Source organism: Triticum aestivum, chromosome 6B (assembly GCF_018294505.1).
Source record: "Triticum aestivum cultivar Chinese Spring chromosome 6B, IWGSC CS RefSeq v2.1, whole genome shotgun sequence".
In the NCBI taxonomy this organism is placed as follows: domain Eukaryota; kingdom Viridiplantae; phylum Streptophyta; class Magnoliopsida; order Poales; family Poaceae; genus Triticum; species Triticum aestivum.
The window spans coordinates 519,581,711-519,653,799 of record NC_057810.1 but is presented as its reverse complement, the minus strand read 5'-3'; the positions used below and the strand labels follow the sequence as shown (position 1 = coordinate 519,653,799).

The 72,089-nt window shown below is 45.2% G+C and overlaps 1 protein-coding gene across 1 annotated transcript; it reads right to left on the bottom strand.

The window, feature by feature from the left end:
* Positions 1–24,695: 24,695 nt before the first annotated feature.
* On the bottom strand, positions 24,696–27,764 carry LOC123137764 (protein ORANGE, chloroplastic). The gene is made up of 8 exons (XM_044557605.1): positions 27,308–27,764; positions 26,914–27,028; positions 26,351–26,467; positions 26,135–26,221; positions 25,952–26,028; positions 25,715–25,842; positions 25,254–25,390; positions 24,696–25,086 (listed from the first exon to the last, which is right to left on the bottom strand). The coding sequence occupies exons 1-8, from the start codon at positions 27,541–27,543 to the stop codon at positions 25,009–25,011; spliced, it is 975 nt and encodes a 324-aa protein (XP_044413540.1). The 5' UTR covers positions 27,544–27,764; the 3' UTR covers positions 24,696–25,008.
* Positions 27,765–72,089: the final 44,325 nt, after the last annotated feature.

Here is a 72,089-nt window from a genome sequence, read left to right as displayed (position 1 = left end):
ATCTATCAGATCTCACTCTCGTAAGTGACCGTGAAGGGATTGACAACCCCTAAGCGTTAGTTGCGAGTTGCTATCGTTTTTTGTAGGTATGAGGGACTTGTGCGTGGTCTCCTACTGGATTGATACCTTGGTTCTCAAAAACTGAGGGAAATACTTATGCTACTTTACTGCATCATCCTCTCCTCTTCGGGGAAATCCAACGCAGTGCTCAAGAGGTAGCAGAGGGTAGGACAAAAGATGTCATGCAAGTTCTTTTCCATAATTAAGCACGTATGACTAATTCGGAATACATGCCTATATTACATTGATGAATTGGAGCTAGTTCTGTGTCACCCTATGTTATAACTATTACATGAGGAATCGCATCCGACATAATTATCCATCACTGATCCAATGCCTACGAGCTTTTCACATATTGCGCTTTGCTTATTTACTTCACCGTTGCTACTGTTACAATTACTACAAAACTGCTACCATTACTTTTATCACTGTTAGCGTTACTTCCATACTACTTTGCTACTAAATACTTTGCTCCAGATACTAGGTTATCCACGTGTGGTTGAATTGACAACTCAACTGCTAATACTTGAGAATATTCTTTGGCTCCCCTTGTGTCGAATCAATAAATTTGGGTTGAATACTCTATCCTCGAAAGCTGTTGCGATCCCCTATACTTGTGGGTTATCAGTGATCAATCCGCTCTTCGACCTTTTGTTCTTCGCTCTCCTCCTCATCTTTTTCATCCAATGAGCTCACAGTTTCATCAATTTCTTCTTCCATAGACTCCTGCAAAATATTAGTCTCTTCTTGGACAGCGGAGACTCTCAATAAAACCATCAATATCGGAATTGAATTCATAATTCTCATAGCAATATTGAAGTATAGCAAGGTTTTCAGGTATGTAAACAGCATCATCAAGATTTTCACACTCTTTAAACAAAGATTCAATTTCATAAGCACCCATAAAAGCAACAAATTCTTCTATTTGTTCCACATCATAGTAATCATATATACCATTACATAAGAAGCTAAGGTTTTATCATCATTGAATTTGCATGAAAAGGGAAGGTGTGGAGCCTTCATCCTAGAGCAACAAGTATAATCATATCTCAAGCATAGTTCCCGAGCATACCAATGCAACATATGAATTTGATCCCATAATAATTTCCCTTTTTGAGTCAAGCGATAATCCCTAAAGTATTCATGTTGATCCAACGTGTCTCCCATTACATAATTGAATGGGGTTTTCTCAGGATTATTAAAGTAGTAGATAATATTTTTCACATAACTAGCATCGAGGGTTTTAGGAGGTTCCCCATCTCCATGAGTAGCAAGTACACCTATTTTTTGGTATTTCTTGTTCCATATCCATAACTAAAGATAGAGAACAACTTAGAACAGCAAATAAAATCTACTTAGTGATAAAGCAAACAAGCACACACGAGAATTTTCACCCCACGCTATAACTCCCCGACAATGGCGCCAGAAAAAGGTCTTGATAACCCACAAGTATAGGGGATCAATTGTAGCCTCTTTCGATAAGTAAGAGTGTCGAACCCAACGAGGAGCTAAAGGTAGAACAAATATTCCCTCAAGTTCTATCAACCACTGATACAACTCTACGCATGCTTAACGTTCGCTTTACCTAAAACAAGTATGAAACTAGAAGGACTTTGTAGGTGTTGTTGGATAGGTTTGCAAGAATATAAAGAGCACGTAAATAAAAACTAGGGGCTGTTTAGATAAAGAAGCAATAAAGTTAGTATAGCGAGTGTGGAAAAGTGGTGGTAGGAGTTGTGAAATTGTCCCTAAGCAATTGACTACTTTACTAGACTGATAGCAAGTTTTATGTGGGAGAGGCCACTGCTAGCATGTCATCCCTGACTTGGAATTCTATGCACTTATGATTGAAACTATTAGCAAGCATCCGCAACTACTAATGTTCATTAAGGTAAAACCCAACTGAAAGGATCGATATGGTTGACTAGAGGGGGGTGAATAGGCAACTAACAATTTTTAAGGTTTTCTTTAACAATTTAAACCTTGCGACAAAATAGGTTGTCTAGATATGCAACTACGTGGACAATCTATATGATGCAAGACAACTAGCACACAAGCAATCAATAGATACAACACAAGTAAGCTTGCAAAAGTAAAGGCACGAAATAACCAAGAGTGGAGCCGGTGAAGACGAGGATGTGTTACCGAAGTTCCTTCCTTTTAAAGGGAAGTACGTCTCCGTTAGAGCGGTGTGGAGGCACAATGCTCCCCAGGAAGCCACTAGGGCCACCGTAATCTCCTCACGCCCTCACACAATGCGAGATGTCGTGATTCCACTATTGGTGCCCTTGAAGGCGGTGACCGAACCTTTACAAACAAGGTTGGGGCAATATCCACAACAATTGGAGGCTCCCAACGACACCACGAAGCTTCACCACAATGGAGTATGGCTTCGAGGTGACCTCAACCGTCCAGGGTGCTCAAACACCCAAGAGTAACAAGATCCACTAGGTATAAGTGGGGGGAATCAAATCTCTCTTGGTGAAGTGTAGATCGGAGCCTTGTCACCCAATCCCGAGCAAATCAACAAGTTTGATTGCCTAGGGAGAGAGATCGGGCGAAAATGGAGCTTGGAGCAACAATGGAGCTTAGAGATGGAAGAGGTAGTCAACTAGAGGTAGGAGACGCCCCTTATATAGTCATGGAAAAGATCCAACCGTTATCCACATGTTCAGCCTGCGACAAGCGGTACTACCGCTCTAGGGGCGCGGTACTACCGCAAGGCCACGCGGTACTACCGTGGAGAACCACGGTACTTCCGCGGCAGCAGCAGAGGCCGGAACTTGCCTGACTTGGGTGCAGTACTACCACTTGCGCGGTACTACCGCTCCCCCTTGCGGTACTACCGCAAGGCAGGAAAGTCACTGCCTACGAAGAGCGCGGATGAAATAAATTACATCCGTGCCTACTTCCGCTGAAAATGAGACAGTGCAAAAATCCAACGCGGTACTACCGCACACGAGGCGCGGTACTACCGTTGAGGCGCGGATGTAAAAAATTACATCCGCTCCTACTACCGTGACGCCGCGGTACTAGGTAGGAGAGCCACGGTACTACGACTCCGGGGGAGCGGTACTACCATGGGCTCCCGCGGTACTACCGCGCTGGACGTGCGGTACTACAGTGGGGGCGCGGATGTAAAAAATTACATACGCCCCCACTACCGTACCGGAGCGGCACTAGGCCTGGGAGCCACGGTACTAAGGCTCCAGAGGACCGGTACTACCGTGACCCCAGCGGTACTACCGCAGGTGCTTGCGGTACTACCGCTCCTTAGAGCAATACTACCGCAAGTACAACAGTAGCCGTCAGATTTAGGCACAACTAGGATAACGAAGAGATGCTCCAAAGTGCAAGGAAAGGTAGGACAAGTGTACGTGTTGATTCCACCCAAACCTTTCCGACGCGGACCCCCTCTTAATAGTACGTCTCTCCTACGACTCAAATCCACCAAAGAGAAACGTAGAACAACGCCGTCTTCAATAGTCTCCGAGGGGCACCGAACCGTCTCGTGCCTAGTGATGAAGTATCTGAGAAACTCAAGGCACATGATTAGTCCGCAAAAGCATTGTCATCAATCACCAAAACACTTAAGGGATAAAAATGCCCTTACAATCTCCCCCTTTTTGGTGGATTGATGACAATACGGGATTTGCACATAGATGAGATAATATTGAGCAAAGGCAAACCCCTCCTCTCTAAAATATAGACGGGCTCCCCCTAGATGTGTGCAATCTAGATGATTGCTTTGGACTGCATAGCACACAAACTAGGATCAACACTCCCCCTATATTTTAGAGACCAAGGCATGATAATTAACATCTAAGTAGAGCATAGCATAAAGGTAGCACAATATATCACAAGCTCGCTAGGATAGATAGAGTGCATATGTCTTACACCATAAGAAGTAAAGCAACCCAAAGCAACTGAAACGAGGTTCAAAACGAGAAAGCAAGAAAACACATCGAACACGAATGACGACGCAAATCCCTACACCTTCTCCCCCTTTGGCATCGAGACGCCAAAAAGGCAAAGACGACACCTACACACAAGGGGTGGCTCAAGCAGGGAACTCATCCCAAGCCTCCTCATCAGACTCCTCGGCGACAGGGATGGTCTCCTCGACGTCCTCCTCAGAATCAGTGCATTTGTAGCCTTGCTTCTCCATCCACTCGGCCTCTGGGCTGATGCGATCCTCAGAACCACCAGACACGTCCTCGCCATACAGCTTCAAGATCTTCTTGTCCCGGCGGCGACTCTCCTTAGATGCCACGTGAGTCCTGTACTGCCCCTTGGCTTGCATGCAAAAAAGAGTCTTCATCTTGTCCTTCAGCTTCTTGGCCCACGAAGGCATAGAGGAGCTTTGGGACGACCTAGCAGCACGGTCCTCAGCAACATCCTCGGCTCCAGCATCCTCCTCATCAACAGCAGCCCTAGCAGCAGACGCCTCAGCACGAGTGGTAGTGTTGGCCCATTGGGGCTTGACACGCAGACAGATGGGATCATGGCGAATCCAGTCTGGGGCAAGGAACTCCTCACCAGGGAACATCTTCTTCCACGTCTTCGAGATTAGCAGAAACAGATAGGGCCCATAGATAGGCACCTTGCGGTTGAACACCGCAAACCGAAGCTCACACCACATGATGTGTGAAACATCAAGTGGCTGAGTCTGAGACAACCAAGCCTCCTCGCAAATGAGCATCATATCCACCATACAAGCATGAACCTTGTCCTTGTCACCAATGTGAGGGAACAAGGAGTTGCGGAAGATGCGATACATGATATCCAGAAAAGAGTTGAGCACCAACCCCGTCTTGCCATTGGCGAGTGCCTTCTCAACATAGTATGGCGCAAGCTTGTCCTTGTTGGCAGATTTAGAGTTTGCATGGGGGCGAACACCCACGGGAGTGTCGAGCCCGTCATCAGGAACCTGGAGCAAATCCATGAACTCCTTCCAGGTAGCAGTCAGCTGACGGCCATTGGTCATCTAGGTCATCCTCCGCTCCTCATTAGAGTGAAAGTATACTAAGGCAAAGAACTGACAGATGATCTCAGGGTCATAGTCAAGGTGAAAGGATATCACATGCTCAATGCCAAACTGCTCCACCAAGTCCAGAGCCTCTCCAAAGTATGCACGGAACTTGTCCTTCCTCATGTGATGCATTTCAATCCATTTCACATCCATGTAGGTATTATGCTTGTTCTTGATGACATCCAGATAAATGAGAGTCGGTTGCTTGTTCCAAAACAGCTCACAACCTTTGACAGTGGCACGAGGGTGCACATACGGGTGGAGTTGCCTGAGACGGACGTACTCAGATTGGGGTATCTTGTCCATGCCCTTAGCGGGTTCCTTGTGCTTGCTAGCTGATGTCTTGACATTGCGCTTGGGGGCAGAAGAGCCCTCCGGTGCTTCACCTGGATTGCGCAGACGCTTGGAGCCTGTGTCACGACTGGGATTGGAACGGCGAGAGCCACCACCTGAGACACGAACGCAAAACACCAACGAAACGCAAAGAGGATCAATGCAAAGACCACGACAAAGCACAAGAAACACATAGAAAGTATACGTGAAAAGTTGCCATGAGATAGATGTGAACTACGGTGGTACTGCCAGAGCCTGCGGTACTAAAATTTTAGTATCGCTCCAGGGCGCGGTAGTACTGTGCGAGGCACGGTAGTACCGTGGTTGGAGTGGTAGTAAATTTTTAGTGCCGCAGTGAGTGCGGTAGTAACGCGCTAGAGGGCGGTAGTACCGGACGAGTGGTAGTACCGCGCCAGTTGGGCGGTAGTACCGCACCGCGTCAGATCCAAACAACGGTTTGAATCTGAAAAGAACCGCGAAATCCCGGCAGTGCAACGGTGATCAAATCTAGCACAGGACAAAGTACAAGTATAATTCCTACGCAATACTACACTCCTTCATCCTACTCTTGCAAAGATCAAGCCTAGGAATCTCAAGAACACAAAAGTCTCCCCCAAAACCTAGATACAACAAACACAACAACAAGAAGAGGGAGTTGGGGAAAGACCTTGGTCCATAGCAAGAGCACGTGGTGGGGAACGATCCCACCGGTCGGAATCACGGGAGGGCAGCCGGAGGCGAAGATCCAGCGACGGACGCCGGCTCCGTTCTTGAGCGGGGGAGAGGAAGAGAGACGAGATGGGGAACGGGCAAATGGGTATGGGGGAGTTAGAACTCCCCCTGCCCATCCTTATCCCCATGCGACTGAGTCATTGCGGTAGTACCGCTTGGGCGGAAGTACCGCACCGAAGCGGTAGTACCGCTCTCCCAGGCGGCAGTAAAAAAATTACTGCCGCGTGGGGGCGGTAGTACCGTGCTCCCCTCACACGGTAGTACCGTAGCAGGCTGCGGTAGTACCGTGAGCTCAAGAAGATGCATGTTTCAACACACGAAAAGAGGTCTTTGCAAAGAAACTTTTGGCACAAAAGACACCACAAGAACATGAACAACCTAAGGGCAGAAAGACAACAAGAAGCAACCGCGCTACCCAACCTCTCAAAAGGAGAGGGCGGTGGCCGGAGCCACCTATGTTTGAGTTAGTTGGTATGGCACCGCGAAGAATTATCCTTGGGCCCATTACCAAAACTCGTCTTTGAAGCACAAGTACCATAAAAAATGGCTAATGTGAAAGAGGTGATCAATTTATGCATAATGGGGGGAGGGAGAGTTCATTGAGAGAACAACACTCCCCCTATGTCCATGCCTACACCTAAACTAGACAACAAGTTGAGTGTGGTGGGGGGTGCACGGGTTCAAGTCACATTGCTCGAATCAATGATATTTAGCTCATGCCTTAACTCGTGAAATCTTGCTTCATCCAAGGGCTTCGTGAAAATATCTGCAAGGTTATCATGAGTGTTGACATACTTGAGCTCGATCTCCCCTCGCCTAATGTGATCCCGGATGAAATGATACCGAATCTCAATATGCTTCGTCTTGAAGTGTTGCACCGGGTTGAGAGAAATCTTGATGGCACTTTCATTGTCACACCAAAGAGGCACTTTGTCACAAATGACACCGTATTCCTTTAAAGTTTGCCTCATCCATAAAAGTTGTGCACAACAACTACCGGCCGCCACATATTCCGCTTTGGTGGACGAGAGAGACACACAACTTTGCTTCTTGGAAGACCAACTCACCAAAGAGCACCCAAGAAACTGGCACCCTCCGGAAGTGGACTTCCTATCCACTTTGTCTCCCGCCCAATCGGAATCCGTAAAACCTTCAAGCTTGAAGTTTGCCCCTCTTGGGTACCATAAGCCAAAGTTTGGGGTATGAGCCAAATATCGAAAGATTCGCTTGACCGCCACATAGTGACTTTCCTTCGGTGCAGCTTGAAACCGTGCACACATTCCCACACTCAACATGATATCCGGTCTAGATGCACAAAGGTAAAGCAAGGAGCCAATCATGGAGCGATATACCTTTTGATCCACTGCTTTACCATTGGGATCAATGTCAAGTTGGCACTTGGTGGGCATCGGTGTAGTAGCCGGCTTGACATCACTTAGCTTGAACCTCTTTAGCATGTCTTGAGTGTATTTGGCTTGGTTGATGAAGGTTCCTTCTCTTCTTTGTTTGATATCAAAACCAAGGAAGAACTTCAACTCTCCCATCGAAGACATCTTGAACTTGGAGGTCAAGAGAGCAGCAAATTCCTCATTGAAAGCTTTGTTAGGGGAACCAAAGATAGTATCATCAACATATAGTTGGCATACAAACAACTCCCCTTTGACCTTAGTAAAAAGAGTGGGATCGATTTGTCCCACTTCAAATCCACGATCTTGTAACAACTCGGTAAGGTGGTCATACCACGCACGTGGGGCTTGTTTAAGGCCATAGAGTGCCTTATCGAGTTGATAAACATGATCCGGGAAGTAGGGGTCCTCGAACCCGGGGGGTTGCTTGACATAGACCAACTCATTAATAGGACCATTAAGAAAAGCACTTTTCACATCCATTTGTTGCAACTTAAAGTTGTGATGGGAAGCATAAGCAATCAACAAACAAATGGATTCAAGACAAGCAATGGGAGCAAAGGTTTCACCGTAGTCGATACCCTCGACTTGGGAGTAGCCTTGTGCTACCAATCTTGCCTTGTTGCAAATGATGTTCCCATGAGCATCTTGCTTGTTCTTGAAAATCGACTTGGTTCCAATAACGTTGTGGTTCCCCGATGGCCTTGGCACCAATATCCACACCTTGTTGTACTCGAAGTTGTTGAGTTCTTCATGCATGGCATTGAGCCAATCCGAGTCTTCGAGCGCCTCATAGACCTTTTGGGGTTCAACACAAGAGACAAACGCATGATGTTCACAATAGTTTGCTAATTGTCTGCGAGTGCTTACCCCCTTTCTTAGGCTTCCAACCACATTCTCCATGAGATGGCCTTTGGTGGTGAGTTTGGAAGCAATCTTCGCGGCACAACGCTCTAATTCCTCCTCGGATGTGGAAGGAGGAGGGTTAACTTGATAATCTTGAGCGCCGTCTTGAGCTTGTTCTTGATCTTGAGCTTGCTCATGATCTTGAACTTGCTCGGGGGAAAGAACTTGACCTTGGGCATCATTTAGAGGTTCACCACCATCTTGAGGTTGATCTTGCCCTTGGTCTTGTTCACGAGGTTGAGGGCCTTCACTTTGTTCTCCGGAAGCATGCGGGCCTTGTGGAGGTGATGGCTCCGCTTGAGTGGAGCATTGTCCTTCTCCTTCGGCCACAAGGGGTTCCTCAATGGGTAGAATATGACCAATACCCATTCTTCTTATGGCTTGGGGAGGAATTTCATCACCTACATCACAAGTACCACTTTGCTCCACTTGGGAGCCGTTATTTTCGTCAAACTCCACGTTACACGTCTCCTCAATGAGTCCGGTGGACTTGTTGAGAACACGGTAAGCATGAGAGTTTGTAGCATAACCAACAAATATGCCCTCATGAGCTCTAGCCTCGAATTTAGACAAACGAACACCTTTCTTGAGAATGAAACACTTAGAACCGAACACCCGGAAGTACTTGAGGTTGGGCTTGTTGCCGGTGAGTATCTCATAAGGAGTCTTGTTCAAGCCTTTGCGGAGATAGAGCCGATTGGATGCATGACATGCGGTGTTGATGGCTTCGGCCCAAAAGTTGTATGGAGACTTGAACTTCGCCATCATGGTCCTTGCCACATCCATCAACGTCCGGTTCTTCCTCTTCGCTACACCATTTTGTTGAGGGGTATATGGTGTAGCATATTGATGCTTGATCCCCTCATCACTAAGAAACTCATCCAAGGTGTAGTTCTTGAACTCGGTGCCGTTGTCACTTCTTATTGTCAAGATCTTTGCATTATGTTGACGTTGAGCTTCATTTGCAAAGTCGATGACGGTTTGTTGAGTCTCACTCTTCCTCTTGAAGAAGTATACCCAAGTGTATCTTGAATAGTCATCCACAATCACCAAGCAATACTTTCTACCTCCAAGACTATCAAAAGATGGAGGCCCAAAGAGATACATGTGAAGGAGCTCCAAGGGTCTCTTCGTGTAGATGATAGTAGTGGGAGGGTGAGCCGTCTCATGTAGCTTTCCTTCGATACAAGCACTGCAAGCACGATCTTTGGCAAAACTAACATTCGTTAGTCCACGGACATGGTCCCCCTTGAGAAGACTTTGCAAAGATCTCATATTGACGTGGGCTAAACGGCGATGCCAAAGCCATCCCACGTCAACTTTAGCCATTAGGCATGTCGCGGTCTTAGTGGGTCACTCCGAAAAGTTAATCACATAGAGACCATTCTCGACATGCCCAACAAAGGCTACTTTAAGAGTCTTGCTCCACAAGAGGGCCACGGTATCAATGTCAAAGAAAGTAGCAAAACCCATGAGTGCAAGTTGACGAACGGAAAGCAAATTGTATGCAAGGGACTCAACAAGCATGACTTTCTCGATCGTTAGATCATGAGAAATGACAACCTTGCCGAGACCCAATACCTTAGAATGTGATGCATCACCCCACTCGACATTGGTGGGCATAGATGGAATCTTTTGCACGTCCACCACCAAGTCCTTGCTCCCGGTCATATGATTTGTTGCTCCACTGTCGAGCAACCATGATCCCCCACCGGAAGCAAACACCTACAAGAGATCAATGCTTGGTTTTAGGTACCCATTTAGTAATGGGTCCTTTGATGTTAGTAACAAGGGTCTTGGGAACCCAAATAGACCACTCAATGTACTCATAAGGAGAACCAACAAATTTAGCATAAACATGTCCATCACTAGCACGGCACAACACATATGACGGGTTAAAGTCGCCGGCTTTGTTGGAGGAAATGCTTTTGCCCTTTTGGACGTCAACTCCCTTCACTTTTTCCTTCTTCTCCTTAGGAGCACCCTCTCCCTCTTTCACAAAAGTTTGCTTGAGAGGAGGAGGACGTTTGGTCTTGTCGTTCTTCTTCTTCTTGCTCTTGGACTTGGGTGCAAACCCAATTCCTTCCTTGGCCACAACTTCCTTTTGATTGCTCAAAAGGTCGTTGAGGTTCTTCTCACCTTGAATGCATGTCACAAGGCCTTTCTCAAGTTGATCCTTCAACTTGGCATTCTCCTCCACAAGATGCACATGCTCACAATACGGGTTAGTAGCACATGCATTATCAATTAATACAATATGAGGAAAGGTGGCCTTTTCCTTGGTTAGCTTAACTTGGAGTTGAGCATGAGACTCCTTGAGGTTAGCATGAGCACCCTTCAAGACCTTGTGGGCCTTGTTAAGTATCTCAAACTCCTCTTTGAGTCTAGCATGATCAACCCCAAGTTTAGCCTTCTCGGAAGATAGCACATGAGACACGACAAGAGCATGATCAAGATCTTTCTTTAACTTAGCATGGTCATCATTGTGTGACTCCTCAAAAGTCAAACGATGCACACGCTCTTCCTAAAGAGCATTAGAGAGATCCGATATCTCATCGGCATAGTCACGACTATGACCTTCCATCTTAGAGATGGTTTCTTCCTGAGCCTCGATCATGTCATTGGCCTCACCAAGTTGTTCCAAGAGAGCAAAAAAATGCTTCTTGGACTTGCCCTTGAGCTTACTCATAAAAGACTCAAACTCATTCACTTCTTCATTAGACCCATCATGTTCATCAATGCAATCCTCCACGGAGGGATTAGTAATGATGGTGTTTTAATGTTGGGGGTTACCTTGTTTGAAGCTTTAGCCATGAGGCACTTGGCGGTGATGTTCTCGTTGGGTGAATTAGAGAGAGACACCCGGGGGGTAATAGCAATGGCAATGGATGCCATGGTCATCGCTTCTTCATTTTCATCATCATCATCATCCTCTTGGTATTCTTCTTGAACCACCAACCCACGAGTGGGAGTCTTCTTGGCGAAGTTGTTCTTGTTGGGGAAGGACTTGGCTTTGTCTTTTCGGATGAACTTGCCACCATTGTCTTCCCGCTTCTCATAAGGACAATCCACAACGAAATGGCTCGCATTGCCATAGTTGAAGCAAGTTCTAACTCATTGCTCGCCCTTGACGCTACTTGAGTTGTTCTTGTTGAAGTTGGGTCTTGTATTCTTCTTGATCCAAAATTGTCTTGAAGCAAGGGCCATGTGCTCATGATAATCATATTTGGTTTCTTCGGGGTTGATCTCCTCATCTTCCACTTCTTCCTCTTCTTCCATAATAACCTTGGCCTTCAAAGCAAGGTTGGGCTTCTTTGCCCTTTGAGAATGGAGCACCGCATTGTCGGCGGTCTTGTCCAATCATTGCAACGAACTCATCCAACACTTCACTTGAGGTCATGGAGTGGAAGTCCGGTCTTTGACGAATGACGGAGGACATGGCCTTGTTGTAGGGCATCATGGCCTTGAGGAACTTGCGCTTGATCCAATTGTCATCTGTGTCCTTGCTTCCATGATCTCGGAGTGAGACCGCGAGTTTGGTCACTCTTCAAAAGAGATCACGAGGTTCTTCATCTTCTTTCATTGCAAACTCATCGGCTTCATCTTGCACCACTTCATAGTTGGAGCGTTGAATGCTAGCACTTCCTCGATAGAGAGACTCAACACATTTCCATGCTTCTTTAGCCATGGCATGAGGTCGAAGATGAGGGAGATCTTCGGGAAGGATTGCATCTTGGATGATGAAGAGAGCACTCTCATTGAATTGATTGTCCACGGCTTCTCAAGGGGTGAAGTTGCTTGGGTCATGAGGATAGAAACCTTCTTCAATGATTCTCCAAAGGTTAGTGTTCACATGTTTTAAATGACGCTTGAAGCGATAAACCCAAGAATCAAAATCTTCATGTTTCTCATATTTAGGAGGAGGACCAGCATGATTCAAATGAGTTGAGGGGATCAGCCCTCCATAAATTGGGGGTTCCACATGGGCAAAGATGCCGGTGCCATTTCTACCACTAGTAGAAGGACTCTTTTCACTGTTAGCTTCCCCCTTGTCGGAGGTAGCATCCGTCACCTTGTTAGTGGGATCACCCACTTTCATCGGCGAGGTAGATAGTTTAAGTCCTTCTAGGAATTCAGTAAACATGCTTTTAACCTCGGTCGTCATGGAGGTTTTCAATGTGTCTAAAGCCACATTGAATTCCTCATGTGAGACCGAGGTTCCCCCTTCGGCCGAAGACAAGATGGGATTCACACCAGAGTGCTCCTCTGCACCGTCGTTGGTGTCAACCATACTCTTCGGATGGCAAAGTCCTTAATAAAGAGACGAGGCTCTGATACCAATTGAAAGGATCGATATGGTTGACTAGAGAGGGGGGTGAATAGGCAACTAACAATTTTTAAGATTTTCTTTAACAATTTAAACCTTACGACAAAATAGGTTGTCTAGATATCCAACTACGTGGACAACCTATATGATGCAAGACAACTAGCACACAAGCAATCAATAGATAAAACACAAGTAAGCTTGCAAAAGTAAAGGCACGAAATAACCAAGAGTGGAGCCGGTGAAGACGAGGATGTGTTACCGAAGTTCCTTCCTTTTAAAGGGAAGTACGTCTCTGTTAGAGCGGTGTGGAGGCACAATGCTCACCAAGAAGCTACTAGGGCCACCGTAATCTCCTCACGCCCTCACACAATGCGAGATGCCGTGATTCCACTATTGGTGCCCTTGAAGGCGGTGACCGAACCTTTACAAACAAGGTTGGGGCAATCTCCACAACAATTGGAGGCTCCCAACAACACCATGAAGCTTCACCACAATGGAGTATGTCTTCGAGGTGACCTCAACCGTCTAGGGTTCTCAAACACCCAAGAGTAGCAAGATCCGCTAGGGATAAGTGGGGGGAATCAAATCTCTCTTGGTGGAAGTGTAGATCGGAGCCTTGTCACCCAATCCCGAGCAAATCAACAAGTTTGATTGGCTAGGGAGAGAGATCGGGCAAAGATGGAGCTTGGAGCAACAATGGAGCTTAGAGATGGAAGAGGTAGTCAACTATAGGTAGGAGACGCCCCTCATATAGTCATGGAAAAGATCCAACCGTTATCCACATGTTCAGCCTGCGACAAGCGGTACTACCGCTCTAGGGGCGCGGTACTACCGCAAGGCCACGCGGTACTACCGTGGAGAACCACGGTACTTCCGCGGCAGCAGCAGAGGCCGGAACTTGCCTGACTTGGGTGCAGTACTACCGCTTGCGCGGTACTACCGCTCCCCCTTGCGGTACTACCGCAAGGCAGGAAAGTCACTGCCTACAAAGAGCGCGGATGAAATAAATTACATCCGTGCCTACTTCCGCTGAAAATGAGACAGTGCAAAAATCCGACGCGGTACTACCGTGCACGAGGCGCGGTACTACCATTGAGGCGCGGATGTATCCGCTCCTACTACCGTGACGCCGCGGTACTAGGTAGGAGAGCGACGGTACTACGACTCCGGGGGAGCGGTACTACCATGGGCTCCCGCAGTACTACCGCGCTGGACGTGCGGTACTACCGTGGGGGCGCGGATGTAAAAAATTACATCCGCCCCCACTACTGTACCGGAGCGGCACTAGGCCTGGGAGCCACGGTACTAAGGCTCCAGAGGAGCGGTACTACCATGACCCCAGCGGTACTACCACAGGTGCTTGCGGTACTACCGCTCCTTAGAGCAGTACTACCGCAAGTACAACAGTAGCTGTCAGATTTAGGCACAACTAGGATAACGAAGAGATGCTCCAAAGTGCAAGGAAAGGTAGGACAAGTGTACGTGTTGATTCCACCCAAACCTTTCCGATGCGGACCCCCTCTTAATAGTACGGCTCTCCTACGACTAAAAATCCACCAAAGAGAAATGTAGAACAACGCCATCTTCAATAGTCTCCGAGGGGCACCGAACCGTCTCGTGCCTAGTGATGAAGTATCTGAGAAACTCAAGGCACATGATTAGTCCGTAAAAGCATTGGCATCAATCACCAAAACACTTAAGGGATAAAAATGCCCTTACACCAACCATAGCATTAAGATATATTGGTCCCCCATCACTTTCTATGCTAGGTTGAAGCTTCTGTCACTCTTGCCCTCTAGTACATAGTCCTATCAACATACAACTAACCCTATGGTGTGATCCACGTGCGCGCTCATATGATGGGCACCAAAGGAAAACAACATAACCACAAGCAAATTAAACCAATCATAGCAATTCACCAATTACTGATAGGACAATGAAAATCTACTCAGACATCATAGGATGGAAACACATCATTGGATAGTAATATGAAGCATAAAGCACCATGTTCAAGTAGAGGGTACAGTGGGTTGCGGGAGAGTGGACCGCTGTAGATAGATGGGGGAAGGTGATGGAGATGTTGGTGAAGATGACGGAGGTGTTGGTGTAGATCACGGTGATGATGATAGCCCGAGCGTCATTCCGGTGCCACCGGGAGAGAGGGGGAGAGATACCCCCTTCTTCTTCTTCTTCCTTGACCTTCTCCCTAGATGGGAGAAGGGTTTCCCCTCTGGTCCATGGTCTCCATGGCGTGGGAGGGGCGAGAGCCAGATTGGATCTGTCTCTCTATCTCTCTCTGTTTCTACATTCCTAATTATGGCCTTTCACCATTTCTTATATTCCCGGAGATCCGTAACTCCGATTGGGCTGAAATTTTAACACAATTTCTATCCGGATATTAGCTTTCTTGCAGCGAAAGAAGGGCACCAACTGCCTTACGGGGTGTCCACGAGGGCCCAGGGCGCGCCTGATCCCATGGGGCGCACCCCCTGCCTCATGGCCCCCTCGGGCGTCGTTTCGCGTTGATTCTTCTTCCCAAAAATCATAAATATTCCAAAAAAATCTCTGTCAGTTTTTATCCCGTTTGGACTCCGTTTGATATGGGTTTTCTGCGAAACAAAAAACATGCAACAAACAGGAACTAGCACTGGGCACTGGATCAATATGTTAGTCCCAAAAATAGTATAAAAAGTTGCCAAAAGTATGTAAAAGTTGTAGAATATTGGCATGGAACAATAAAAATTATAGATACGACGGAGACGTATCAATTTACAGGGAATTAACTAAAGGATTTGCAATGAATTAAATGCTGGGAATGTAGAAAATAATAGAGAAATAAAATATAATCTAGATGAAGAAGTTTTTTTTTGAAAGGGGAACAACATGCAAGAAACAAATGCAAGAATACAGAAAAACACAAAAGAACTTCATCTAGAATTGATTGGTGACAAAGTCACTTATGTTAGAGTATGTTGACTTAGGATTCAAGTGAAGGCACTTGATCATAGGTCATACTCATCATTTAACCTGAAAATGGTGTTGCCATTTTTCGTTTAAGCATTTTGATGTATTCACATCTTGTTGAGTTGCTTTGACCCATGTCTTGGGGTAAATCTTCTCTAAGATGGAATGACATACCTTGGTGGTGGTGATCTTGATCATGTAGTTGAACTTGTGTAGGGTGCTCAAGGTCGATGTAGTTCATCAAGAGTTGGGGGCACCGCTTGTAGTTGGGGTTCATCTTCCTACGTGGGTTAGTTTTGCAAGGAAGAGCACTTGTGTATCCAAAATGACAATCATGAAATTTGATACCAAATGAAATTTCATATAAAGAAGTTGCCAAAGGATATATTGAAAGGATTCATGCTTCCTTGTCTTCAACAACCATATTGTAGAGACTTGGAGATGTAGAGATTGCTTAGAATGTGATTGACTTGCAATTTCATAGAATTGATCTTATCCAAGTACCTACAAGGGTTAGATAGCATACAAGGGTACACGTATATCCAAGACATCTGATCAACATCATAGGAGAAATATCAAGGATTAGTCATAGAAAGGCTCATGCCTTGCATGCATCCACATGGAGTTTCTACTCCAAGTTTGAGGCATCAATGATGTTAAATTCACCTCTCAAACGGCAAAACACTTTCTCACTAAGCGGTTTGGTGAATATATCCGCCAATTGCTTATTGATACGAACATGCTTAAGTTTGATATCTCTCTTAGCAACATGATCTCGAATGAAATGATGACGAACTTCAATATGCTTAGTTCGAGAATGTTGCATGGGATTATGAGCAATCTTAATAGCACCCTCATTGTCACAAAGCAATGGAACATGTTTCACATATATCCCATAATCTTTAAGAGTTTGGGTCATCCAAAGTAATTGAGCACAACATGAACTGGCGGCAATGTATTCCGCTTCAGTGCTGGATAAGGATACCGAGTTTTGTTTCTTGGAGGACCAAGACACAAGAGATCTACCAATAAATTGACAAGTACCCGAAGTGGACTTTCTATGAACCTTGTCACCGGCATAGTCCGAATGGGAGTAGCCAACAAGATCAAAAGAATACCTCTTAGGATACCAAATGCCAAAGTTTGGTGTGTGAATTAAGTATCTCACTATCCTGTTCACAACCTTAAGATGATATTCTTTGGGGGGCACTTGATATCGTTCACACATGCACACACTTAGCATAATATCGGGATGAAAGGCACATAGATATAACAAAGAACCAATCATAGAGCGGTAAACCTTTTGGTCAACCGATTCGCCATCCTTTGTCAAGTCAAGATGTCCACTAGTAGGCATGGGGGTACTCATACCTTTGCATTCTTGCATGTTGAACTTCTTGAATAAGTCCTTGGTGTACTTTGTTTGAGGGACAAAGGTACCCTCCTTAGTTTGCTTGATTTGCAAACCAAGAAAGAACTTGAGTTCACTCATCATAGACATCTCAAACTTCTCCGACATTAGCTTTCCAAACTTTTCACTAAAATGAGGGTTAGTCGAACCAAATATGATATCATCAACATAAATTTGGCACACAAATAATTCACCATTAACCCTTTTAGTAAAAAGTGTAGAATCAATTTTACCCATTTCAAAGCCTTTTTCAATAAGGAACTTAGTCAAGCATTTATAACATGCTTTAGGAGCTTGTTTAAGACCATAAAGAGCTTTGTGAAGTTTGTAAACATGGTCGGGTTTCTTGGGATTAACAAAGTTGGGAGGTTGTTTAACGTAAACTTCCTCCTAAATTTCACCATTAAGAAAAACACTTTTGATGTCCATTTGATATAAGGTGATGCCATGATGATTGGCATAAGCAAGTAAGATGCGAATGGACTCAAGTCTAGCAACGGGGGCATATGTCTCACCATAGTCCATACCTTTGACTTGAATGTAGCCTTGAGCAACGAGGCAAGCCTTGTTGCGTACAACCTTTCCATCTTCATATTGCTTGTTCCGAAGCACCCATTTGGTTCCAATGACATTGTGCTTCTCATCGGGCTTTTCAACCAACGTCCACACTTGGTTCCTCTCGAAATTGTGTAGCTCTTCATGCATAGCGTTCACCCAATCCGGATCATCAAGTGCATATTCAACCTTCATAGGTTCAACGCTAGAAATGAATGAGTAATGTTCACAAAAGTTAGCCAAATGATTTTTAGAGCGAGTAATTTCCCGGTTTGAATATCATCAAAGATTTGTTCGACGGGATGATCTCTTGAGACTCTTGCTCAAACTCGTGGGAGCTTTTGTTTGGGTCAGGGTGGAACATCCTCTTCATTGTCTTACTCTTCCTCTTGTCTTTCTTTGTTGTTTTTGGCGTTGTTGTTCTCTCGTGGAGGTGGAGAAGGAGGTCGTCGAGGTTCATCTTGTTGTACATCCTCGTTTTCATCGTCTTGATGTGTCCCACTCGTGGATGCCTCAAAGTCAACTTGTGGATCACCTTGGCGTGAATTTGAGGCCTCCACTTGGACGGACGAGGTACTCTCCTTCACCTCCGCTGGGCGAATCTTGCCATTTATAAGTCTTGAATAGCTTCTGAAGGATCTTTGTCACCTACATCAATTGGCAATTGCTCTACTTGCATGACATTAGACTCAAACTTCACATCTACCATCTCTTCAACCTTTAGGGTGAAATTGTTGTAGACACAGTATGTGTGAGAGTTTGAGCCATAACTGAGTAGGAAACCTTCATGAGATTTAGGAGCAAATTTCGAACGACGATGCTTATCAAGAATGCAGCACTTTGAGCCGAATACCCGAAAGTATCCAACTTGGGGTTTGTTACCGGTGATAAGCTCGTATTCCATCTTGCCGAGTAGCTTGTGAAGATATAGACGATTCGTTGCATGGCAAGCTGTCTCAACCGCTTCCGCCCAAAAGTGTTTTGGTGTCTTGTACTCATCAAGCATCGTTCTCGCCATTTCAATGAGCGTCCGGTTCTTCCTCTCAACAACTCCATTTTGTTGAGGCGTGTACGTAGCCGAGAACTCATGTGAAATCCCTTCTTCGTCAAGAAAGGTGTCCACATTGGCGTTCTTGAACTCTGTTCCGTTGTCACTGCGAACCTTCTTTATCTTCACTTCAAATTGATTTTGGGCCTTCCTAGCGAAGTTCTTGAAGATCTTTTGGACCTGCGATTTATCATCAAGAAAGAACACCCACATAAATCTTGAAAAATCATCAACAATGACCAATCCAAATGAGTTACCACCGAGACTCTTGTAGGCATTGGGACCGAAGAGATCCATGTGAAGTAGCTCGAGTGGTCTTCTCGTGGTCATGATGTTCTTCACGGGATGACTTCCTCCAACTTGTTTTCATTCTTGGCAAGCACTACAAAGTCTATCCTTGTCAAATATAACATCTTTAACACCAAGGATATGATCACCTTTAATAAGCATGTCAAGATTTCGCATGCCCACATGACATAACCGTCTATGCCACAACCAACCTTTAGAAGATTTAGCAATTAAGCAAGTTCTAGGTTGAGCCTTTTTAGTGAAATCAACAATGTATAGATAACCTCTACGTATGCCGATAAAGACCATGTTATGATTATCTCTTCGAAACACTTGGCAATCTAATTCAGTAAATAGGACAATGAAACCGAAATCGGCTAGTCTAGATACAAAAAGTAAATTATAGCCAAGAGATTCAACAAGCATAACATTTTGTATGGAGCTGTCATGTGAGATGGACACCTTACCAAGGCTAACCACCTTACCCTTTGAATTATCACCAAAAGTGACATACTTTCGAGGGCCATCGTTTTCAGCAAGCTCACGAAACATATCCTTGTTTCTGGTCATGTGATCGGTACATCCACTATCAAGACCCATTCCTTTCCTCCAGCCATGTAGCCGCGAAGGTTAGCCATAAGACCAAAGTGTCTCATAGACTCATCGAGATCATAGTCACTATCATCATCCTCATCATAGTATCCATGTTCAACATCATCTTGTGATCGATCATTTCCTAGAGGGAGTGATTCATTAGTTTTGTGATCATGACAATGTGCATCTCTATGAATTATAATGATTTCGGAAATGATATTGCTAATGATTCCAACATCTGCTTTGGCACGCATAAGATCACGAAGCTCAAATAAACAATCTCCAAACTTAGGATCATTGGGATTCATATTATTCAAAGCAATAGACTTGTGAAGAATCTCATCTAAGTTTTTCAAGGAATGGTCCAGAAATCGTTCCTCAAGAAATCTCCATATAGTATAAGCACATTCAAGAGTTGGCAAGCGAGCAATCAAATTTCTAGGCAAACCTCTAGTGATAAGATTGATAGTTCTAAGATTGCGAATCATATCAAGAAACTCATAAGGGGTAGGATGCAAGGGGTCAACAAGGGGCCCACAAGGAGTAGTAATGTACTTGTTCAAGTGATATTCATTGAAGATCTCAACCATCTCATTTTTAAGCAATAAAGAACTCTCCATCAAGAATAGGCACTCTACGTCTAATACTCTCAATCGTAGACTCATCCATCTTCCTCCAATGGTGTTTAAACCAAAGCAATTGAGACCAAAGCTCTGATACCAATTGTAAGGATCGAGAAGAGGTGTCTAGAGGGGGGGAGGGGGTGATTAGACCCTCAACAAGTAAAGATAGCAGTTTTTAGGTTTTTCGAGTTGAGGTTGCAAATTAGCACAATTTCAAGCATTCACAATACAATTCAAGCAAGCATGCAAAGAGTATATGAGCAGCAGAAAGTAAAGCATGCAACTTGCAATAAAGTAAAGGGATGTGATTGGAGTGTACAAACGCAATTGGAGACACAGAGGTTTTTGGCGTGGTTCCGATAGGTGGTGCTATCATACATCCACGTTGGTGGAGACTTCAACCCACGAAGGGTAACGACTGCGCGAGTCCACGGAGGACTGCACCCACGAAGGGGTCCACGAAGAAGCGACCTTGTCTATCCCACCATGGCCATCGCCCATGAAGGACTTGCCTCACTAGGGTAGATCTTCACGAAGTAGGCGATCTCCTTGCCCTTACAAACTTCTTGGTTCAACTCCACAATCTTGACGGAGGCTCCCAAGTGACACCTAACCAATCTAGGAGACACCACTCTCCAAAAGGTAATAGATGGTGTGTTGATGATGAACTCCTTGCTCTTGTGCTTCAAATGATAGTCTCCCCAACACTCAACTCTCTCTCACAGAATTTGGCTATGGTGGAAAGATGATTTGAGTGGAAAGCAACTTGGGGAAGGCTAGAGATCAAGATTATTGTGGTTGGATTGGAATGTCTTGGTCTCAACACATGAGTAGGTGGTTCTCTCTCAGAAAATGAGTAGTGGAAGTGTAGGCACGTTCTGATGGCTCTCTCACATATGGAGAAGGGGGTGGAGGGGTATATATAGCCTCCACACAAAATCTAACCGTTACACACAAATTCCCAAACTCGGTGGGACCGAATGGTTAAACTCGGTCAGACCGACTTGGTTCAAAATGTGAACGTTAGGCATTTCGGTGGGACCGACAACATCAACTCGGTGAGACCGATGCGCTAGGGTTAGGGTAAAACCTCATCTCGGTGAGACCGATCACATGAATTCGGTGAGACCGATTTCAGTAATAAGCAAACAGAGACTTGGTCATGCAAACTCGGTGGGACCGATCGCTCATCTCGATTAGACTGAAACGTTACGAAAAGGGAACAGGGAGTTTGCAATGCCAACTCGGTGGGACCGATCGCTCACTTCGGTTAGACCGAAACGTTACGAAGGGAAACAGAAAGTTTGCATTCCCATCTCGGTGAGACCGAAATCCCTATGGGTAAGACCGAACTGATTAGGGTTTGTGGATATGACTATGTCAAGTGAACTCGGTGGCGCCGGATAGATCAAATCGATGGGGTCGAATTTGACTTTAGGTTTAGGACATATGTGGAAATGAGAAAGTGGTTGGGAGCTTTGGAGCATATCACTAAGCACTTTGAGCAAGCAAGCCATTAAGCAACACCTCATCCTCTTTTAATAGTATTGGCTTTCCTATGGACTCAATGTGATCTTGTATCACTAAAATGAAAATGTAGAGTCTAAAGCTTTTGCCAATGTTTGTCCTTAGCATCTGGAAGGGGTTCCACATCCTCTTGTCCTGCCACTCCAATGTTGAACTCATCTGAAATATACTAGGTAGAAGTATTAGTCCAACAAGAGATATGTTGACATTAATTACCAAAATCACCCAGGGAGCACTTGTGCTTTCATATTGGCAGGAGGCCATCCCGGTGTCGTGGCCTGACGCCCACTTGCCGAACGACTGGCACCTTAACCAGAGAGGGCCCAGTGCTTGTCGTTACGGCCTCCGGCCGCACGCACTATGCTGAGATACACCGTTTTTGAGCTCAGCTCCATGAGGACCTCCACCATGACGCGACGCTCGCCGTTAACTCGCCGTTCTGGGACACTTGATTCTGCGACGAGCACGACATGCAGCACCGGTCACACTTTGCCGCTTATGCGCATGCTCCCACTCACCCTCATGTGCGTGCTCCCAGCCCCTCGCGTGCGCATGCTCCCAGTCCCCCGCCACCCCTGTCACCAGTCGAGGAGGCCGGCGGCCTACAAGAAGTCCCTCGAGGAGTCCAAGCTCGACGAGCTCATAGAATGAGACGGCATGGCGAAGCAACTGGCTGCATCGACCGCAGGCGATGTCGCCGTGCCCGAGCAGCGGCAGTTGGAGGGCCATGATGGGTGGGTATCATTGGTGGGGCAATCGCGGTCGTTGACGACCATGGTGCCCTGCACGCCGAAGTGGGTGTCGGGCCCGGCCGTGTGGGTGGGTGCGAACATGTGGTCACTCAGCAGCAGGAAGAGGCGCCCCGCTGCACCAGTGCACGCGCCAGCGCCACAATTGGCGGTAGTTCCATGGTTGTTTCCATGAGATCATCTGGCCTTTGTTGACCTCACCAGTGAGGACGACAGGGACGAACGACGACCACCACCACAACTAGATGTAAGGTTTTATTATGACCTTTTAGTTTAATTAATGTAAGCCGGGACTTTTGGTGACAAAGTGAAATACTTTTAATTTTAAAATATTGTGTAAATCTGAAATGCGCATCCATCGTTTTGGACGCACCTACGGGCCATCAGACAAGATGACCCTGGTGTCCGCTTGGCCGACCGAAATAGATAAAAACGAACACATCGTGTATCTGTTTGGGTCGACCGGTTGGAATTGCCCTGAAAGTCAGTCCCCTAGTTCGTTGCAAGCTCCTCTCCAATCAGCTTTGTTCTTGGGCTGGCTGTCTAGGCTGCGCCGCGGGCCAAATCTCACACCCATGGGCTAGTACTTTTTCCACGCCCTGGGCCATGGTCTGGGCTGCCTAGGTCCCAGCTATTCCTTTAGCTGCTGGATAAGAAAGTTCAAAACTTCATATTTTTGGTACTCTGACTAATGCAGTTAGCATGTTGCAAACCAAACATATTATTTTAGCGAACCAACCTGTGGTTGGGTGGTTAGAGGGACTGTGGTATCCCCAGCCCGCCAGGGTTTAAATCCTGGTGCTGATTTTTTGTCGAAAAAGACTACCTGTCGAACAAAATTGCTAGAAAAGACCCATTCTGAGACAAATTGGCAAAAAGGACCCCCTCGACCGTGGCGGCAGGCGTGCCAAGCGACACATGGCACATGCCGCCACGGGGCGAGGCGGCAGCCCCTGCCCCACGGCGCCAGGCGGCAGGCTGCAAATAACAGGAATCGACGAGCCGCGACGGAACGGGCTGGCGTGGTGGGCCCAGCCGCCTCACTGGCTGGCGGCAGCACTATACGTGGTGGGCCTGGCCGCCTCGCGCAAAGGCGGCAGGCTGTGCACTGCACCAGAATCGTCCAGGCGGCGGGCGGCATGTACGTCCCTGGGCATTATTAATTGATCCCATGCTAAAGAAAAAAAAAGGTTGGTCAGCATTTGACTAGCTTGCTCGGGTCAAGATTAATAGCTCCGTGCATGAATTTTGTGTGAAAGCTGGCTTATCTGAGTCTTGACTAGCTTGCTCGAGCGGGTCAAGGTTCAATAGCTCCGTGCACTATGCTTGTCGTGCCATACGCGAGGCCGGCTGGCGCGCAGCAGTGCACAGCCTGCCGCCTGGGCGCGAGGCGGCAAGGCCCACCACGTACAGTGCTGCCGCCAGCCAGTGAGGCGGCAGGGCCCACTATGCCAGCCCGTTCCGTCGCGGCTCGTCGATGCCCGTTACTTGCAGCTTGCCGCCTGGCGTCGTGGCGGCAGGCGCTGCCGCCTCGCCCCGTGGCGGCATATGCCACGCGTTGCCTGGCGCGCCTGCCGCCACGGACGAGGGGGTCTTTTTTGCCAATTTGTCTCGAAGGGGGTCTTTTCTAGCAATTTTGTTTGGTAGGTGGTCTTTTTGGACAAAAATTCTTCTGGTGCTCGCATTTATTTTTAAATTTATTTCAGGACTGGAGGTGCTTATAGAGGTAGGGTATGCATGTATGCGTTCATATGGATGAGTATATGCGCGTGTATATAAGCATTTGCGTCTGTATAATGTTTAAAAAAATCAAACATATTACTTCCGTCCCAAAGTTGTACTGCCTCTGTCCCATAATATAAGGCGTAAACGTCTTATATTGTGGGACGGAGGGAATAGTAACTTTGTATTAATCAGCAACACTTATTTTAGGACGAAATAAGTATATCTTATTTTTCAATGTGATTTATGAACTCCAACTTATTGACATATTAGCTCGGGCAATTAGCATGTGAACGAGGAAGTATTACACATCACACAAATAGTCATATGTTTCTATGTAGAAGTTAGACATTTCACAGTAGTCTTCAAAGAATGGTGCCTTACACCGGTGCCATTGAAATTTCGTTTACAACACACATTAGGACTCAAAAGGCACATAACATTCATTAATGAGATTAAATTGTTTGGTACAAACGTGACACGATTTATTTGCTTTGGCAAACATACACTCCTGCATCGTTCAGTTCAAGCGACTGATCAGTACACACGAGTACACGACGGGTATGGTATAATGTTACAGATTCCTGTAGTAGTCTACTCAGATTCACTAGTATACAAATAGTTCCTATTCATGATTATAGGCCTTGAATCCCTGACAAGCCGGTCCATACTATTATCTACAAACAACAACTTACATAGCGATACAAGAATTCCTGAACTGATGTATGCTTTTAATCAAAGGGGTCGATTCGAGGATCATGCTCACTTGCCATTGCCATCCCTGTACAGAGGCATGTGGGGCACATCACCTGCAAACATATCGTTACATGTCATGTTTCGTTTGAGTCTCAAAACCAGATAGCATGCAGGCTAGAATGTAACATACTCATACGAGCCAATATTAATTAGAATTTTGTGTGTGTTGATTCAGAAACAGGGTGGTGTGTTCAGTTCAGCATGCAAAGGACTGCTTTACCTTTCCAGCACCAGAGCAGTTTGGACATCTCTCGGTTTTTGGTGCTGATAAAGGTTGATCACCATCACTGAATGTTGAAACAGGCTCAGTAAGCACAACAGCTCCCGTGCTTGAACAGCGGGCACAAGCCAGATACCCTACAGCAACATCATGGAATCTCCTCAGTGAGTTTAAACTTAAAGCTATCAAATAGCCACCCAAGTATAAGGGATGCACAATAAGCTATCATGTATATGCAATTATAGCTACTATCTCTATCAATCCATCTGAGATTTGTTCCCTGTTTGATCTTAGACTAAGCAGGCAATGAAGTAAGTTTACCCGTCTCGGATTTGAAACTGGGTTTAGACGGTGTAATATAATTTTGCACTAAATTATCACCGTCAACATTAAGTATTATGTGGAATCTTCCCTGTTCTGTGCATATATGATAAGAGTTCTCTGAGAGGGGGAGGGGGTACCAGTTCCTAAACAATATTTGCACCGTTTATGCTCCTGTTGCTTGACATTGTTTATCTCAACAACCATTAGGGCGGAGATAACTCCGACTGCTCCACCTGAGAAGGATGCCACAATAGGATCTACCTGGCTACAATATCAGGTAGACAAATGGATGAAAGGGCAGTAAATAATCATTCAAATTCCATAGATAAAAGATGCTTCATAAATTAGACTAGATCATGCAACTGTGATGGCACCTCAGTTGCATAGGCAGATGAACATTTCGGATGAAATCTGCATAAGATGTGCCTCCTATACCAAGTTTAAGTTCCAGCTGCAGGGAGAGCACATCAAGTTGTTACACATCCACCACGTTGTTTCATGATGAGATCAGTTAGAGTAGCAACAATTGCCAATCCAAAATCGAGAATGTAACTTACAATTGGTGCAAGAAATCCACCAAAGACCATTATTGCAGCAATGAGAGAGAAACATGTAGCATAGTAGACCTTCAGATTAGCTGCACTCTGTTTACAAGAAAGTAATGGTAACTAACTGCTTTCGAGATTCAAATTCAATACGTTATTATGTCATGGCGTGTAAAGTATTAAAATGCTGTTGCATAATAGCTTTGGGTCTGGTAAGGGCCTACTAACCAGGGGAGGCAAAAAGGGTATGAATGATGGAAAATCTGGGAGTTCTCCTTCAGGCTCTTCATTTGAGATTCCAAGTTCAGCATTTTTTATTCTTTGTTGTATTCTCAATCTGCGAATCTGTGTGAAAAAAGAGAGGAAAATATGATGCCCGAATGTATATGATAGTGGCTTTGACATTATTGCAAAGCAGAACTCACTCGAAGGCATAATTGAAAGAAGCCAAGCTGAATCATAAACAGAAAGAAGATACACTAGAAGGGCAAAAACTAATCCTAAAGGATCCATGGATGTTCCAAACTAGTTCCAAGTTTGTTGTACCTGCACGGTTTGCACCATCCTTGGATAACGTAGTTCGGCCTCACAAGTTCTAGCTCATTATTGAATTAAAAAATCAAGTACTAGCATTGGGATTGCCATTTTAGCTAACATCGTTACCAATTTACAAGTCCTAAAACTATATCCTGTCCTCCAGTACCTCAACTTTCTGACAAGCAAATTGTATACGCAAGCTCACAAGCAAGCAGTAAATATTGATTGACAAAAATAACACAAAACCAACACACCTCCTCCATATGCAAGAATATCTTGTTCCGGCGGCTCCTGATATTATCAAGAATCTCCTGCAAATCTAGCTTATCAAAATCTTGAACTGTCTCAGGCCCTTCAATGATGCAAAACCTGCAAGTCAGAACAAGCAATGCTCAACTTGAGTTGCCTCAGTCATTACTGTACCTAAATCTCCAGTCCCCATAAGTTCAAGAACAGAATCATGGTTATCCTAAATGCTAGATTGGCAGATAAGGCTATATGCTGCCCAAGCATGTTCCTATATATAGCTACTAATTTTTTTACTCCTGAATCTGATTGGCATAATCGTAGCGACGCATCACGATTCACGGACACAAACCAGCACCCAAAGCTAACAACTGCTCACAAAATAGATCAAATAATCAGTACCCTGAGGAGGAGGAGGCCGCAGCGGCCGCGGCCTGTTCGTCCCCGGCGCCAAACGGCGGGGGCGTCGATGACGACGACGGCAGGTCGGGGGAGCCGCCGGGAGCCGCGGCGGAGGCGGCGACCCGCCACCTGCGGGCGGAGAGCGGGGGACGCAGCCGGTCAGCGTAGGCGCGCGGCGGCCGGAGCCTCCCGGGGCTCAGGCCGCTGCACGCTAGCATGCGGCCGGAGCAAAGCATCGCCGCCGACGCTCCCCGTTGGAGCTTCAAAATCGGAGGTGCTTATCCGTGGATGAATAGGTTGATGGCGACGGATCGGAGGTGAGATCGATGGACGGATACGTTAGATATATCGAAGAAAATTGGGGATTTGGAGCGAGGAAGAAAAGCAAGTGGTGACTCTGAGTTCTGATCGACGGAGTGGGGAAGAGGGGAGAGCGTCGCGGCAGCAAGTAGTGGAGCTCAAATTTTCTACTCAATTTCATTTTCTTTTTCTGTAGGAAGAGAATGACGGTGGTAGATGGAAACGAAGGTGATCCACAAATATCCGTGATTAGTGGATTTATGATGGTTGTGCACCATGCGAAAGCGCAAATACCCATGAGTTGCAACGAAAAAACATCAATTATGTGTAATATAATTTACATCGGATGCTATTATTTTAAGCGACGTAGTCGATTCTTTTTTACCGAAAAATATATTCACTCTTCTTCTTTGTCCGTCATCCAGTATAATACGTGTGCGTTGCTACGAATTAAAAATTTAAATTATCCAATATGTCATATAATTTTCATGCTCCAACACGTTGATTTCGTATTGGCGGTCGGTTAAGCCAGAAGTCGAGAACAATTGAGTAAGGATGGTACAGAGCTGGCTCCACATTGCCAAACGGTTTTTTTTTTTGTTTTCCGCAAGAAACACATTGCCCCAAGCTCGGTGGAAATTTTACTCTCCTATTTGTAAATGGAAGGATTAGTGCAATAGTATATTATAGAAGAAGTGATGGCATCGCACTTAGTGTTATGACTGCATGTGACGATCAAAGTCTAATAAGAAGGTGCAGCCCTGTAATCTTTTGGTCAATAGTGTTTATATTTTTGCAATTCATCTATCCGTGAAGCACTTTCCATTACAAACCGCCGCGCCGCCGCCCGCCGAACTCCTCCATTTGGGTACAGCCGGTCGCCGGCGCGGCCTGCGCAGCTCCGGCGCGCTTCCACTCAACGCAGTGCTGACACCTCCCATCCCGCACCTCCCACCCGCGCACCTCCACTCGTCGCAGCTCCGGCTTCCCTCCCGAGCAGCATCGCCACATGACACCCATTTGACTCCTCTGTTCTGCCTCCGCCAGTGATCGCTTGAACAGAGGTTGTTCCACGGCAATGGTGACGGACAACAGGGCCGAATCAGAGGCTTGCCTCGGCCACCAGATTGCGCTAAGTGTACAGGTTGCAGCCTCTGATATTCCAGTAGGGTGAGTATGCTAATTATTAGGATGATGCATGTGTGTGTTCACAGTAGTATGTAGCGGTTGAATTTGTTGTGTATAATTCATAGTGACTAACTGCACACAAGTTGGTTATGTGTTCATGATGCTTTAGGATGGATGAGGAAACTGCTTGTATGCTGTCTGTTAGGATGGAAACAAGTCAGTAGCGATGGCCGCAAGCGACATGTTGGCGGCTTTGATTATCCTCTGTTTGTCGAATCCAGTATCACATACAAAACATTGTTGTGCAAGTTGTGTGATACCTATCCCTGGGGGTGCCGTGATTCTGTGGAGTTGAAGTACTATAAGAGGGAACATAATATATGGGTTGATGTTTCATTACTTAAGGTCCGGTATCAGAAATTAAACCTCATGTACATGAGTTCTACTTCGTTGCAAAATTCAAGGTTACGTATGCAGACAACATACCTGCAATGGAAGGCAAGCAACAATGGGACATTATTGGCCCTGGCTTCAAACTACAAGCTCTAGTGTTGAGGAGGCCAAAAGGACGAGCGCGGAAGACTAGAATCAGATCTAGTGCTGAAGGTGTTGGCCTTGTCCCTAGGAAAAGGAAGTGCAAGCATTGCGGAGGCTTCGGCCACATGGCGAGAATTTGCCAAAATCCAGTTGACCTGGCATTTGGAGAAGATGAGGCTGACCTACATGCTGGAGATGCCCCTTTTATGGCCAGAGAAGGCGACCCTGAGCCATCCGTGGTTGCAAGTTCTGTGGGGTAACTCCAAAACATGTGTTTTCTATATTTCAACATCCATGGCTACATTCAGGCATTTTCAACATTCTGTCCTAAAATCTGAGTCGTCGGAGACTAATTTTACTTTCCACTTCCTAAAGAATTTGATTACATGTAAGCTATGACTATATTCTGTACAAAATCGATGCTTTATATTTCCATTTTTTTGCAACATGACCAACTTCTATACAGCTCCAAGAAAAGCTTGAAGAAGAAAACAGAGAAGAAAACCAATAAAGAGAAGAACAAGCAAGATGAACCTTCAACCAGAACTGAAGGTTCCACAAGTGGATCTGTTGCATCTCCCATGCATAATAGAGTTGCACACTGAAAGTGCAACTAATCCCCGGGTAGTTTTGGTAATTCATAACAACATATAGCTCATTGAACTAATATCCATTCAAGTTGAATATTTCAAAACGGCTTATCATGGACAAGAGATGTGGAACCCTCAAAATGCTAAGGACAAAGGTCGGCAAAAACTCAAGACTCTTCATTTCTATTTAGTGATCCAAGATCACATTGAGTCCATAGAAAAAGTCAATACTATTAAAAGGGGATGAGGTGTTGCTTAATGGTCTACTTGCTCAAAATGCTTAGTGATATGCTTCAAAGCCCTCAACCACTTTCTCAAATCCAAATATGTCCTAAACCTAAAGTCAAACTCGGCCCCACCGATTTGATCTATCCGGCGCCACCGAGTTCTTTTGACATAGCCACAGCCAGAAACCCTAATCAGTTCGGTCTCACCGATAGGGATTTAGGTCTCACCGAGATGGGATTGCAAACTCTCTATTTCCCTTCGTAATGTTTCAGTCTCACCGAAGTGAGTGATCGGTCCCATCGAGTTTGCAATGCAAACTCTCTGTTTCCCTTTGTAACGTTTCGGTCTTACCAAAATGAGCGATTGGTCCCATCAAGTTTGCCTGACCAACTCTCTGTTTGCTCTTTGCTGAAATCAGTCTCACCGATTTCATGCAATCGGTCACACTGAGATGAGGTTTTGCCCTAACCCTAGCACATCGGTTCCACTGAGTTGATCATATCGGTCCCACTGAGATTCCTAACGTTCACATTTTGAACTGAATCGGTCTCACCGAGTTCACGTATACGGTCTCACCGAGTTGGGTCAAATGTGTGTAACGGTTGGATTTTGTGTGGAGGCTATATATACCCCTCCACCCCCTTCTCTATTCAAGAGGGAGCCATCAGAACGTGCCGACACTTCCACTACTCATTTTCTGAGAGAGAACCACCTACTCATGTGTTGAGACCAAGACATTCCAATCCAATCACATGAATCTTGATCTCTAGCCTTCCCCAAGTTGCTTTCCACTCAAATCATTTTTCCACCATAGCCAAATCTATGAGAGGGAGTTAAGTGTTGGGGATACTATCATTTGAAGCACAATAGCAAGGAGTTCATAATCATCACACCATCTATTACCTTTTGGAGAGTGGTGTCTCCTAGATTGGTTAGGTGTCACTTGGGAGCCTCCGACAAGATTGTGGAGTTGAACCAAGGAGTTTGTAAGGGCAAGGAGTTCGCCTACTTCATGAAGATCTACCCAAGTGAGGCAAGTCCTTTGTGGGCAATGGCCATGGTGGGATAGACAAGGTTGCTTCTTTGTGGACCCTTCGTGGGTAGAGCCCTCTGTGGACTCGCGCAACTGTTACCCTTCGTGGGTTGAAGTCTCCATCAACGTGGACGTACGATAGCACCACCTATTGGAACCACGCCAAAATCTCCGTGTCTACATTGCATTTGCCTTCTCCAAACCCTTCCTTTACCTTCATATGCAATGTTTTACTTTTCGCTGCTACACTCTTAGAATTGCATGTGTAGGTTGATTGCTTGACTTGTGCTAAGTTGCTAAAATCCGCCAAGACTTAAAATTGGGAAAAATCTAGATTTTTATTTGGTCAAGTAGTCTAATCACCCCCTCTAGACCTACTTTTGATCCTACAAGTGGTATCAGAGCTTTGGTCTCCATTTGCCTTGATTTCCATAGCTTTGGTGATCAAAGCCTTGGTTTCACAACCTAGAAGAGTATGGCGTCTAGCGAGGGAAATTACCACCGTAGAGGTCCTTACTTTGATAGTACTAATTTTGCTAGTTGGAAGCATAAGATGAAAATGCATATTTCTTGGACATAACCCCACCGTTTGGGCTATTGTGTGTATTGGTTTGCAAGGTGAATTCTTCGAAGATGGAAGAGAACCGAATCATGAAGCGACCACAGAAGAATTGAAGATTTTGCAATACAATGCTCAAGCTTGCTATATTCTCTTCAACGGACTATGCCCCGAAAAATTCAACAAAATCAGCCGCCTTGAGAATGCAAAGGAAATTTGGGATACTTTGGTTGATATGCACGAAGGTATCGAGTCCGTCAAGGAATCCAAATTGGATGTGCTTCAAAGTCAACTCGACAAGTTCAAAATGAAGGATGGTGAAGGAGTTGCTGAAATGTATTCTAGGCTTGCTCTCATCACAAGTGATATTGCCGACTTAGGAAGTGAAGAGATGACCGACAAATTCATCACCAAGAAGATCCTAAGAGCCTTGGATGGAAAATATGATACCGTGTGCACCTTGATCCAAATGATGCCCAATTACAAAGATCTCAAGCCAACGGAAGTCATTGGTAGAATTGTTGCTCATGAGATGTCACTCAAGGATAAGGAAGAGCTCCACAACAAGTCTAGTGGTGCTTACAAAGCCTCATGTGATGCTCCTACAACATCAAGTGAGAAACAAGTCTTCAATGAAGAATTGAGCCTAATGATGAAGAACTTCAACAAGTTCTACAAGAGTAGAAGCAAAGAGAGAAGTTCCAAGTCGAGGTCCTACAATGATAAAAGATCTTCTAGTCGTGATCGCAATTGCTACAATTGTGGAAGACCCGGGCACTACTCTAGTGAGTGTACGGCTCCCTACAAAAGAAGAGAAGGCTCACCTAAAAGGAGAAGTAAAAGAGAGGAATCACCACCAAAAGAAAGAAGGAGTAGAGATGATCGCTATGAACGAAGACCCTCTCGCAGAAGCAAGGGTTCAGAAAGGAAGGACATGTCATCAAAGAGCTACACAAGATGAAGACATCAAGCTCATGTTGGTGAATGGGTATCCGGTTTTGACTCCGACAACTACTCCGAGAGAAGTTATCACTCCCACTCCGAATATACTCAAGATGAAGCTGTTGCCAGTCTTGCACTTGTGTCATCCAACTCCTACGACATATTCAAGTCACCAAATGAAGAGATTGGAAGATGCTTTATGGCTAAAGGCCCTAAGGTATCACATCCCGAGTATGTTGATGTCAATAGTGATGAAGATGATTTGCTAGGTGATGATGATTTACTTGTTGACAACTCTAGTGATGAAAACTATGATAAAATTGCTACTAATCATGCTAATCAAGATGAAACGAATGACAATGATAAGAAGGAGATTGAGCGTCTAACTAAAGAACTAAACACTCTTAAGTTAGCTCATGAAACTACCTTACAGGATCATCGAGAGCTTTTAAAGACTCATGAGAAGCTACGCTTTGAAAAGCTCAATCTAGAGTAAGAGCAGGGTTCTTAAAAGCAATAAATGATGATCTTCATAAGAAAAATTCTTCTTACATTTCCAAGCATTTACTCTTGTCTACTTACATGCCACAAGTAAAATCTAGCAACAAGAGCCAGAAGGATTCTTCATCTAGTAGTAACAATAATCATGTTAAATCCAATATTGTTGCTTCTAGTAGTTCTCTTGATTCCACTAATGATTCTCTTAGCCAAGTTACACTTGAGCAAGAAAATAGCTTATTGAAGGGAATTATAGAGAAAGGTGTTTACAAGAGCCTTGCCGGAAGTAAGCAATTTTAGGAAATTATACGCAAGCAAGGAAGGCACCGGAAGAATCAAGGTGTTGGTTTTGAACTCAAGTTCAATGCCAATGGAGTTGAGTGGGAAGACGACCAATACCCCAAGACGAAGTTTGTTCCTCAACAAGAGAAGTATGATCCCACTTCTTTCAAGGGAACACAGGCTCAAGATGATCTTCTACCACAAGACCACAAGCTAAAAGCCAAGGACAAGCTTCAAGGAGAGATTGGTTCATTTGAAGAAGCTCCAAAGGCCTTGGTCAAGTGGGTTTCCAAGATAACATCAAGTTCTACTTCATCAAGTATGACTACAACTCCAAGGATTCCCATCAAGATGATGTGGATCCCAAAGAAGAAGAACTAGAGAGTTCTTGAGGGTGACTCCGCCAAACATATATACTAGTCATATTCATTTTGGCAAGGACAACTGCAATCAACTTTCACATCTTGCACTAGTTCAAGGAGTCACAAACCCTCTTGTTGGTAAGACAAGGGACAAGGTAACCTAATGCTTTCATGGATAACATCATATGTGTATTTCACTCTATTTCTATGGATATACTTGTATGTTCCTTGTGGGAATAACCCATGTAGGTACTGAAAGTGCAACTCACTCCATTGGATTGCTCCAAATGATCTACATCAACATTGAGCATCTACATCTTCAACACCTACATGAAGTCATCATCGAGAAAACCCAAGGTTAGTTCATCCCTCTTAGGGGGGATATCACATCTAGGGGAAGCTTTGCTCTAAGAATTGAGCTAAAGCAACTCCAATGGTGTGAACACAACAATGCTTTATGTAAAAGTGGTAACCTCACTTGTGCTTAAACGACGAGTATGACCTACGTGTTGGGGAACGTAGTAATTTCAAAAAAATTCCTACGCACACGCAAGATCATGGTGATGGCATAGCAACGAGAGGGGAGAGTGTTCATCCACGTACCCTCGTATACCATAAGCGGAAGCGTTATGACAACACGGTTGATGTAGTCGTACGTCTTCACGATCCGACCGATCCAAGCACCGAACGTACGGCACCTACGAGTTCAGCACACGTTCAGCTCGATGACGATCCCCGGGCTCCGATCCAGCAAAGCTTCGGGGATGTGTTCCGTCAGCACGACGGCGTGGTGACGATGATGATGTTCTACCGGCGCAGGGCTTCGCCTAAACTCCACGACGATATGACCGAGGTGGAATATGGTGGAGGGGGCACCGCACACGGCTAAGGAATGATCCGTAGATCAACTTGTGTGTTATGGGGTGCCCCCTGCCCCCGTATATAAAGGAGGGAGGGGGAGGTGCGGCCGGCCCCCTTGGGGTGCGCCTGGAGGAGTCCTACTCCCACCGGGAGTAGGACTCCCCCCTCTTGCCTTGGTGGAGAAGGAAAGGGGGGAGGGGAAAGAGGAAAGGGGGCCGCCGCCCCCCCCTTCCTTGTCCTATTCGGACTAGGGGGGGAGGGGGCACGCGGCCTGCCCTGGCCGGCCCTCCTCTTCTCCCTCATGGCCCACTAAGGCCCATTAACCCCCGGGAGGGTTCCGGTAACCCCCCGGTGTTCCGGTAAAATCCCGATTTCACCCGGAACCTTTCCGATGTCCAAACATAGGCTTTCAATATATTAATCTTTATGTCTCGACCATTTCGAGACTCCTCATCATGTCCGTGATCACATCCGGGACTCCGAACAAACTTCGGTACATCAAAACTTATAAACTCATAATAAAACTGTCATCGTAACGTTAAGCGTGCGGACCCTACGGGTTCAAGAACTATGTAGACATGACCTAGAACCATTCTCGGTCAATAACCAATAGCGGAACCTGGATGCCCATATTGGTTCCTACATATTCTACGAAGATCTTTATCGGTCAAACCGCATAACAACATACGTTGTTCCCTTTGTCATCGGTATGTTACTTGCCCGAGATTCGATCGTCGGTATCCAATACCTAGTTCAATCTCGTTACCGGCAAGTCTCTTTACTCGTTCCGTAATACATCATTTCATAACTAACTCATTAGTTACAATGCTCGCAAGGCTTAAGTGATGAGTATTACCGAGAGGGCCTAGAGATACCTCTCCGACAATCGGAGTGACAAAACCTAATCTCGAATTATGCCAACTCAACATGTACCTTTGGAGACACCTGTAGAGCACCTTTATAATCACCCAGTTACGTTGTGACGTTTGGTAGCACACAAAGTGTTCCTCCGGTAAACGGGAGTTGCACAATCTCATAGTTACAGGAACATGTATAAGTCATGAAAAAGCAATAGCAATATACTAAACGATCAAGTGCTAGGCTAATGGAATGGGTCATGTCAATCACATCATTCTCCTAATGATGTGATCCCATTAATCAAATGACAACTCATGTCTATGGTTAGGAAACATAACCATCTTCGATTAACGAGCTAGTCAAGTAGAGGCATACTAGTGACACTCTGTTTGTCTATGTATTCACACATGTATTATGATTCCGGTTAATACAATTCTAGCATGAATAATAAACATTTATCATGATATAAGGAAATAAATAATAACTTTATTATTGCCTCTAGGGCATATTTCCTTCACTACGATCAAATGTTCTCATTTGACTCCTCAGTCAATATACTCATATATAGATGACCTAGTCATCGCCAATTGCTTGATAGATGCTAGAGTGTTTGTGCATGCTTTGCCACATATTTCATTTGCTATCTTATTGTGTGAGCATGTTGGTTGCATTATTTTTCCATTCAAGGACATCCATTTGTTGCTTTGATTGTTTAGCTTTTCTTTTTGCCAAATGGATGGACAAGAATGCCTAAGTACCCCCTCTAGCTATCTATGCTTTTCTCGTCTCAAACTCTATTCATGCTACATCACAAAGTTTGATCAAGTCGAATTCGGACCCTCCGGGTGAGGAGCACTTGGAGCCACCGGTCTGTCAAGGGCTTAAACTTCCAAAACCTCTTAATGGTTCTCGGTCTAACTGATTCATTACATTCGGTCCCACCAAAATCATTGAGTTGATCTAGTTTTTCACCTCGGTGCAACCATTTAGAACAGTTTGATCTCACCGAGTTGCAGTAACCGCTTGCGATTCTGCATCTCGGTGCCACCGAGTCGTTCCACTCAGTCACACCGATAGTGACTGGGTATATATATGCCGCGGGTTGAATTTTGGAAATTCCTTCAACTCTCAACCGCGCCTGCCCAGCTCTGCCGCCCCTCCTGGTCTCCGGATCGTCTCCGTCATTGCCAGCGCCCTCCTACCGCTGGTATCCACCGCTGTCAACGAGAACCTCCTCCGTCGTTGTCGTCGTAGCGAGTTCGTCACCGAGTTAGGGTACAAACTCGATCCCTTTGTGTATTCCTTAACTCTGATTCTTGCACAAAGGTTAATGCCATGTTTCTAGCAACGATTAAGATCAATCTTTCCACCTAAAACTTCCTCTAGATTAGATTTGATGCAAAAACTTAGGGGTTTCTGCCGAACTCATCTCGGACTGGCCGATTTGGCCCAGGCCATTGCACATGTACTACTCGGTCTGATCGAAGTGTACAAATCGGTGTGACCGAGTTCACTTTCTCTGTTACCCTAGCATCTCGGAGTCGCCAAATTGCATTTCGGTCTGATTGAAAGTGTATGTTTAGACTCTAAAGTTGCTTCGGTGTCACCGAGTCTGTCATATCGGTAGCTCCGAAATGCTTTCAGTAGAAAACTAAAATTAAGTTTTTGTCTCAACTTTTTGCGAAAACCAGTTGTGCTTTGTGATGCTCATCCACTCTACCTATACCTATCTATTCACAGGGTCAGTTTCAGCCATGTCAGACAATAGTGACAGTAAGAATAGGTCAAAGGAGCAGGTACATCTCAGTGAGGGGACTAGTCCCTCAAGCAGTTATGTTGATGGAAGCAGGAGCACACCAAGCAATTTGCCTAAGGCTGCTACTAGGCAAAGGAAGAAGAGAACCTCAGATTCTGAAGATGAGGACTATATTGCTGATGAGGAAGTGACCTCACAGAAGAAAGTGAAGGAAATATGCCCTAGAGGCAATAATAAAGTTATTATTTATTTCCTTAATTCATGATAAATGTTTTTTATTCATGCTAGAATTGTATTAACGGAAACTTAGTACATGTGTGAATACATAGACAAAACATATAGTCCCTAGTATGCCTCTACTTGACTAGCTCGTTAATCAAAGATGGTTATGTTTCCTAACCATAGACATGTGTTGCCATTTGATGAACGAGACCACATCATTTGGAGAATGATGTGATGGACATGACCCATCCGTTAGCTTAGCATTATGATCGTGTCAGTTTCATTGCTACTGCTTTCTTCATGACATATACAAGTTCCTCAGTCTATGAGATTATGCAACTCCTGAATACCGGAGGAACACTTTGTGTGCTACCAAACGTCACAACGTAAATGGGTGATTATAATGGTGCTCTATAGGTTTCTCTGAAGGTGTTTGTTGGGTTGGCATAGATCAAGATTAGGATTTGTCACTCCATGTTTCGGAGAGGTATCTCTGTGCCCTCTGAGTAATACTCATCACTATAAGCCTTGCAAGCATTGTGACTAATGAGTTAGTTGCAGGGTGAAGTATTACGGAACGAGTAAAGAGACTTGTCGGTGACGAGATTGAACTAGGTATTGAGATACCTATGATCGAATCTCGGGCAAGTAACATACCGATGACAAAGGGAACAACGTATGTTGTTATGTGGTTTGACCGATAAAGATCTTCGTAGAATATGTAGGAACCAATATGAGCATCCAGGTTCCACTATTGGTTATTGACTGGAGACGTGTCTCGTTCATGTCTACATAGTTCTCAAACCCATAGGGTCCGCACGCTTAACATTCAATGACGATTGGTATTATGAGTTTATGTGATATGTTGTACCGAAGATTGTTCAGAGTCCCGGATGTGATAACGGACATGATGAGGAGTCTCGAAATGGTCGAGACATAAAGATTGATATATTGGACGACTATATTCAGACACTGGAAGTGTTCCAGAGAAGTTTCGGATATAACCGGAGTGCGGGAAGGGTTATCGGAACCACCGGAGAAGTAATGGGCCTTATTGGGCCTAAGGGAGAGAGAGAGGGGCGGCCAGGGGCTGGCCGCGCCCCCCATGGGCCTAGTCTGAATTGGACTAGGGGGAGGGGCGGCGCCCCTCCTTTCTTCTCCTCCCCCTCCTTCCTTCTTCTCCTAGTAGGACTATGAAAGGGGGGAGTCCTACTCCTACTAGGAGGAGGATTCTTCCCCCCCTTGGCGCGCCTATGAGGGTCGGCCGGCCTCTCCTCTCCTCCTTTATATACGGGGGAGGAGGGCACCCCAGAGACACACAAGTTGACAATTGTTTTAGCCATGTGCACTGCCCCCCCCCCCTCCACAGTTACACACCTCGGTCATATCGTCGTAGTGCTTAGGCGAAGCCCTGCACCGGTAACTTCATCATCACCATCACCATGCCGTCGTGCTGACGAAACTCTCCCTCGACCTCAGCTGGATCTAGAGTTCATGGGACGCCACCGACCTGAATGTGTGCAGATCGTGGAGGTGCCGTACCTTCGGTGCTAGGATTGGTTGGAACGTGAAGACATACGACTACATCAACCGCGTTGTCATAACGCTTCCGCTTATGGTCTATGAGGGTACATAGACAACACTCTCCCCTCTCGTTGGTATGCATCAGCTAGAGATAGATCTTGCGTGATCGTAGGATTTTTTTTTGAAATTACCGCATTCCCCAACAGTGGCATCCGAGCCAGGTCTATGCGTAGATGTTATATGCACGAGTAGAACACAAAGAGTTGTGGGAGATAATAGTCATACTGCTTACCGGCATGTCATACTTTGATTCCGCGGTATAGTTGGATGAAGTGGCTAAGTCCGACATTACGCGTACGCTTACGCGAGACTGATTCTATCGACGTGCTTCACACATAGGTGGCTGGTGACTGTATGTTTCTCCAACTTTAGTTGAATCGAGTGTGGCTACGCCCGGTCCTTGTTGAAGGTTAAAACAACACACTTGACAAAAAATTGTTGTGGTTTTGATGCGTAGGTAAGAATGGTTCTTCCTAGAAGCCCGTAGCAGCCACGTAAAACTTGCAACAACAAAGTAGAGAACGTCTAACTTGTTTTTGCAGGGCTTGCTGTGATGTGATATGGTCAAGGCATGATGTGATATAAATTGTTGTATGAGATGATCATGTTTTGTAACAAAGTTGTCGGCAACTGGCAGGAGCCATATGGTTGTCGCCTTATTGTATGCAATGCAAACGCCATGTAATTGTTTTACTTTATCACTAAGCGGTAGCGATAGTCGTAGTAACAATAGGTGGCAAGACGACAACGATGCTACGATGGAGATCAAGGTGTTGCGCCGGTGACGTTGGAGATCATGACGATGCTTCGGTGATGGAGATCATGAGCACAAGATGATGATGGCCATATCATGTCACATATTTTGATTGCATGTGATGTTTATCCTTTATGCATCTTATTTTGCTTAGAATGTCGGTAGCATTATAAGATGATCCCTTACTAAATTTCAAGGTACAAGTGTTCTCCCTGAGTATGCACCGTTGCTATAGTTCGTCGTGCCGAGACACCACATGATGATCGGGTGTGATAATTTCTACGTTCACATACAACGGGTGCAAGCCAGTTTTGCAGACGCAGAATACTCAGGTTAAACTTGACGAGCCTAGCATATGCAGATATGGCCTCGGAACACTGAGACCAAAAGGTCGAGCGTGAATCATATAGTAGATATGATCAACATAGTGATGTTCACCATTGAAAACTACTCCATTCACGTGATGATCGGGCATGGTTTAGTTGATTTGGATCACGTGTTCACTTAGATGATTAGAGGGATGTCTATCTAAGTAGGAGTTCTTAAGTAATATGATTAATTGAACTTTAACTTATCAAGAACTTATTACCTGATAGTATTTTGCATGTCTATGTTGTAGTAGATCAATGGCCTGTGCTACCGTTCCTTTTAATTTTAATGCGTTCCTAGAGAAAGCTAAGTTGAAAGATGATGGCAACAACTACACGGACTGGGTCCGTAACTTGAGGATTATCCTCATTGCTGCACAGAAGAATTACGTCCTGGAAGCACCGCTAGGTGCCAGGCCTACTGCAGATGCTACTGATGACGTTAAGAACGTCTGGCAGAGAAAAGCTGATGACTACTCGATAGATCAGTGTGCCATGCTTTGCGACTTAGAATCGGGACTTCAAAGATGTTTTGAACGTCATGGAGAATATGAGATGTTCCAAGAGTTGAAGTTAATATTTCAAGCAAATGCCCGAGTTGAGAGATATGAAGTCTCTAACAAGTTCTACAGCTGCAAAATGGAGGAGAATAGTTCTGTCAGTGAACACATACTCAAAATGTCTGGGTATCATAATCACTTGACTCAGCTGGGAGTTGATCTTCCAGTTGATTGTGTCATTGACAGAGTTCTTCAATCACTGCCACCAAGCTATAAAGGCTTCATGATGAACTATAATATGCAAGGGATGATCAGGACTATTCTCGAGCTCTTCGCGATGCTAAAGGCCGCGGAGGTAGAAATAAAAAAGGAGCATCAAGTGTTGGTGGTCAATAAGACCACTAATTTCAAGAAAAAAGGCAAAGGGAAGAAAGGGAACTTCAAGAAGAACGGCAAAAAGGTTGCTTCTCAAGAGAAGAAACCCAAGTCTGGACCTAAGCCTAAAACTGAGTGCTTCTACTGCAAAGGGACTGGTCACTAGAAGCGGAATTGCCCCAAGTATTTGGCGGATAATAAGGATGGCAAAGTGAAAGGTATATTTGATATACATGTTATTGATGTGTACTTAACTAATGCTTGCAGTAGCGCCTGGGTATTTGATACTGGTTCTGTTGCTCATATTTGCAACTCGAAACATGGGCTATGGATTAAGCGAAGATTGGCTAAGGACGAGGTGACGATGCGCGTGGGAAATGGTTCCAAAGTCGATGAGATCGCGGTCGGCACGCTACCTCTACATCTACCATCGGGATTAGTTTTAGACCTGAATAATTGTTATTTGGTGCCAGCGTTGAGCATGAACATTATATCTGGATCTTGTTTAATGCGAGACAGTTATTCATTTAAATCAGAGAATAATGGTTGTTCTATTTATATGAGTAATATCTTTTATGGTCATGCACCCCTGCTGAGTGGTCTATTTTTGTTGAATCTCGATAGTAGTGATACACATATTCATAGTGTTGAAGCCAAAAGGTTGAAGTTTAATAATGATAGTGCAACTTATTTGTGGCACTACCGTTTGGGTCATATTAGTGTAAAGCGCATGAAGAAACTCCATGCTGATGGATTTTTGGAATCACTTGATTATGAATCACTTGGTGCTTGCGAACCATGCCTTATGGGCAAGATGACTAAAACTCCATTCTCCGGAACAATGAAACGAGTTACTGACTTGTTGGAAATAATATATACCGATGTATGTGGTCCAATGAGTATTGATGCTCGTGGTGGGTATCGTTATTTTCTTATCTTCACAGATGATTTGAGTAGATATGGTTATATCTAATTAATGAAGCATAAGTCTAAAACATTTGAAAAGTTCAAAGAATTTCAGAGTGAAGTGGAAAATCATCGTAACAAAAAAAATAAAGTTTCTACGATCTGATCATGGAGGAGAATATTTGAGTTACGAGTTTGGTCTTCATTTGAAACAACATGGGATAGTTCCACAATTAACGCCACGTGGAACACCACAGCGAAATGGTGTGTCCGAACGTTGTAACCGTACTTTATTAGATATGGTGCGATCTATGATGTCTCTTACTGATTTACCGCTATCGTTTTGGGGTTATGCTTTAGAGACGACTGGATTCACTTTAAATAGGGCACCATCAATATCCGTTGAGACGACGCCTTATGAACTGTGGTTTGGCAAGAAACCAAAGTTGTCGTTTCTTAAAGTTTGGGGATGCGATGCTTATGTGAAAAAGCTTCAACCTGATAAGCTCGAACCCAAATCGGAGAAGTGCGTCTTCATAGGATACCCAAAGGAAACTGTTGGGTACACCTTCTATCACAGATCCGAAGGCAAAATCTTTGTTGCTAAGAATGGATCCTTTCTAGAGAAGGAGTTTCTCCCGAAAGAATTGAGTGGGAGGAAAGTAGAACTTGATGAGGTAGTTGTACCTTCTCCCTTATTGGAAAGTAGTTCATCACAAAAATCAGTTCCCGTGATTCCTACACCAATTAGTGAGGAAGCTAATGATGATGATCATGAAGCTTCACATCAAGTTGCTACAGAACCTTGTAGGTCTTTCAGAGTAAGATCCGCACCAGAGTGGTATGGTAATCCTGTTCTGGAAGTCATGTTACTAGACCATGATGAACCTATGAACTATGAGGAAGCGATGATGAGCCCAGATTCCGCAAAATGGCTAGAGGCCATGAAATCTGAGATGGGATCCATGTATGAGAACAAAGTATGGACTTTGGTGGACTTGCCCAATGATCGGCAAGCCATAGAAAATAAATGGATCTTCAAGAAGAAGACCAACACAGACGGTAATGTTACTGTTTACAAAGCTCGACTTGTTGTGAAAGGTTTTTGACAAGTTCAAGGAGTTGACTATGATGAGACTTTCTCACCAGTAGCGATGCTTAAGTCTGTCCGAATCATGTTAGCAATTGCTGCATTTTATGATTATGAAATTTGGCAAATGGATGTCAAAACTGCATTCCTGAATGGATTTCTAGAAGAAGAGTTGTATATGATGCAACCGGAAGGTTTTGTTGATCCAAAGGGTGCTAACAAAGTGTGCAAGCTCCAATGATCCATTTATGGACTGGTGCAAGCCTCTCGAAGTTGGAATAAACACTTTGATAGTGTGATCAAAGCATATGGTTTTATACAGACTTTTGGAGACGCCTCTATTTACAAGAAAGTGAGTGGGAGCTCTGTAGCATTTCTAATCTTATATGTAGATGACATATTGTTGATTGGAATTGATATAGAATTTCTGGATAGCATAAAGGGATACCCGAGTAAGAGTTTTTCTGTGAAAGACCTCGGAGAAGCTGCTTACATATTGGGCATCAAGATCTATAGAGATAGATCAAGACACTTAATTGGATTTTCACAAAGCACATACCTTGATAAAGTTTTGAAGAAGTTCAAAATGGATCAGTCAAAGAAAGGGTTCTTGCCTGTGTTACAAGGTGTGAAGTTGAGTCAGACTCAATGCCTGACAACTGCAGAAGATAGAGAGAAAATGAAAGTCATTCCCTATGCCCGACCACTGCAGAGCGTCGTGGCGGGATCTACATGTGAAGCGGAGTACATTGCTGCTTCGGAAGCAGCAAATGAAGGAGTTCCATATCCGATCTAGGTGTCATACCTAGTGCATCGGGTCCAATGAATTTTTTTGTGACAATACTGGTGCAATTGCTTTGGCAAAGGAATCCAGATTTCACAAGAGAACCAAGCACATCAAGAGACGCTTCAATTCCATCTGTCATCAAGTGTCAGAAGGGGACATAGAGATTTGCAAGATACACAAGGATCTAAATGTTGCAGACCTGTTGACTAAGCCTCTTCCACGAGCAAAACATGATCAGCACCAAAGCTCCATGGGTATTAGAATCATTACTTTCTAATCTAGATAATTGACTCTAGTGCAAGTGGGAGACTGAAGGAAATATGATCTAGAGGCAATAATAAAGTTATTATTTATATCCTTAATTCATGATAAATGTTTATTATTCATGCTAGAATTGTATTAACCAGAAACTTAGTACATGTGTGAATACATAGACAAAACATATAGTCCCTAGTATGCCTCTACTTGACTAGCTCGTTAATCAAAGATGGTTATGTTTCCTAACCATAGACATGTGTTGTCATTTGATGAACGAGATCACATCATCAGGAGAATGATGTGATGGACATGACCCATCCGTTAGCTTAGCATTATGACCGTGTCAGTTTCATTGCTACTGCTTTCTTCATGACATATACAAGTTCCTCAGACTATAAGATTATGCAACTCCCGAATATTGGAGGAACACTTTCTGTGCTACCAAACATCACAACGTAAATGGGTAATTATAAAGGTGCTCTATAGGTGTCTCCGAAGGTGTTTGTTAGGTTGGCATAGATCAATATTAGGATTTGTCACTCCGTGTTTCAGAGAGGTATCTCTAGGCCCTGTCGATAATACTCATCACTATAAGCCTTGCAAGCATTGTGACTTATGGGTTAGTTGTAGGATGAAGTATTACGGAATGAGTAAAGAGACTTGCTGGTGACGAGATTGAACTAGGTATTGAGATACCGACGATCGAATCTCGGGCAAGTAACATACCGATGACAAAAGGAACAACATATGTTGTTATGCGATTTGACCGATAAAGATCTTCGTAGAATATGTAGGAACCAATATGAGCATCCAGGTTACGCTATTGGTTATTGACCGGAGACGTGTCTCGGTCATGTCTACATAGTTCTCGAACCCGTAGGGTCCGCACGCTTAACGTTCGATGACGATTGGTATTATGAGTTTATGTGATATGTTGTACTAAAGATTGTTAGGAGTCCCAGATGTGATCATGGACATGACGAGGAATCTCAAAATGGTCGAGACATAAAGATTAATATATTGGATGACTATATTCGGACACCGGAAGTGTTCCGGAGAAGTTTCGGATATAACCGGAGTGTCGGAAGGGTTATCGGAACCACTCGAGAAGTAATAGGCCTTATTGGGCCTAAGGGAGAGAGAGAGGGGCGGCCAGGGGCTAGCCGCACCTACCCCCATGGGCCTAGTCCGAATTGGACTAGGGGTGGGGCGGCGCCCCCTCCTTCCTTCTCCTCCCCCTCCTTCCTTCTTCTCCTAGTAGGACTAGGAAAGGGGGGAGTCCTACTCCTACTAGGAGGAGGATTCCCCCCACCCTTGGCATGCCTATGAGGGCCGGCCGGCCTCCCCTCTTTTGCTTTATATATGGGGGAGGGCTACACCCCAAATACACACAAGTTGACAATTGTTTTAGCCGTGTGCGGTGCCCCCCTCCACAGTTACACACCTCGGTCATATCATCATAGTGCTTAGGCGAAGCCCCGCGCCAGTAACTTCATCATCACCGTCACCACGCCGTCGTGCTAACGAAACTCTCCCTCGACCTCAGCTAGATCTAGAGTTCGTGGGACGTCACCGAGCTGAACGTGTGCAGATCGCGGAGGTTCCATACCTTCGGTGCTAGGATCAATCGGATCGTGAAGACGTACGACTACATCAACTGCGTTGTCATAACGCTTCGGCTTACGGTCTATGAGGGTACGGAGATGATACGTCTCCAACGCATCTATAATTTTTTTATTGTTCCATGCTATTATATTATCTGTTTTGGATGTTTAATGGGCTTTATATGCACTTTTATATTATTTTTGGGACAAACCTATTAACCGGAGGCCCAGTGCAAATTGCTGTTTTTTTTGCCTATTTCAGTGTTTCACAGAAAAGGAATATCAAATGGAGTCCAAACGTAATGAAACCTTCGGGAGAATCGTTTTTGGGACAAACACAATCCAAGAGACTCGGAGTGGACGTCAAGGAATCAACGAGGTGGCCACGAGGTAGGAGGGCGCGCCCAGGGGGGTAGCCGCACCCCCCACCCTCGTGGGCCCCTTGTGGCTCCACCGACCTACTTCTTTCGCCTATATATACTCATATACTCCGAAAACATCCAGGAGCACCACAAAACCCTATTTCCACCGCCGCAACCTTTTGTACCCGTGAGATCACATCTTGGGGCCTATTCTGATGCTCCGCTGGAGGGGGAATCAATCACAGAGGGCTTCTACATCAACACCATAGCCTCTCTGATGATGTGTGAGTAGTTTACCACAGACCTTCGGGTCCATAGTTATTAGCTAGATGGCTTCTTCTCTTTCTTTGATTCTCAATACGAAGTTCTCCTCGATCTTCTTGGAGATCTATTCGACGTAATACTTTTTGCGGTGTGTTTGTCGAGATCCGATGAATTGTGGGTTTATGATCAAGATTATCTATGAACAATATTTGATTCTTCTCTGAATTCTTATATGTATGATTTGATATCTTTGCAAGTCTCTTCGAATTATCAGTTTGGTTTGGCCTACTAGATTGATCTTTCTTGCAATAGGAGAAGTGCTTAGCTTTGGGTTCAATCTTGCGGTGTCCTTTCCCAATGAGAACAGGGGCAGCAAGGCACGTATTGTATTGTTGCCATCGAGGATAAAAAGATGGGGTTTATATCATATTGCTTGAGTTTATCCCTCTACATCATGTCATCTTGCTTAATGCGTTACTCTGTTCTTATGAACTTAATACTCTAGATGCATGCTGGATAGCGGTCGATGTGTGGAGTAATAGTAGTAGATGCAGAATCATTTTGATCTACTTGTTACGGACGTGATGCCTATATACATGATCATGCCTAGATATTCTCATAACTATGCACTTTTTTATCAATTGCTCGACAGTAATTTGTTCACCCACCGTAAGATATGCTATCTTGAGAGAAGCCACTAGTGAAACCTATGGCCCCCGGGTCTATATTTTATCATATAAGCTTTCAATATACTTTTATTTGCATCTTACTTTTCCAATCTATATCATAAAATACCAAAAATATATTTATCTTATCATATTATCTCTATTAGATCTCACTTTCGCAAGTGGCCGTGAAGGGATTGACAATCCCTTTATTGTGTTGGTTGCGAGTTCTTGTTTGTTTGTGTAGGTGCGTGGGACTTCTGAGGAGCCTCCTACTGGATTGAAACCTTTGGCCCCCGGGTCTCTTTTCCATCGTATTATATCTCTTTTTTTTACATTGCATCTCATTTACTATTTGGCAATCTTTACTTTTTAGTCTATACAACAAAAATACCAAAAATATTTATCTTATTATGGCTATTAGATCTCACTTTTGCAAGTGGCCGTGAAGGGATTGACAACCCCTTTATCGCGTTGGTTGCAAGGTTCTTATTTGTTTGTGCAGGTACAAGGCGACTTGCGTGTAACCTCCTACTGGATTGATACCTTGGTTCTCAAAAACTAAGGGAAATACTTACGCTACTTTGCTGCATCACCCTTTCCTCTTCAAGGGAAAACCAACGCATGCTCAAGAGGTAGCAAGAAAGATTTCTGGCGCCGTTGCCGGGGAGGCTTACGCCAAGTCAAGTCAAGATTTGATCTCTCGACAACTCGCCTATTTCTGGCATTGTTGCCGGAAAGATCTGCGCACAAGTCAAGACATACCAAACACCCATCACAAACTCTTATCCCTCGCATTACATTATTTGCCATTTGCCTCTCGTTTTTCCCTCCCCCACTTCTAAAAGGATTTTTGAAAACCTTTGCCTTTTCTTCGCCTTCTTCCCGTATGTCTTTTTGTTTGTGTTTCCATGTGCCTTCTATTTGCTTGCATCTTTCTTGATAAAAATCTATTGATATGGATCCACTTAAAGTGTTCTACTTGGATCATCTTTGATCCTTATGCGCTCGTGTTGAAACCCCAACTAGCCTAGTTGATGGGAAATCTTTAGATGAGCATGCTCATTTTGTGCGTCACCGTTTGTCTGAAAAAGGGAGACTCTTATGGGATCAAATAAACAAATGGTTGTGTTATGCTTGGAATCTTTGTGAACTTTATGATTTTACTTGTTGCTCTAAGAACCCTAAAAAACACATTCCCTACCTATGTGAGTTTAATGATAATGAAATATTATCTTCTTATGAAAAGGGTGTTCATAGTTACTATGATATCGAACAAATTCAAAATTTTGTTGCTTTTAAGGGTGCTTATGAAGTTGCTTCTTTGATTGAAAAGTATGATATTACTCTCTATGAATCTGAAAATTTTGACATACTTAAATATTGCTATGAAAACTATGCTCATAATGTCTATGTCAAAGAATTTATTGAGAGAATGGCTGTTGCTTTGGAAGAAAATAATGATATGCGTGAATCTATAGATAATGATGATTTTGATGATTTGATTGAAATATCCCTTGATGAACATGATGCTTGCTATTCTTGTGGCCATGATGCCAATATTTATGAAGATGAATTTGCTATAGTTCCTTATGTTAAACATAAGATCGTTGCTATTGCACCCATACTTGATAGTTCCTTCGATGAAAAGCTTGATTGCAATAATCTTATTATAAATTCTCTTAATGTCTATTGTGTTAATGATATGCAAAACCTCAAGCTTGGGGATGCTAGTTTTGCTATGACTACTATTTGTTGCAATTATCATGATTGGGGTGATTCTTTTTATAATCTTGAAAATTTATTTAAGCCCCATGATGAATATGAGATTGATAATAGTGTTTGCAATATTGTTGAAAGTGGGTTTGGAAGAGTGTCAACTTTAGATCCCACATATTTGGATAATGTTCAATCTTATGAAATTTTTGATAAAAGTGGGTTTGGAGAGGTCATGACTTTAGTTAATGTTAATCCCACTATTTTGGAAGAGTGTCAACTTCGCACGCATGTGGATCGTGTTGAAAATATTTTATGTGATAGCTATTTTGTTGAATTTTCTTATGATCCCACATGTAATTATTATGAGAGAGGAAAATATGGTTGTAGAAATTTTCATGTTACTAAATTACCTCTCGTTATGGTGAGATTGCTATTGTTTATTTCTGCTTCCTTGCATATGCTAGTTTTTGCTTGCTATGATAATTTGTTTGCCTATAAGATGCCTATGCATAGAAAGTATGTTAGACTTAGATGTGTTTGTTATGTATTTCATGATGCTCTCTTTGTGCTTCAATTCTTGTCTGTCATGTGAGCATCATCAAAATCTTAATGCCTAGCTAGGGGCGTTAAACGATAGAGCTTGTTGGGAGGCAACCCAATTTTATTTTCGTTCTTTAATTTTTGTTCCTGTTTAGTAATAAATAATTCATCTAGCCTCTGGTTAGATGTGGTTTTGTGTTAGTTAGTGTTTGTGCCAAGTAAAACCTTTAGGATAACCTACGGTGATAGTTAATTTGATCTTGTTGAAAACAGAAATTTTTGCACGCACGAGATTATTTTTCATAAAGGAAAACGTTTAGAGCCGGGGCGCCGGCCGAACTTTCGGCCGGATCGCACGCCACGCTAGCTCCAACGTCCACCAAACCACCCCCCACACAAAATATGTGTACGTGGTGGGCCTCGCACACCCCTCTCTTATCATTATCCCCTTTTCCCCGATCTTTCCTTCCGCGTTTTCTTCTACCTCCAGCCGACCATAATTTTCTCTCTCCTCCACGCTGCTCACGAATCACAGCAAGCTCCCCCTCACCGAGGGCCAAGGTTGCTGCAACCAGCAGCTGTCGCTGGTGGATATGGGGGTTTTGGTGCTACAAGCTGAAGGTTTTTTGTTGCAACCGGAATCTGGAGATGCTGGAACCAAAGTCCATGCTTGATGAAATCAGTAGCTGCCGATGGCAAAGACGATGAGCTCAGATGCTGCAACCAAAGTTTTTTTGCTGGAACCAGGTGACAGAAAAGCTGCAACCATTATTGGCCATTGCTGGAACCGGACGATATTGAGTTCGTTTTTGCTGGAACCGGCAAAAAAAATGCTGGAACTGGCAGATTATTTGCTGCCTGGGTAGGTGAGAGTTATTTGCTATGACCGACGCGCGAAGACGTGTTTTGCTGGAATTATGGATATTTTTTGCTGGAACTGGCTTGTGTTTTTGCTGCCACCGGCAAAACCAATGTGTTTTGATTTTTGGCTGAAATTTGTTTGCATGGGAACACGGTGGTCCAAATGGATGACGGCGACGAGCAGAGGCGGAGAGATGGTGCAACCACGGTGGCCACGAGCTGGAACCGGCAGCGGGTGAGCTGCAATCATCATTTCTTTTTTGCTACTACTGTTTTCTAGTTTGCTGGAAGCATCACATTTTTTTGCTACCACCGTTGGTTTTTGATGCGAACCATGACGTCGTCGCCATTGATTATATAGGGGCCAGGGGAGAGGGAGAGGGGTGAGGGGATGGCCAGCATCGACGAGGGGCGAGCGTCGGCGGCCACTGTCATCCATGGCGTCCACGCGCTCGAACAAGCCGACATGACAGATGCATCCCACAGACAAAGACCTATATTTTTTTGTTGCAACTACCGGGATTTTGTTACTGGTGGCGACGGTGAGTGTCGACGGGAAGGTTGCGACCCATCATCGACAAGGCAAGCAAAGGGCGGGGCGGTCGGGGAGCTGGCCGGCAAGGAGAGGACCGGAGGAGATCCGCCATGGTTTTTTTGCAGAAGAACTCAGCAAAGCAGTTGGTGCGGGGAAGGATAAGAAGGGGATCGAGCGGCTATGAATCACCAGATCAAACGACTGGGGGCCGATCGGCTGAAACATTGGGCCGGCGCGCCAGCGCCTAGTACTGGCCTTTCATAAATCACAGAAACGTGATTTTCAGTTGATTCTTTTTGAAGAAGATTAATAAACAAATTACCTAGGACTTCATAATTTATTAGAATTTGTGGGGTTCCAGAAGTATTCAAGAGTTACAGATTGCTACAGATTGTTCTGTTTTTGACATATTCTGTTTTTCCTGTGTTGTTTTGCTTATTTTGATGAATCTATGGCTAGTATCGGGGGGTATGAACCATAGAGAAGTTGGAATACAGTAGGTTTAACACCAATATAAATAAAAGATGAGTTCATTACAGTACCTTAAACTGGTGGTTTGTTTTCTTGCACTAACGGAGCTCATGAGATTTTCTGTTGAGTTTTGTGTTGTGAAGTTTTCAAGTTTTGGGTAAAGATTTGATGGATTTAGGAATAAGGAGTGGCAAGAACCTAAGCTTGGGGACGCCCAAGGCGCCCCAAGGTAAAATTCAAGGACAACCAAAAGCCTAAGCTTGGGGATGCCCCGGAAGGCATCCCCTCTTTCGTTTTCGTCCATCGGTAACTTTACTTGATGCTATATTTTTATTCACCACATGCTATCTGTTTTGCTTGGAGCATCTTGTATGATTTGAATCTTTGCTTTTTAGTTATCACAACCATCCTTGCTGTACACACCTTTTGGAGAGACAAACATGAATGGAATTTATTAGAATACTCTATGTGCTTCACTTATATCTTTTGAGCTAGATGACTTTTGCTCTAGTGCTTCACTTATACCTTTTTAGAGCACGGTGGTGGTTTTATTTTGTAGAAATTATTGATCTCTCATGCTTCACTTATATTATTTTGAGAGTCTTTTAGAACAGCATGGTAATTTGCTTTGGTTATAAAATTAGTCCTAATATGATGGGCATCCAAGTTGGGTAAAATAAAAACTTTCATATGGAGTGCATTAAACACTATGATAAATTTGATACTTGATAATTGTTTTGAGATATAAAGGTGGTAATGTTAGAGTCATGCTAGTTGGGTAATTGTGAAATTGAGAAATACTTGTGTTAAAGTTGGCAAGTCCCGTAACATGCACATATGGTGAACATTGTGTGACAAATTTGAACCATGGGGTGTTCTTTGATTGCCTTCCTTATGAGTGGAGGTCGGGATCGCGCGATGGTTAACTCCTACCAACTCTTACCCTAGGAGCATGCGTAGTAGTACTTTGCTTCGAGGGCTAATAAACTTTTGCAATAAGTATATGAGTTCTTTATGACTAATGTGAGTCCATGGATTATACGCACTCTTACCCTTCCGCAATTTGCTAGCCTCTACAGTACCGTGCATTGCCCTTTCTCACCTTGAGAGTTGGTGCAAACTTCGCCGGTGCATCCAAACCCCGTGATATGATACTCTCTATCACACATAAACCTCCTTATATCTTCCTCAAAACAGCCACCATACCTACCTATTATGGCATTTCCATAGCCATTCCGAGATATATTGCCTGCAACTTTCCACCGTTCCGTTTATTATGGCACGCTCCATCATTGTCATATTTCTTTGCATGATCATGTAGTTGACATCGTATTTGTGGCAAAACCACCTTTATAATTCCTTCATACATGTCGCTCTTGATTCATTGCATATCCCGGTACACCGTCGGAGGCATTCACATAGAGTAATATTTTGTCCTAAGTATTGAGTTGTAATTCCTGAGTTGTAAATAAATAGAAGTGTGATGATTTCCATTATTAGAGCATTGTCCCATGTGAGGAAAGGATGATGGAGACTATGATTCCTGCACAAGTCGGGATGAGACTCCGAACGAATAAAAAATAAAAAAAGCGAAAAAAAGGGAGGCCAAAGAAGCCCAAGTAAAAAAATGAGAGAAAAAGAGAGAAGGGACAATGTTACTATCCTTTTTCCACACTTGTGCTTCAAAATAGCACCATGATCTTCATGATAGGGAGTTTCTTATTTTGTCCCTTTCATATACTAGTGGGAATTTTTCATTATAGAACTTGGCTTGTATATTTCAATGATGGGCTTCCTCAAAATGCCCTAGGTCTTCGTGAGCAGGCAAGTTGGATGCACACCCACTTAGTTTCTTTTTGATGAGCTTTCATACATTTATAGCTCTAGTGCATCCGCTACATGGCAATCCCTACTCCTCATATTGACATCAATTGATGGGCATCTCCATAGCCCGTTGATTAGCCGCGTCAATGTGAGACTTTCTCATTTTTTTGTTTTCTCACATAATCCCTATCATCATACTCTACTCCACCCATAGTGCTATGTCCATGGCTTACGCTCATGTATTGCATGAGGGTTGAAAAGGCTGAAGCACGTTAAAAAGTATGAACCAATTGCTCGGCTGAAACCGGGGTTGTGCATGATGGGAGCATTTTGTGTGATGAAAATGAAGCATGGCCAAACTATATGATTTTGTAGGGATAAGCTTTCTTTGGCTATGTTATTTTGATAAGATATAAATTGCTTGGTTAGCATGCTTGAAGTATTACAATTTTTATGTCAATATTAAACTTTTATCTTGTATCTTTTGGATCTGAACATTCATGCCACAATAAAGAGAATTACATTGAAAATTATGTTAGGTATCATTCCACATCAACAATTCTGTTTTTATCATTTACCTACTCGAGGATGAGCATGAATTAAGCTTGGGGATGCTTGATACGTCTCCAATGTATCTATAATTTTTTATTGTTCCATGCTATTATATTATCTGTTTGGATGTTTAATGGGCTTTATTATGTACTTTTATATTATTTTTGGGACTAACCTATTAACCGGAGGCCCAGTGCAAATTGCTATTTTTTTTGCCTATTTCAGTGTTTCACAGAAAAGGAATATCAAACGGAGTCCAAACGGAATGAAACCTTCGGGAGAATCGTTTTTGGAACAAACGCAATCTAGGAGACTTGGAGTGGACGTCAAGGAAGCAACGATGCAGCCACGATGTAGGAGGGCGCGCCCAGGGGGGTAGCCGCGTCCCCCACCCTCGTAGGCCCCTCATGGCTCCACCGACCTACTTCTTTCGCCTATATATACTCATATACCCCGAAAACATCCAGGAGCACCACAAAACCCTATTTCCACCACCGCAACCTTCTGTACTCGTGAGATCCCATCTTAGGGCCTTTTCCGGCGCTTCACCGGAGGGGGAATCGATCATGGATGGCTTCAACATCAACACCATAGCCCCTTCGATGATGTGTGAGTAGTTTACCACAGACCTTCGGGTCCTTAGTTATTAGCTAGATGGGTTCTTCTCTCTCTTTGATTCTCAATACAAAGTTCTCCTCGATCTTCTTGGAGATCTATTCGATTGAATACATTTCACGGTGTGTTTGTTGAGATCCGATGAATTGTGGGTTTATGATCAAGATTATCTATGAACAATATTTGATTCTTCTCTGAATTCTTATATGTATGATTTGATATCTTTGCAGGTCTCTTCGAATTATCAGTTTGGTTTGGCCTACTAGATTGATCTTTCTTGCAATAGGAGAAGTGCTTAGCTTTGGGTTCAATCTTGCGGTGTCCTTTCCTAGTGACAACAGGGGTAGCAAGGCACGTATTGTATTGTTGCCATCAAGGATAAAAAGATGGGGTTTATATCATATTGCTTGAGTTTATCCCTCTACATCATGTCATCTTGCTTAATGCGTTACTCTGTTCTTATGAACTAAATACTCTAGATGCATGTTGGATAGCGGTCGATGTGTGGAGTAATAGTAGTAGATGCAGAATCGTTTCGATTTACTTGTCACGGATGTGATGCCTATATACATGATCATGCCTAGATATTCTCATAACTATGCGCGTTTCTATCAATTGCTCGACAGTAGTTTGTTCACCCACCGTAAGATATGCTATCTTGAGAGAAGCCACTAGTGAAACCTATGGCCCCCGGGTCTCTTTTCCATCGTATTATATCTCTTTTATTTACATTGCATCTCGTTTACTATTTTGCAATCTTTACTTTTTAATCTATACAACAAAAATACCAAAAATATTTATCTTATTATCTCTATCAGATCTCACTTTTGCAAGTGGCCGTGAAGGGATTGACAACCCCTTTATCGCGTTGGTTGCAAGGTTCTTATTTTTTTGTGAAGGTACAAGGCAACTTGCATGTAACCTCCTACTGGATTGATACCTTGGTTTTCAAAAACCGAGTAAATACTTATGCTACTTTGCTGCATCACCCTTTCCTCTTCAAGGGAAAACAAAGGCATGCTCAAGAGGTAGCAGTAGACAACACACTCCCCTCTTGTTTCTATGCATCAGCTAGAGATAGATCTTGGGTGATCGTAGGAATTGTTTTGAAATTACCATGTTCCCCAACAGAAAGTGCTCAAGAAAGAGCAAGCTGCTGCTGCTACCATCAAGCCTGGTATGCACAAGAAGGCTCCTTCCCAGAGGAAGCCCATGTCTAAAGCCAGAGCCTCCACTCTAGAAACCATGCAACCTGGAGAGGAAGAAACTGCTGGAGGAAAGAAAAGGAAGGAAAGGTTCAAGAAGACCATGGCCAGAGTGATTAGAAAACCTTCCATGATGAGAGAATCTGATGAGGATGATGAGGAAGAGGAAGAGCCGGCACCAAAGTCCCAGAAACTCATGGGGGATACAATCAAGTCTAGGGCTGCTTCATCTAAGCCCAAGACAGCTCCCAAGCCATCTGCTCAAGCTCCAAAATGATCTGCACCCAAGAGATCCACCAGAAACATTCCAGCTGCCGAGAAGAACAAGGCCCCAGTGCCTGAAGTTCAAGAGGATGAAGAGCCACAAGTGCTCAGAAAGTTGAAGCCAAAGATTACAGATCATGACGACAATCATCCAGTGGCTGAGAATACGAAGTTGAGAAAGGATGCAGGTCTCAGACTTTGGAGACAGCATGATCCATATGTTGTGAGGAGAAGGACTGTTGTGGACTATAGATTTCACACCAAGGAGCAGCAAGATTTCTATGAGACAGTTCTCTTGGACAAGAAGCCCATAGTAAGTGAGATGAGATGGGTTGATTGGGAATTCATTGATGACATTGAATATTACTTTCCAGGAGTTCGTGAGAGTTTCAAGATGAATGGAGTTGACACTTTTGTTGGTTAGAAGCAGACTAAATGGAAAGATGAGATGGTCATGCAATTTTATTCAACTGCACATTTCTACCCAGATGGCAAGATAGTCTGGATGACTGAAGGCACAAGGTTTCAATCATCAATTGCCGAGTGGTCCAAGTTGATCAATGCCCCTGAAGAAGGTGAAGATGACACAGATGTGTATGCCAATCCAAGGAAGGGACACAACTCCATGGCTCACATGTACAAGGAAATTCCTGATGATGCCTTGGAGACTCACAAGTTTGGTTCAATCTACTATTTGTTGTCAGGACTGACCACTATAAACACTATATTGAGGCACACTCTGCTACCCAAGTCAGGAGATCATAGGATGATTCGTGGTCACTCTATCAACCTACTGCATATGTTTGATGTGCCAGAGAAGTTTAAGGTGATGACCTTGATAGTTGAAACTATCAAGAGGGCTACTGCTGACTAGAAAAGGTCATGTGGATATGCCCCCCACATTCAGATGCTTATCAACTCCAAGATGGGGATAGGCACATATCTACTGGACAAAGAGCACCTTCCCTTGAGGCCAGACTTTGAGGACAACGTTGTTGTCATGGATGCATCACATCCTGCATCTGTAGAGGCTCGGGAGAAGCGAGAGAAAGCAAAGGCAGCAAAGACTTCCACAGTGCAAGATGCTTTAACTGTCAATCTCAAGACCAAGCAAGATCAGCTCAGCTATCTGCTTGAGGCAACAGTGAGAACAAAGAAAGGACTAGCCACCCTGACTCGAAATCAAGAGAGCCTTGAGAGGATATTTGAGACAAAGCTTCATGATTTAGATGTGAAGGTCACTGAGATCCAGACCGCAGCTAAGAAGCTACAGGAAGAGATTGAGGACAGGAGTGACAGACTAACTACCAACAGTTTTCAGTGTCTGCCAAGGGCACAGGGGTCTGTAGCTATGCCAGTTGTTAGTGTACGAGGAATACCACTTTAGCACCTGCAGCAACTGCCCCAGTTATTCCTGCAATTGCAACTCCTCCAGCTCCTCAGACATCATCATAAGTTCTTGCTAACGGACTCCTCTCCATGCCATCTTCGCACACCGGAACTCCCGGAGATTGTGCCTCGAGTGCCGCATAGCACTATACATTTTCAAGCTTTTTTGGTAACTTGTTTCCGAAGGGGGAGAAAGTGTATAGATCACAGGCTGAGAGAGAGAGAGTGTTTGCCCTTTTGTTGCTTCTCTTGCTACTTGTCGTTTGATTGATTGCTTGCTACAATATTTGTGCTTGTGTGTGAGATACTCTTGTGATCATATGTTTGATAATATTATCACTTGTGTATGATCAATCAATTTTCCCTTGGTGATGAGTGCATATTCCTTATATTCTATAATTTTGAGCGCTCCACCAAGATGTATGTGACATGGAAGAGTAACCCATGATCCTATTCGATTGTGCATTTGCATTCAAAAGCAAAGTTTAAATAACGCACAAATTTAGGAGGAGCTCTTGCTTATCACATACTTCTCAAAGCGACGAAGTATTTCATTCATATTATCATTTGTCGAAGCTTTAATCTATATGTTGTCATCAATTACCAAAAAGGGGGAGATTGAAAGTGCAACTAATCCTCGGGTGGTTTTGGTAATTCATAACAACATATAGCTCATTGAACTAATATCCATTCAAGTTGAATATTTCAAAATTTTCAATGATTGGCTTGGCATGGACAAGAGATGTGGACCCCTCAAAATGCTAGGGACAAAGATTGGCAAAAGCTCAAGACTCTTCATTTCTATTTTAGTGATCCAAGATCACATTGAGTCCATAGGAAAAGCCAATACTATTAAAAGGGGATGAGGTGTTGCTTAATGGTCTACTTGCTCAAAATGCTTAGTGATATGCTCCAAAGCCCTCAACCACTTTATCAAATCCAAATATGTGCTAAACCTAAAGTCAAACTCGGCCCCACCGATTTGATCTATCCGGCGCCACCGAGTTCTTTTGACATGGCCACAGCCAGAAACCCTAATCAGTTCGGTCTCACAGATAGGGATTTCGGTCTCACCGAGATGGGATTGCAAACTCTCTGTTTCCCTTCGTAACATTTTGGTCTCACCGAAGTGAGCGATCGGTCCCACCAAGTTCGCAATGCAAACTCTCTGTTTCCCTTTGTAACGTTTCGGTCTTACTGAAATGAGTGATTGGTCCCATCGAGTTTGCCTGACCAACTCTCTATTTGCTCTTTGCTGAAATCGGTCTCACCGAGTTCATGCTATCGGTCACACCGAGCTGAGGTTTTGCCCTAACCCTAGCACATCGGTTCCACCGAGTTGAACATATCGGTCCCATCGAGATTCCTAACGTTCACATTTTGAACTGAATCGATCTGATCGAGTTCACCTATTTGGTCTGACCGAGTTGGGTCAAATGTGTGTAACACTTGGATTTTGTGTGGAGGCTATATATACCCCTCCACCCCCTTTTCTATTCACAAGAGAGCCATTAGAATGTGCCTACACTTCCACTACTCATTTTCTGAGAGAGAACCACCTACTCATGTGTTGAGACCAAGACATTCCAATCCAATCACATGAATCTTGATCTCTAGCCTTCCCCAAGTTGCTTTCCACTCAAATCATCTTTCCACCATAGCCAAAGCCATGAGAGAGAGTTGAGTGTAGGGAAGACTATCATTTGAAGCACAAGAGCAAGGAGTTCATCATCATAACACCATCTATTACCTTTTGGAGAGTGTTGTCTCCTAGATTGGTTAGGTGTCACTTGGTAGCCTTTGACAAGATTGTGGAGTTGAACCAAGGAGTTTGTAAGGGCAAGGAGATCACCTACTTCATGAAGATCTACCCAAGTGAGGCATGTCCTTCGTGGGTAATGGTCATGGTGGGATAGACAAGGTTGCTTCTTCGTGGACCCTTCATGGACTCACGCAACCGTTACCCTTTGTGGGTTGAAGTCTCCATCAATGGGGACGAACGATAGCACCACCTATCGGAACCACGCCAAAATCTCCGTGTCTACATTGCATTTGCCTTCTCCGAACCCTTCCCTTTACCTTCATATGCAATGTTTTACTTTCCACTACTACACTCTTAGAATTGGATGTGTAGGTTGATTGCTTGACTTGTGCTAAGTTGCTAAAATCTGCCACTTAAAATTGGGAAAAGGCTATATTTTTATTTGGTCAAGTAGTCCAATCACCCCCCCCCTCTAGACCTACTTTCGATCCTACACACACAAATCGCTAGACAGCCCTGCCCAAAACAGAAGGAGCAAAAAAGGCTGCTCATGTGAACATTTGTGTGATTGTGACCTTATAAGATTGTGAACCTGGACCTGTTCATTTTGAACCTTATGTTGAGTAATTGGACCTTTTACTTCAAATTAGCAAGTGGATGTTGTTCAACCTTAATGTATGTTTGTGAACCTGAGACTTTTGTGTGCTAAAAATCCAGAAAATGAACATTATGTTTGCTTGTGTGTTGAATGTTTTCAACCTTATGTACATGGGTCATGCTAATTTTTTAGAGAAATTTAGAGAACCATTTGTTGCTGCTATTGCGTGTACAACTCGAGGTTACTTGGTATATTAATAGATATGCATAGATATTATGTAAGTATATGTAGAATATCTCCATTCATTAGTCAACTAACAACCTTGGGTGTAGTGGCTAGCTCGTGCGAGCGCCTCCCAAAGATCTTAGGTTCGAAATCCTCTGCTGCCTATTTTTACATCCTAAAAATTATTTCACTGCTCCTGACATGTGGGGCCTACACTTGGGGAAGAAATGGAACCAGGGGCATTTTGGACATATAGCAGGGTCAACGAGATTTTGACTGATGGTAACGTGAGAAAATGGCATTTTTTAGTGTGTCTCTAACGGAACAATGGCATTTCTGAGTAGTGAAATTTTTTAATGGCAAAAGTGAGTAGTTCGACACAACTAGTGGCAAAAGTGATAAAATCCCAAGCATTTTGGGTTTTGGAATAATAGATCTGAAAATAAAAGCAAATAAAAATAGATCTCAAAGGCAAACAATAAATTGGAAAGCAAATATGATAAAGAATAGGCCCCGGGGCCGTAGATTTCACTAGTGGCTTCTATCAAGAAATAACACACAGTGGGTAAACAAATTACTATTGGGCAATTGATAGAAAATCGAATAGTTATGACGATATCCAGGCAATGATCAATATATAGGTGTTGCGGGAAACCACGACCACCTATGGGACCAGGAGGCCCCTTGCTAGTTCGGCAGGGGGGAGTCGCGTAGCACAAAGAGCAGACGAACGTGAGGTAGCACGGCAGAGATCACACGGGCAGTTTTACCCAGGTTTGGGCTGCCACGAGGCATAAAACCCTACTCCTACTTTGGTGAATTGATGGTGGAAATGTGGTGGTGGAGCGTAGTACACTTGCCCGGCAAGGGTTGCCTCAGGGCGGCAGCGACTACGCGCATACGGGGGTGTGAGTTATCCAACCTTCTAACCCTTTCTACCATTGCCATGGGCCTCCTTTTATAGGTTAAGGGGTCACCACGGTGGCAAATCAATCATTATGCGGATATGATAGCAAATAGTGCTATCATACCTAACTCCATGGGCTGATGGTGTGCATTTAATGCACCGCTCAACGTCACGTTGTTGGTTGCCCGGCAAGGCTTGTCGGGCTATCTTTCCAGCTCCATGTCTGTTTGTCTAACATGTCGCAGGATGGGTGTCATCTGTGGGTTTTCTAGTAGAAAGGGGCTACCACGTGGCGAATGGCTGCCACTAAATCACTCTGCGGCTTGACACCGCATTGATCGACAACGTGAGTCATGGTGGAGTGGTTGGTGAGGTGTTTCGGCCTCTGCGAGTCCCGGCAGGCCCTGCCGAGATGCCTTGGTCGTCTTCTTCTGGGAGTGGCCTCGCCCCTTGCCGGGCTTGCCTGCCCAGCAAAGGAGACCCTTCTCTTGATGATATCTTGCTTTTCTGGCTTGGTTTTGGTCCCTCTTATCTACTTGTTGGTCTTTCGAATCTCTTGGTTTCTTATACTCTTCCTTTGGTTGGTGCTTCAATCTTGATCTCGTGCCTGTGCACAGTCAGGGCAACAAACCCAGGGTTTGTTGCACCGATAGAAGCCCCCGGGCCTGTCCCGAGCGTGCTGTCGAGCGTCGTCGGGGTAGGGCCTAATAAGTGCATAGGCAGAGTTGCTGAAGAGGTTGGGTTCTTGAGATCTCCTTTGCTTCTTCATTAGTCTTGATTTTGGGCCAGTTCCCAGTTTCCCTGCGCGTCGTGCGCAACATTACGGGAAAAGTTCGGATCATGGCCTGCATGGCGCTCGCATCCCATGATCACGGGGTGGAAACTGCCACTCCACTTGCCTTCGTGCTTCGGGTTCATCCGCCACGTGTCCTCCATGCCTTAGGAAGGGTAGGTGGTGGATGCGGAGGGCACGGGTGTTAGTGCCACAGTGGGAAATCAGGCATCGCTGGTTGGAGCAGCGGGTCGGCCCTGATTCCCTGCGTCTCTAGATAGGAGGGGAGGCCTCATTGTATGAGTGGGGCGGCCATCCTTGAGGTGAGAGGCCAGCCCCCGGCTCTGTCCTTCTATAAAAGGGGGCAGGAACAGTGCCTTTCCATATGCACCTCTGTCTCCTTCTTTCTTCGTAGTCTTCCATCGCCCGCCATGGTGAGGGGGCGTGCTAGTACTCCAATGGCGGCGACAAGGGCTTATACTCGATAGCGCATCCCTCCTGCTCCAGAGCCCGCGGTGGTGGAGCCCGCCGTGAGAGGAGGAGGGAGGGGACGAGGCCGAGGTCGTCATGGTGCTCGAGGAAGAGGAGGACGGGGTGGCACTCCAGTTGCGCCTCCGCTGCCAGCTCCTCCCCAATGGAAGGCCATGTTGGGGACCAGCCTCAGGAATTCTTCATCAGGTTGTACAAGCCTTTGTGCAGCCATCTCCGCCTCCTCACCCCGTTTGCCCAGGAAATGGAGCTTGATCCACCGCACGCTCTGAGGCTGCTCATGAGGGGCTGTGGGAACGGCGACATGTGGGTTGATGTAGACTTCCCCATTCCTCATGCTATGTACCTCCGCTGTGGTTGGAAGACCTTTGCCCGTGCCCATTACTTGTCGGAGGGGCACGTTCTCTAGTTCAAATTAATGGAGAGCGTCCTGCTCTCCGTCAAAGTCTTCGGGCACTCGGGAATTCGCTTAGGGTGTTGTGCAGAGAGCTCTACCAACGACAGAAGCTCCTCCTCGAGTGAAAGCGACGAGGAGGACAGTGACGGTGATGGCGACGACAGCGGGCGGGAGGGTGACGACTCTGACTCTGGCTGATCACCGCTTGCACCCTCTTCATCAGGCGGCAACACAATCATCTGCATTAGCATCTCCTTCCCGCCAATATGATTTGCCAGGGAGTTCGATGCAGGAGTGGGGATGGTGCTCCTGGGCTCCTCCAACAGCCTTCCAGCTGGACCCCGACAGGCTTCCTCTCGGGCTGCAGCTCCGTTAGCCCTACCGTGTCCTGCTGGCCCTGGTGGCGGTGGTCGATGGGTCGCCTCCGTCGTGCTCTCCATTGACGTGTTCCCCAATGACCCCCTTTTACCCTCTTTGCCTTCACCCGTCGTGCCTGGGAGGAGAGGGACAAGAAATGGGATTACGGGGCACTTATCTTTTTTCAATCTTAAATCTATAGGCACTTGCCAAATTTTAATTCAAATAATGTAATCTCTCGAGTCCATGTTTGTGTTATGTAATGCTTGTACTTGTATCAGCATGTTAGCGAAAAAGATAAATTTTGCCGGGAACCCGTGCATGTATATGTGCATGCAAAGGCGAGATGCCTCTTTAATGTAAATAAATGAGTTTTTCCCGGCAGGTTATCTTGCCGGCTCCCTTTTTGTCTACCGGAGAGTCACATCTGCCGGGTTACAAACAAAGGGACCAGCCCCCCGCCACCTTCCTTTTATCGAAGGCCACTGCGACCATTCTGATCGAAGCAACGTTCGAGTCAGGAATGGGAGCACCTAAGTTTAAAAAAGAGTGGCGAGGTTTTCTAGTGCATAAGTTATAGCTTACAGAACACGAATGGACAAGAGGTAGAACTTATTTGTTTGTCTTGCCGGGGATCGCAGTCTTGGGCAATCTTCTCAACTCCTTGTCGAAGCCAAGTTCATGGCGAGAACCTGTAGCTTCATGTAGATGAGAATGAATGTAGGATGCGATCCTATCTATATGCATATGCAGATGCTCATGAAATGCTTATGCATTGATCTTGGAATGCTTATGCAGATGCTCATGAAGTCTAGGTTGGGCCCCCCCCTACAATGCTTCTTTATTTTCTCTCGCACGGGGCCATCACCCCGGCTTTGTACAAGGGGTTACATGCAGCTGAGGCAAGGCCTGTATAGATGGGTGGCTGCCGGGCAGGGCCCGACAGCATCGCACCTTACGGTTAGAACTTGCGGAGATGCTCAATATTCCATGAGTTTTGCAACTAAGTGCCATCTCCGGTCTCCAAACAGACTGCGCCATGTCTGGTGACTCGTACTACCCAGTAAGGGCTTCCCACTTTTGTGACAACTTGTTTGTACCCTTGGCAGACTGAACGCGCCTAAGGACAAGGCCACCTTCCTCAAAACACCAGGCATGAACCCTGTGGCTATGATAGTGACATGGGGCTTGCTGATAGCGTGTAGCAAGCATAGCAGCCCGGAGACGGTTCTCCTTGAGTAGCACAGCTTTGTCACGCCGGTGCTGATCTTGGACTACTTCATCATAGGCAAGCACTCGAGGCGACCCATAAATGAGTTCCATGGGGATAACTGCTTCTGCCCCGTATACCAGGGAGAAGGGAGTCTGCCTGGTAGCTTGGTTTGGTGTCGTTCTGAGGGACTAGTGTCACGCCCAATATGCGACCCTATCCAAAAGGAACTCGAAGGTCCCACCAAGGATAGACCCGCATATTGAAACGCTTTTGCAAGGTGGATATCATTACATCAACATTACATAATAGATGGGGATACATACATCAGGCATACAATGCCACACGAATACAACATCAGAATACATAAGAGCAACATCCGACTACGGATGAAACACAAACAGAAACTCAAACGACATCCACCCTGCTAGACCCAGGCTGCCGACCTGGAACCTATCCCCTGATCGAAGAAGCAGAAGAAGAACTCAACGCAAACAAGCATCGCTCTCGCGTCATGAACATCGCAAAACCTGTACCTGCAACTGTTGTTGTAGTAATCTGTGAGCCACGAGGACTCAGCAATCCCATTACCATGGGTATCAAGACTAGCAAAGCTTAAAGGGAAAAGAAGGGGTAAAGTGGTGAGGTTGCAGCAGCGACTAAGCATGATATGGTGGCTAACATACGCAAATAAGAGCGAGAAGAGAGCAAAAGGAAAGGTCGTGAAGCTAGCAATGATCAAGAAGTGATCCTGAACTCCTGCTTACGTCAAACATAACCCAAAGACCGTGTTCGCTTCCCGGACTCCGCCGAAAAGAGACCAACACGGCTACACACGTAGTTGATGCGTTTTAATTCGGATCTGGTGTCAAGTTATCTACAACCAGACATTAACAAATTACCATCTGCCTATAACCGCAGGCATGGCTTTCGAAAGATTATACCCTGCAGGGGTGTCCCAACTTAGCCCATGATAAGCTCTCGCGATCAACGAAGGATATACCTTCTCCCAGGAAGACCCGATCAGACTCGGAATCCCGGTTTACTAGACATTTCGACAATGGTAAAACAAGACCAGCAAGACCACCCGATGCGCCGACAATCCCGATAGGAGCTGCACATATCTCGTTCTCAGGGCAACACTGGATGAGACATGCTACGAGTAAAACCAGACCTCGAGTATCCCCGAGGGGGCCCCGCAGGCGGCTCGGTTCGGACCAACACTTAGACAAGCACTGGCCCGGGGGGGGGGGGGGCTAAAATAAAGATGACCCTCGGGTTGGCCGACCCAAGGGAAAGGTGGGTGGTGGTGAGGCAAATGGTAAAACCAAGGTTGGGCCTTGCTGGAGGAGTTTTATTCAAAGCGAACTGTCAAGGGGTCCCATAAATCACCCGACCGCGTAAAGAACACAAAATCCGGGAACATAACACCGGTATGAAGGAAACTAGGGCGGCAAGAGTGGAACAAAACACCAGGCATAAGGCCGAGTCTTCCACCCTTTACCAAGTATATAGATGCATTAATAATATAAGAGATATTGTGATATCCCAACCAAAATCCTGTCCACCATGGAGAAATCTTCAACTTCACCTGCAACTAACAACGCTATAAGAGGGCTGAGCAAAGCAGTAACATAGCCAAACAACGGTTTGCATAGGCAAGGTGTCAAAGGTTAGAGGTTCATGGCAATATGGGAGGCTTGATAAACAGGTGATAGGTAGCACAACAAAGCGATAGAACGAAGCAACTAGCATAGAAAAGATAGTATTGAGATCCAGGGTAGCGGTCATCTTGCCTGAAATCCCGCTAGGAAGAAGAAGAGTCCATGAAGAAGACGAACGGATGAAGCCGAACCAAGTGTAGACGAACGAATCCTCATGATCGCAATGAAACAGGAACTATCGAAAAGAAGCACACAACATAGTAAACACACCACACATGAACAAGACATGATGCACAACAAGCATGATCATGACAAAGCTACATGAAGCTACTCATGGCAAGAGATGATGCAAACAAGAGCAACACATCAAGGCAAGTTTAAATGAGGCCGGGAACAACATATAACAATTCCGGTAAGTCCTCATATGCAAATTTCGAAGTTGGTCCAGATTTGAATAAACCTTATGTTCAAGTTGTTAAAAAGCAAGTTAAGATGCACCAAGATGATCTACACGAGATTCTAGTGAAGTTACATATAAAGTTCATTTAGTTCGGAGCTACGGCCTAGAAGATATGAGCAAAACAAGGTAAACATGGCATTGATGCAAAATGCATACAAACATCAAGCAAACACCTCAAAACAAGGATGCAACATGATAATATGAAGCTGCATGCAATTCTAAGCAAGCTTCATATAGAGCACACTCAAAACGGAGCAACGGTTCAACACACACACATGAAACAAGTTTAAAGGACAAGCTGTCCAAAATAGCAACTAGGCATATTGCAAGCATCAAAACAACGTGCTACAACACCACAATATGAAAACAAAAGGCATGGACATGATGTACAGGTAAAGCATAACAAAACATGAACACTGAGCTAACTCCAGAAATCACTAGAACATGCTCAAACACACGTGGTAAGATTGCAAGTAATAACAATTCAGACTTTGCAGAAAATAACATCAGGTTGCAATGTTTAGAGCTATCAAACTATATGTTACAGGAACTTATCATGGCAAACAAAGGCATGGCATGAACTACTAAAAGCATAGAACAAAAGGCCCTTACTGACCATGAGCCAAAAAGGATCAACAAATATGATGGCACCCATGTAAACATAGCAAGTTATAATACAGATTCAAACATGGCAGAAATAGAATTATGAAGGCATATAGATGAGCTTGTACCACTCACCACAGAGCAATACATGGCATGGCAAGGCAACCAACAGTAAGAAGGCATGTTTATGAAACAAACCAAGGCAAGAACAAGTCCATAGCATGCAAGGATCAACTACAACAACCTTGGCAAAATTGAATAATATGTAAACAATCTGCCAGGAAACATTTTGAAGCAAAAGTAGAGTACGACAATGACATGCTAGACTACTCCATAATTTCAACCAGGGGCATGAATGGATAGAAAACAACCATATGTTCAAAACATCCTTACTGAAGTATCTCAAAATATGCACGGATCTCTCTGTAGCATCAAGTTTACATGGCATCAAAATAACAGCAGAACAGGGACTAAAATCAGCAACATCACGATGCCTAGTTTGCAAGCTTGCGCTAGTCACCACATTGATCACAAAAATACATGGTAAGCACCTCTGTAAATAAGACATGGCATAGATCAAAACACATGTAGACATCAACCTTATAGGATGCACACATCAATCATGGCAAAAATGACAAAAGAGCTTGTTATAACAGTTTCAGCAGATAACATTATGAAGCACTCTTGCAACAATGATTTGGGCATCAAGATGAGCTCAAATGAACATGATGTAATGGAATGAAATAATGTACTCGTTGAGACAAACAATTCGACATATTACACGCACAAAACGGAGCTACGGATGCAGAGATATGATGCGATGAACATGGCATGATTATTACGGTAGATCTGGGGACTTAGTGGAATTTACCCTCTCGAAAAGTCAACGGGACGGAGCGGTTCGGGACGGAGAGATCCGGGACGAGGCGCGGCGTTTGGATGGCGGGGCTGGTGGATCTCGTCCACCTCCACCGGATCCGGCGACGGGGAGCTCCGGCGAGCTCGGGGACGGTGGTTCCGGCGACGGGGCGCCGTGGGACGACGACGGGACGATGCGGGCGGCGCGGAGAGGGAAGGGACCGGCGGCGGGTCCGGCCGGAGGCAGGCGGCGGCGGCCGCGGCCGGCGCAGGAGGATGGCGGCGGGGCGAGGCGAGCTCCAGCGAGCTCGGGCGCCTGCGGGCGCGGGAGCCGAGGGGAGCTGCTGCTTCGGCGAGCTCGGCGCCGAGCATAGCATCGGGCGGCGGCGAAGGTCGCGCGGGCGGCGCGGCGGCGCAGCCGGGCCGGCGCGGGAGGCGGCGGGGCACGGCTGGGCAGTGGGAGGCGGCGGAGGCGGCGGACTCCGGCGACGAGGCGGCGGAGGGCGGCGAAGGCTGGAGGCGCGCGGGCTCGTCCGGGGTCCGATGGGCTCGGGCGGGCCCTGATCTGGGCCGAGAGGGCCGGCGCGGTGGAGGTGAAGGGCTGGCGGCGGAGTGGTGACATGGCGGCTCGGGATTGGCCGAGGGGGCGGCGGCGGACGTGTCCGGCGCTGGGCGGACGTGTCCGGCGTGCGGAGGAAGAAGGGGCTAGGGTTTCGGGGGAATTAGACCGCGAATTTGGACGGGGAGGGCATATTTATAGGTTCTGGGAGCTAGGAGAGTCCAAATGGAGCACGGTTTTCGGCCACGCGATCGTGATCAAACGGCGGAGAGCATGGAGGGGAGTTTTCTGGGTTTTGGGCCACTTTGGAAGGGTGTTGGGCTGCAAAGAGAAAGGGGGGTTTCGGGCTACGCGGTTAACCGTTGGAGTATCAAACGACCTCCAAATGGCACGAAACTTGACAGGCGGTCTACCGGTGCTATACCAAGGCCGCTTGGCAAACCTCGGGACATTCCGAGAATGTTTAACACCCGCTCACAATGAGAGACAAAAAGGGGGGATGCCGGAGGTCATAGGAGTGCCGGATTGCAAAACGGACAACGGGGAAAATGCTCGGATGCATGAGACGAACACGTATGCAATGCAATGCACATGAAGACATGATAAAATGCAACACGCAAGAAAATGACAAGGCAACTACAGAGAATAACTGGTGGACACCTGGCGCATCGGATCCAGGGCGTTACAACTAGAGAACTACCGGCAGCTCCTCGATCCAACGCCTACCGTGCTTCTGCAGCGTATTAAAGGTTCTTGCCTTGAGTCCATGTAGCACTTCAGCGTTCGCCCTCTCAGCTTGTCCATTGCTCCGGGGGTGTGCCACAGAGGTGAATGAGATCTTGCATCTGAGGGCATGAACATATTGCATTAAGGCATGGCTCGTGAACTGGGTGCTGTTGTCGGTCATGATCCTTGCCGGAACTCCAAAACGACACACCAGATCTTTCAAGAACTTGATAGCTAACTGAGCAGTCACCTTTCTCACGATAGTCACTTCCGAACACTTTGTAAACTTGTCGATGGCAGTGAACAAGAATTCAAAGCCCCCGATTGCTCGGGGGAAGGGGCCGAGGATATCGAGCCCCCAAACCGAAAATGGCCATGATAGAGGAATTGTCTGAAGAGCTTGGGTAGGCAGGTGGGTTTTCTTGGAATGGAACTGGAAGGCTTCACACTTGGTGACTAGCTCAACCGCATCTTGGAGGGTTGTGGGCCAATAGAATCCTTGCCGGAATGTTTTCCCAACTAATGCCCTTGATCCAATGTGGGAGCCCCACATGCCTTTGTGTATCTCAGCCAGCAGTTCCTTTCCTTCTTCTTGGCAGACGCACTTCAATTTCATACTGTTGGGCCTCCTTCTGTACAGAGTGTCATTGACAAACTAATACATACTGGCCCTCTGGGCTACTTTTTCAGCTTCGTCTTGGTCACCGGGAAGCTCTCTGGTTTGGAGGATGCGGACAATGTGCCTTGCCCAAGTTGGAGCCTAGGGCTCGGCAACGAGGACTAGCAGCACCTCCTCTGCTGCAGGAGCACCAGCCTCGTACACGGGGTCCATGGGCCCGACTGGAGGGGGTGGTCCGTTAGGCTGTGAGGAGTTGTTTCCGGCAGGGTCTCTGCCAGGAGCGGACGACTCTATCGAGAGAGGCTTACCGGTGTCCAACTTTCTCCTCTTCTGGGCCATTGTTGCTGGGGATACGAAGGGCTGAGTAAGACGGAGAACAAAAGTTCCTGGTTCCACCTGAAGCTTTTGCGCATCACACTTTGACAGATGATCAGCTATGCTATTTTCGCATGGGGTACGTGCTCTGTCTGCAATCCGTCAAAGTGCTCCTCTAATCTTCTCACTTCCTCAACATATGCCTCCATCAATGGTCTTTGGTAATCCTTGTTAACTTGTCTCACCACAAGCTGTGAATCTCCTCGAATGGCTTCTTAATTCCCAATTTAGCTGCAATCCTGAGCCCAGCAAGGAGCCCTTCATACTTTGCTGTATTGTTGGTCGCTTTTTCCCGGGCAAAATGCATTTGGACGATGTACTTCAAGTGCTCCCTAGAGGGGGCGACAAGAAGCACGCCAGCTCCTGCACCTTGTAAGGAAAAAGCACCATCAAAATACATAATCCATTCTTGGGGTGATTCCTTGCTAGTGATAACTATCTTCGTTACTTCCTTGTCAGGGGTTGGCGTCCATTCTGCAATAAACTCTGCCAACACCCTCCTCTGGATAATTGATGTGCTTTCAAACTTCATACCAAAGCTAGATAGCTCCAAAGCCCACTCCACTATTCTGCCGGTGGCCTCAGGGTTTCATAGTATCCGTTGCAACGGGAAACGAGTGACCACCGTGATCTTATGGGCTTGAAAGTAGTGGTGCAGTTTCCTTGAGGCCATGATGAGACCAAAAATCAACTTTTGCACGCTAGAGTACCTCGATCTAGCCCCCTGTAATAAGGATCTGACAAAGTACACTGGGTAATGCACCACTTTCTTCCCCGCCACGTCCTTGGGGTTGCCCTCATAGCTGTGCTAACTGCTATCCTAATCGTTATCTGACTCTGCCTAGTCTTTGCTCACTTTCTGGCTCATCCACTTCTCGCTGTGCTACCAAGGCTGCACTGACCACTTGGCTGGTTGCCACTAAGTATAGTAGCAGCGGCTCTTGGGGTTTGGGAGCAGCCAAGGTAGGCACAGAGGACAGGTAGGCCTTCAACTCTTGCAAAGATGCATCTGCTTCTAGGGTCCACTTCATAGGACCTGCCTTCTTCAAAATTTTGAAGAATGGCAAGGCACGCTTGACAGATTTGGAGATGAATCTGATTACCGCGGCAACGCATCCTATTAGACGCCTCACATCCTTAACTATCCTTGGCACTTGGCTCTTCTCAATGGCCTCGATATTGTCGGAATTAGCTTCGATCCCCCTCTGAGACACAAAGTACCCAAGCAGCTTGCTGGAGGGAACGCCAAACACACACTTCTCTAGGTTGAGCTTCAAGTTGATCTTGCTTAGATTTGTGAATGTCTCCTCCAAATCCTGGATAAGAGTTGCTCTGTCCTTGGTTTTGACCACAATGTCATCCATATAAGCTTCAATGTTTCTGTGCAGCTGAGGCTCAGAACCAATCTGGACTGCCCTTGCAAAAGTAGACCCAACACTTTAATCTGAACATCATGCAGATAAAGCAGTACATACCACACGGGGTGATGATCGAGGTCTTCTCTTCGTCTTCCTTGGACATGAAGATCTGGTGATATCTAGAATAGGCATCCAGAAATGAGAGCAAATCACAACCTGAAGTGGAATCCACAATCTGATCAATACGCGGCAAGGGAAACGGGTCCTTCGGGCAAGCCTTGTTGAGATCTGTGAAATCAATGCACAACCTCCACTTCTTGTTTGCCTTCCGGACCATCGCTGGGTTTGCTAGCCAAGTGGGATGTAGCACTCCTCTGACCAAACCAGCTGCCTCATGCTTCCTGATCTCTTCTGCAATAAACTGCTACCTCTCCAAGGCCTACTTTCGGACTTTCTGTTTAACTAGTCTGGCGTGTGGGCAGACAACAAGGTGGTGCTCGATTATCTCCCTAGGAACACCGGGGATGTTAGATGGTCGCCAGGCAAACACATCAATATTCGCCCGCAGGAAGGCAACGAGCGCGCTTTCCTATTTGTCATCGAGAGTGGCGCTGATGGTAAAGGTACCATCAACGCCAGCCAGCCCTCCCGGGACCTTTTTCACTTGCAGAGCAGCAACCTTGGATCCATTGCTGTTGGAACACTCCGGCACGTCGTCAACGGGTGTCGCGCACTCGGTGGGGGCATGCTTTCCAGACTCTTTGTCAGAGGTCCTACAATCCCTTTTCTTTCCTTTACTTTCCTTGGCGGGAACTGCTGTTGCCGCTGCCTCTGCCACGACCGCGTCCCGGTACATCTTCTCCACACAAAAGATCGCATCCTTCCCATCTGATGGGATGGTGATAACTCCCAGTGGCCCAGGCATCTTCAGTGTGTTGTAGGCATAGTGGGATGCCGCCATGAATTTAGCCAGAGCCGGACATCCAAGAATCCCATTGTACGGCAGGGAGAGATCAACCACGATAAACACAATCTTCTCAGTGCAGCATTTTAGTTCTCCCCCAAATGTTACCGGCAACATGATCTTTCCCTTAGGATGACTCCTGCCGGGATTAACTCCTTGAAACATGCCGGTAACCTCTATCTCTTCCTCTGCTATCTGAAGCTTGCTGATAACTACTGGGGAAATCAGATT

Coding starts and splice junctions, on each gene's coding strand:
- LOC123137764 (XM_044557605.1), bottom strand. CDS start 27,543: ATGCTTTGCTCCGGCCGCATGCTAGCGTGCAGCGGCCTGAGCCCCGGG. Junction 25,391..25,714: donor CAAATATTGTTTAGGAACTG/GTACCCCCTCCC, acceptor ATGTTGCTGTAG/GGTATCTGGCTTGTGCCCGC. Junction 25,087..25,253: donor ACTGCTCTGGTGCTGGAAAG/GTAAAGCAGTCC, acceptor ATATGTTTGCAG/GTGATGTGCCCCACATGCCT.